This window comes from Hypomesus nipponensis, chromosome 21, assembly GCF_054491055.1.
Source record: "Hypomesus nipponensis isolate SF chromosome 21, ASM5449105v1, whole genome shotgun sequence".
In the NCBI taxonomy this organism is placed as follows: domain Eukaryota; kingdom Metazoa; phylum Chordata; class Actinopteri; order Osmeriformes; family Osmeridae; genus Hypomesus; species Hypomesus nipponensis.
This window is the reverse complement of record NC_140381.1, coordinates 15,383,147-15,455,235: the sequence shown is the minus strand read 5'-3', so window position 1 is coordinate 15,455,235 and position 72,089 is coordinate 15,383,147. Positions and strand designations below refer to the sequence as shown.

Here is a 72,089-nt window from a genome sequence, read left to right as displayed (position 1 = left end):
ACAGATCACACTGCCTCAAAGACAAGCACTGAAGAACATTAAAATCAATCAAAGCATCAGTTTAAAGTGATGTAATAGTGGAATTTAGAAGCACATGACAAACACAATGTGTATGAATAACAGATGAAAAAGTCACAGAAGACTACCCCAACAAGTAGCACTTACTCTGTTATAAGGACAAGCCAATGCCATTGTTAGGGTACCGATCGCAACAATCCAAGGACAGATTTTGTTGGGACTCAGTGCAAACATTGCACCAAATACAGGTATATTTACTACAGGCAGTGTAAAATGCAAAGAAGATTGCTAATACTGGTAAAATACAGAGAAGGAACAGACAGATCACACTGCCTCAAAGACAAGCACTGAAGAACATTAAAATCAATCAAGGCATCAGTTTAAAGTGATGTAATAGTGGAATTTAGAAGCACATGACAAACACAATGTGTATGAATAACAGATGAAAAAGTCACAGAAGACTACCCCAACAAGTAGCACTTACTCTGTTATAAGGACAAGCCAATGCCATTGTTAGGGTACCGATCGCAACAATCCAAGGACAGATTTTGTTGGGACTCAGTGCAAACATTGCACCAAATACAGGTATATTTACTACAGGCAGTGTAAAATGCAAAGAAGATTGCTAATACTGGTAAAATACAGAGAAGGAACAGACAGATCACACTGCCTCAAAGACAAGCACTGAAGAACATTAAAATCAATCAAGGCATCAGTTTAAAGTGATGTAATAGTGGAATTTAGAAGCACATGACAAACACAATGTGTATGAATAACAGATGAAAAAGTCACAGAAGACTACCCCAACAAGTAGCACTTACTCTGTTATATGGACAAGCCAATGCCATTGTTAGGGTACCGATCGCAACAATCCAAGGACAGATTTTGTTGGGACTCAGTGCAAACATTGCACCAAATACAGGTATATTTACTACAGGCAGTGTAAAATGCAAAGAAGCTTGCTAATACTGGTAAAATACAGAGAAGGAACAGACAGATCACTCTGCCTCAAAGACAAGCACTGAAGAACATTAAAATCAATCAAGGCATCAGTTTAAAGTGATGTAATAGTGGAATTTAGAAGCACATGACAAACACAATGTGTATGAATAACAGATGAAAAAGTCACAGAAGACTACCCTAACAAGTAGCACTTACTCTGTTATAAGGACAAGCCAATGCCATTGTTAGGGTACCGATCGCAACAATCCAAGGACAGATTTTGTTGGGACTCAGTGCAAACATTGCACCAAATACAGGTATATTTACTACAGGCAGTGTAAAATGCAAAGAAGATTGCTAATACTGGTAAAATACAGAGAAGGAACAGACAGATCACACTGCCTCAAAGACAAGCACTGAAGAACATGAAAATCAATCAAGGCATCAGTTTAAAGTGATGTAATAGTGGAATTTAGAAGCACATGACAAACACAATGTGTATGAATAATAGATGAAAAAGTCACAGAAGACTACCCCAACAAGTAGCACTTACTCTGTTATAAGGACAAGCCAATGCCATTGTTAGGGTACCGATCGCAACAAATTGAAAAGACCTGTATATGAACTGCCCACCAAATGATTACTTACTGTTTATTCCATGAAGTCCATCTCCCTCTAGAGACATGTTCCTGAGAAATCCTTAGAATGAGGAGCTGCCCTAAATTCCCAGGAAGAACTTAAGATTGGTTCATGTTCAGCAACCACAACCAATCCCACATCTGTAAATGCTATGCTGTGAACGACTCAGGTACTTAAGCGGGTGCTCTGCCTTTACCCAAGGTCCATCATTATAATTAGAGAAAGTATTTCACACATTCAAAACATTAGAATTGAGTGGAGTTTTGGTTGTCTGCCTTAAAGGCCCCATTATTTGAATGATAAACCAGACTTGAGTCTTTTCCGATGCAAAAACAGCAGTTACAGAAAAGCAAACTTCATACAGCACTCATTCTATATAGAGTTTCTAGACAACTATTGTAACCTACTGTAAATGCATACAAACCTAATAGAGCATGCAGGCAATGTGTGGTTCCCAATAACTTGATACTCTAACAGTTCAATTAACTTCAGAAAAAGAACATCAGGAAATTATCTTGTAAGGGGACCCATTCTGGTCATTCCCACAGTCATATCTAGCTAGTTGCCATCCGTTGAAGAATAACACCTCAACTTAATAGCACTTTCTGTGATTGGAGGAATGAGAGTCACTCAAGTTGAAGGTTCATTCTCAATGAACTTGATACGGATGAAATTGACCTGAGTAAATTATAGAGAAGGAACAGACAGATCACACTGCCTCAAAGACAAGCACTGAAGAACATTAAAATCAATCAAGGCATCAGTTTAAAGTGATGTAATAGTGGAATTTAGAAGCACATGACAAACACAATGTGTATGAATAACAGATGAAAAAGTCACAGAAGACTACCCCAACAAGTAGCACTTACTCTGTTATAAGGACAAGCCAATGCCATTGTTAGGGTACCGATCACAACAATCCAAGGACAGATTTTGTTGGGACTCAGTGCAAACATTGCACCAAATACAGGTATATTTACTACAGGCAGTGTAAAATGCAAAGAAGATTGCTAATACTGGTAAAATACAGAGAAGGAACAGACAGATCACACTGCCTCAAAGACAAGCACTGAAGAACATGAAAATCAATCAAGGCATCAGTTTAAAGTGATGTAATAGTGGAATTTAGAAGCACATGACAAACACAATGTGTATGAATAACAGATGAAAAAGTCACAGAAGACTACCCCAACAAGTAGCACTTACTCTGTTATATGGACAAGCCAATGCCATTGTTAGGGTACCGATTGCAACAATCCAAGGACAGATTTTGTTGGGACTCAGTGCAAACATTGCACCAAATACAGGTATATTTACTACAGGCAGTGTAAAATGCAAAGAAGATTGCTAATACTGGTAAAATACAGAGAAGGAACAGACAGATCACACTGCCTCAAAGACAAGCACTGAAGAACATTAAAATCAATCAAGGCATCAGTTTAAAGTGATGTAATAGTGGAATTTAGAAGCACATGACAAACACAATGTGTATGAATAATAGATGAAAAAGTCACAGAAGACTACCCCAACAAGTAGCACTTACTCTGTTATAAGGACAAGCCAATGCCATTGTTAGGGTACCGATCGCAACAAATTGAAAAGACCTGTATATGAACTGCCCACCAAATGATTACTTACTGTTTATTCCATGAAGTCCATCTCCCTCTAGAGACATGTTCCTGAGAAATCCTTAGAATGAGGAGCTGCCCTAAATTCCCAGGAAGAACTTAAGATTGGTTCATGTTCAGCAACCACAACCAATCCCACATCTGTAAATGCTATGCTGTGAACGACTCAGGTACTTAAGCGGGTGCTCTGCCTTTACCCAAGGTCCATCATTATAATTAGAGAAAGTATTTCACACATTCAAAACATTAGAATTGAGTGGAGTTTTGGTTGTCTGCCTTAAAGGCCGCATTATTTGAATGATAAACCAGACTTGAGTCTTTTCCGATGCAAAAACAGCAGTTACAGAAAAGCAAACTTCATACAGCACTCATTCTATATAGAGTTTCTAGACAACTATTGTAACCTACTGTAAATGCATACAAACCTAATAGAGCATGCAGGCAATGTGTGGTTCCCAATAACTTGATACTCTAACAGTTCAATTAACTTCAGAAAAAGAACATCAGGAAATTATCTTGTAAGGGGACCCATTCTGGTCATTCCCACAGTCATATCTAGCTAGTTGCCATCCGTTGAAGAATAACACCTCAACTTAATAGCACTTTCTGTGATTGGAGGAATGAGAGTCACTCAAGTTGAAGGTTCATTCTCAATGAACTTGATACGGATGAAATTGACCTGAGTAAATTATAGAGAAGGAACAGACAGATCACACTGCCTCAAAGACAAGCACTGAAGAACATTAAAATCAATCAAGGCATCAGTTTAAAGTGATGTAATAGTGGAATTTAGAAGCACATGACAAACACAATGTGTATGAATAACAGATGAAAAAGTCACAGAAGACTACCCCAACAAGTAGCACTTACTCTGTTATAAGGACAAGCCAATGCCATTGTTAGGGTACCGATCGCAACAATCCAAGGACAGATTTTGTTGGGACTCAGTGCAAACATTGCACCAAATACAGGTATATTTACTACAGGCAGTGTAAAATGCAAAGAAGATTGCTAATACTGGTAAAATACAGAGAAGGAACAGACAGATCACACTGCCTCAAAGACAAGCACTGAAGAACATTAAAATCAATCAAGGCATCAGTTTAAAGTGATGTAATAGTGGAATTTAGAAGCACATGACAAACACAATGTGTATGAATAACAGATGAAAAAGTCACAGAAGACTACCCCAACAAGTAGCACTTACTCTGTTATAAGGACAAGCCAATGCCATTGTTAGGGTACCGATCGCAACAATCCAAGGACAGATTTTGTTGGGACTCAGTGCAAACATTGCACCAAATACAGGTATATTTACTACAGGCAGTGTAAAATGCAAAGAAGATTGCTAATACTGGTAAAATACAGAGAAGGAACAGACAGATCACACTGCCTCAAAGACAAGCACTGAAGAACATTAAAATCAATCAAGGCATCAGTTTAAAGTGATGTAATAGTGGAATTTAGAAGCACATGACAAACACAATGTGTATGAATAACAGATGAAAAAGTCACAGAAGACTACCCCAACAAGTAGCACTTACTCTGTTATAAGGACAAGCCAATGCCATTGTTAGGGTACCGATCGCAACAATCCAAGGACAGATTTTGTTGGGACTCAGTGCAAACATTGCACCAAATACAGGTATATTTACTACAGGCAGTGTAAAATGCAAAGAAGATTGCTAATACTGGTAAAATACAGAGAAGGAACAGACAGATCACACTGCCTCAAAGACAAGCACTGAAGAACATGAAAATCAATCAAGGCATCAGCTTAAAGTGATGTAATAGTGGAATTTAGAAGCACATGACAAACACAATGTGTATGAATAACAGATGAAAAAGTCACAGAAGACTACCCCAACAAGTAGCACTTACTCTGTTATATGGACAAGCCAATGCCATTGTTAGGGTACCGATCGCAACAATCCAAGGACAGATTTTGTTGGGACTCAGTGCAAACATTGCACCAAATACAGGTATATTTACTACAGGCAGTGTAAAATGCAAAGAAGATTGCTAATACTGGTAAAATACAGAGAAGGAACAGACAGATCACTCTGCCTCAAAGACAAGCACTGAAGAACATTAAAATCAATCAAGGCATCAGTTTAAAGTGATGTAATAGTGGAATTTAGAAGCACATGACAAACACAATGTGTATGAATAATAGATGAAAAAGTCACAGAAGACTACCCCAACAAGTAGCACTTACTCTGTTATAAGGACAAGCCAATGCCATTGTTAGGGTACCGATCGCAACAAATTGAAAAGACCTGTATATGAACTGCCCACCAAATGATTACTTACTGTTTATTCCATGAAGTCCATCTCCCTCTAGAGACATGTTCCTGAGAAATCCTTAGAATGAGGAGCTGCCCTAAATTCCCAGGAAGAACTTAAGATTGGTTCATGTTCAGCAACCACAACCAATCCCACATCTGTAAATGCTATGCTGTGAACGACTCAGGTACTTAAGCGGGTGCTCTGCCTTTACCCAAGGTCCATCATTATAATTAGAGAAAGTATTTCACACATTCAAAACATTAGAATTGAGTGGAGTTTTGGTTGTCTGCCTTAAAGGCCGCATTATTTGAATGATAAACCAGACTTGAGTCTTTTCCGATGCAAAAACAGCAGTTACAGAAAAGCAAACTTCATACAGCACTCATTCTATATAGAGTTTCTAGACAACTATTGTAACCTACTGTAAATGCATACAAACCTAATAGAGCATGCAGGCAATGTGTGGTTCCCAATAACTTGATACTCTAACAGTTCAATTAACTTCAGAAAAAGAACATCAGGAAATTATCTTGTAAGGGGACCCATTCTGGTCATTCCCACAGTCATATCTAGCTAGTTGCCATCCGTTGAAGAATAACACCTCAACTTAATAGCACTTTCTGTGATTGGAGGAATGAGAGTCACTCAAGTTGAAGGTTCATTCTCAATGAACTTGATACGGATGAAATTGACCTGAGTAAATTATAGAGAAGGAACAGACAGATCACACTGCCTCAAAGACAAGCACTGAAGAACATTAAAATCAATCAAGGCATCAGTTTAAAGTGATGTAATAGTGGAATTTAGAAGCACATGACAAACACAATGTGTATGAATAACAGATGAAAAAGTCACAGAAGACTACCCCAACAAGTAGCACTTACTCTGTTATAAGGACAAGCCAATGCCATTGTTAGGGTACCGATCGCAACAATCCAAGGACAGATTTTGTTGGGACTCAGTGCAAACATTGCACCAAATACAGGTATATTTACTACAGGCAGTGTAAAATGCAAAGAAGATTGCTAATACTGGTAAAATACAGAGAAGGAACAGACAGATCACACTGCCTCAAAGACAAGCACTGAAGAACATTAAAATCAATCAAGGCATCAGTTTAAAGTGATGTAATAGTGGAATTTAGAAGCACATGACAAACACAATGTGTATGAATAACAGATGAAAAAGTCACAGAAGACTACCCCAACAAGTAGCACTTACTCTGTTATAAGGACAAGCCAATGCCATTGTTAGGGTACCGATCGCAACAATCCAAGGACAGATTTTGTTGGGACTCAGTGCAAACATTGCACCAAATACAGGTATATTTACTACAGGCAGTGTAAAATGCAAAGAAGATTGCTAATACTGGTAAAATACAGAGAAGGAACAGACAGATCACACTGCCTCAAAGACAAGCACTGAAGAACATTAAAATCAATCAAGGCATCAGTTTAAAGTGATGTAATAGTGGAATTTAGAAGCACATGACAAACACAATGTGTATGAATAACAGATGAAAAAGTCACAGAAGACTACCCCAACAAGTAGCACTTACTCTGTTATAAGGACAAGCCAATGCCATTGTTAGGGTACCGATCGCAACAATCCAAGGACAGATTTTGTTGGGACTCAGTGCAAACATTGCACCAAATACAGGTATATTTACTACAGGCAGTGTAAAATGCAAAGAAGATTGCTAATACTGGTAAAATACAGAGAAGGAACAGACAGATCACACTGCCTCAAAGACAAGCACTGAAGAACATGAAAATCAATCAAGGCATCAGCTTAAAGTGATGTAATAGTGGAATTTAGAAGCACATGACAAACACAATGTGTATGAATAACAGATGAAAAAGTCACAGAAGACTACCCCAACAAGTAGCACTTACTCTGTTATATGGACAAGCCAATGCCATTGTTAGGGTACCGATCGCAACAATCCAAGGACAGATTTTGTTGGGACTCAGTGCAAACATTGCACCAAATACAGGTATATTTACTACAGGCAGTGTAAAATGCAAAGAAGATTGCTAATACTGGTAAAATACAGAGAAGGAACAGACAGATCACTCTGCCTCAAAGACAAGCACTGAAGAACATTAAAATCAATCAAGGCATCAGTTTAAAGTGATGTAATAGTGGAATTTAGAAGCACATGACAAACACAATGTGTATGAATAACAGATGAAAAAGTCACAGAAGACTACCCTAACAAGTAGCACTTACTCTGTTATAAGGACAAGCCAATGCCATTGTTAGGGTACCGATCGCAACAATCCAAGGACAGATTTTGTTGGGACTCAGTGCAAACATTGCACCAAATACAGGTATATTTACTACAGGCAGTGTAAAATGCAAAGAAGATTGCTAATACTGGTAAAATACAGAGAAGGAACAGACAGATCACACTGCCTCAAAGACAAGCACTGAAGAACATGAAAATCAATCAAGGCATCAGTTTAAAGTGATGTAATAGTGGAATTTAGAAGCACATGACAAACACAATGTGTATGAATAATAGATGAAAAAGTCACAGAAGACTACCCCAACAAGTAGCACTTACTCTGTTATAAGGACAAGCCAATGCCATTGTTAGGGTACCGATCGCAACAAATTGAAAAGACCTGTATATGAACTGCCCACCAAATGATTACTTACTGTTTATTCCATGAAGTCCATCTCCCTCTAGAGACATGTTCCTGAGAAATCCTTAGAATGAGGAGCTGCCCTAAATTCCCAGGAAGAACTTAAGATTGGTTCATGTTCAGCAACCACAACCAATCCCACATCTGTAAATGCTATGCTGTGAACGACTCAGGTACTTAAGCGGGTGCTCTGCCTTTACCCAAGGTCCATCATTATAATTAGAGAAAGTATTTCACACATTCAAAACATTAGAATTGAGTGGAGTTTTGGTTGTCTGCCTTAAAGGCCCCATTATTTGAATGATAAACCAGACTTGAGTCTTTTCCGATGCAAAAACAGCAGTTACAGAAAAGCAAACTTCATACAGCACTCATTCTATATAGAGTTTCTAGACAACTATTGTAACCTACTGTAAATGCATACAAACCTAATAGAGCATGCAGGCAATGTGTGGTTCCCAATAACTTGATACTCTAACAGTTCAATTAACTTCAGAAAAAGAACATCAGGAAATTATCTTGTAAGGGGACCCATTCTGGTCATTCCCACAGTCATATCTAGCTAGTTGCCATCCGTTGAAGAATAACACCTCAACTTAATAGCACTTTCTGTGATTGGAGGAATGAGAGTCACTCAAGTTGAAGGTTCATTCTCAATGAACTTGATACGGATGAAATTGACCTGAGTAAATTATAGAGAAGGAACAGACAGATCACACTGCCTCAAAGACAAGCACTGAAGAACATTAAAATCAATCAAGGCATCAGTTTAAAGTGATGTAATAGTGGAATTTAGAAGCACATGACAAACACAATGTGTATGAATAACAGATGAAAAAGTCACAGAAGACTACCCCAACAAGTAGCACTTACTCTGTTATAAGGACAAGCCAATGCCATTGTTAGGGTACCGATCGCAACAATCCAAGGACAGATTTTGTTGGGACTCAGTGCAAACATTGCACCAAATACAGGTATATTTACTACAGGCAGTGTAAAATGCAAAGAAGATTGCTAATACTGTTAAAATACAGAGAAGGAACAGACAGATCACACTGCCTCAAAGACAAGCACTGAAGAACATGAAAATCAATCAAGGCATCAGTTTAAAGTGATGTAATAGTGGAATTTAGAAGCACATGACAAACACAATGTGTATGAATAATAGATGAAAAAGTCACAGAAGACTACCCCAACAAGTAGCACTTACTCTGTTATAAGGACAAGCCAATGCCATTGTTAGGGTACCGATCGCAACAAATTGAAAAGACCTGTATATGAACTGCCCACCAAATGATTACTTACTGTTTATTCCATGAAGTCCATCTCCCTCTAGAGACATGTTCCTGAGAAATCCTTAGAATGAGGAGCTGCCCTAAATTCCCAGGAAGAACTTAAGATTGGTTCATGTTCAGCAACCACAACCAATCCCACATCTGTAAATGCTATGCTGTGAACGACTCAGGTACTTAAGCGGGTGCTCTGCCTTTACCCAAGGTCCATCATTATAATTAGAGAAAGTATTTCACACATTCAAAACATTAGAATTGAGTGGAGTTTTGGTTGTCTGCCTTAAAGGCCCCATTATTTGAATGATAAACCAGACTTGAGTCTTTTCCGATGCAAAAACAGCAGTTACAGAAAAGCAAACTTCATACAGCACTCATTCTATATAGAGTTTCTAGACAACTATTGTAACCTACTGTAAATGCATACAAACCTAATAGAGCATGCAGGCAATGTGTGGTTCCCAATAACTTGATACTCTAACAGTTCAATTAACTTCAGAAAAAGAACATCAGGAAATTATCTTGTAAGGGGACCCATTCTGGTCATTCCCACAGTCATATCTAGCTAGTTGCCATCCGTTGAAGAATAACACCTCAACTTAATAGCACTTTCTGTGATTGGAGGAATGAGAGTCACTCAAGTTGAAGGTTCATTCTCAATGAACTTGATACGGATGAAATTGACCTGAGTAAATTATAGAGAAGGAACAGACAGATCACACTGCCTCAAAGACAAGCACTGAAGAACATTAAAATCAATCAAGGCATCAGTTTAAAGTGATGTAATAGTGGAATTTAGAAGCACATGACAAACACAATGTGTATGAATAACAGATGAAAAAGTCACAGAAGACTACCCCAACAAGTAGCACTTACTCTGTTATAACGACAAGCCAATGCCATTGTTAGGGTACCGATCGCAACAATCCAAGGACAGATTTTGTTGGGACTCAGTGCAAACATTGCACCAAATACAGGTATATTTACTACAGGCAGTGTAAAATGCAAAGAAGATTGCTAATACTGGTAAAATACAGAGAAGGAACAGACAGATCACACTGCCTCAAAGACAAGCACTGAAGAACATTAAAATCAATCAAGGCATCAGTTTAAAGTGATGTAATAGTGGAATTTAGAAGCACATGACAAACACAATGTGTATGAATAACAGATGAAAAAGTCACAGAAGACTACCCCAACAAGTAGCACTTACTCTGTTATAAGGACAAGCCAATGCCATTGTTAGAGTACCGATCGCAACAATCCAAGGACAGATTTTGTTGGGACTCAGTGCAAACATTGCACCAAATACAGGTATATTTACTACAGGCAGTGTAAAATGCAAAGAAGATTGCTAATACTGGTAAAATACAGAGAAGGAACAGACAGATCACTCTGCCTCAAAGACAAGCACTGAAGAACATTAAAATCAATCAAGGCATCAGTTTAAAGTGATGTAATAGTGGAATTTAGAAGCACATGACAAACACAATGTGTATGAATAACAGATGAAAAAGTCACAGAAGACTACCCCAACAAGTAGCACTTACTCTGTTATAAGGACAAGCCAATGCCATTGTTAGGGTACCGATCGCAACAATCCAAGGACAGATTTTGTTGGGACTCAGTGCAAACATTGCACCAAATACAGGTATATTTACTACAGGCAGTGTAAAATGCAAAGAAGATTGCTAATACTGGTAAAATACAGAGAAGGAACAGACAGATCACACTGCCTCAAAGACAAGCACTGAAGAACATGAAAATCAATCAAGGCATCAGTTTAAAGTGATGTAATAGTGGAATTTAGAAGCACATGACAAACACAATGTGTATGAATAATAGATGAAAAAGTCACAGAAGACTACCCCAACAAGTAGCACTTACTCTGTTATAAGGACAAGCCAATGCCATTGTTAGGGTACCGATCGCAACAAATTGAAAAGACCTGTATATGAACTGCCCACCAAATGATTACTTACTGTTTATTCCATGAAGTCCATCTCCCTCTAGAGACATGTTCCTGAGAAATCCTTAGAATGAGGAGCTGCCCTAAATTCCCAGGAAGAACTTAAGATTGGTTCATGTTCAGCAACCACAACCAATCCCACATCTGTAAATGCTATGCTGTGAACGACTCAGGTACTTAAGCGGGTGCTCTGCCTTTACCCAAGGTCCATCATTATAATTAGAGAAAGTATTTCACACATTCAAAACATTAGAATTGAGTGGAGTTTTGGTTGTCTGCCTTAAAGGCCCCATTATTTGAATGATAAACCAGACTTGAGTCTTTTCCGATGCAAAAACAGCAGTTACAGAAAAGCAAACTTCATACAGCACTCATTCTATATAGAGTTTCTAGACAACTATTGTAACCTACTGTAAATGCATACAAACCTAATAGAGCATGCAGGCAATGTGTGGTTCCCAATAACTTGATACTCTAACAGTTCAATTAACTTCAGAAAAAGAACATCAGGAAATTATCTTGTAAGGGGACCCATTCTGGTCATTCCCACAGTCATATCTAGCTAGTTGCCATCCGTTGAAGAATAACACCTCAACTTAATAGCACTTTCTGTGATTGGAGGAATGAGAGTCACTCAAGTTGAAGGTTCATTCTCAATGAACTTGATACGGATGAAATTGACCTGAGTAAATTATAGAGAAGGAACAGACAGATCACACTGCCTCAAAGACAAGCACTGAAGAACATTAAAATCAATCAAGGCATCAGTTTAAAGTGATGTAATAGTGGAATTTAGAAGCACATGACAAACACAATGTGTATGAATAACAGATGAAAAAGTCACAGAAGACTACCCCAACAAGTAGCACTTACTCTGTTATAAGGACAAGCCAATGCCATTGTTAGGGTACCGATCGCAACAATCCAAGGACAGATTTTGTTGGGACTCAGTGCAAACATTGCACCAAATACAGGTATATTTACTACAGGCAGTGTAAAATGCAAAGAAGATTGCTAATACTGGTAAAATACAGAGAAGGAACAGACAGATCACACTGCCTCAAAGACAAGCACTGAAGAACATGAAAATCAATCAAGGCATCAGTTTAAAGTGATGTAATAGTGGAATTTAGAAGCACATGACAAACACAATGTGTATGAATAATAGATGAAAAAGTCACAGAAGACTACCCCAACAAGTAGCACTTACTCTGTTATAAGGACAAGCCAATGCCATTGTTAGGGTACCGATCGCAACAAATTGAAAAGACCTGTATATGAACTGCCCACCAAATGATTACTTACTGTTTATTCCATGAAGTCCATCTCCCTCTAGAGACATGTTCCTGAGAAATCCTTAGAATGAGGAGCTGCCCTAAATTCCCAGGAAGAACTTAAGATTGGTTCATGTTCAGCAACCACAACCAATCCCACATCTGTAAATGCTATGCTGTGAACGACTCAGGTACTTAAGCGGGTGCTCTGCCTTTACCCAAGGTCCATCATTATAATTAGAGAAAGTATTTCACACATTCAAAACATTAGAATTGAGTGGAGTTTTGGTTGTCTGCCTTAAAGGCCCCATTATTTGAATGATAAACCAGACTTGAGTCTTTTCCGATGCAAAAACAGCAGTTACAGAAAAGCAAACTTCATACAGCACTCATTCTATATAGAGTTTCTAGACAACTATTGTAACCTACTGTAAATGCATACAAACCTAATAGAGCATGCAGGCAATGTGTGGTTCCCAATAACTTGATACTCTAAAAGTTCAATTAACTTCAGAAAAAGAACATCAGGAAATTATCTTGTAAGGGGACCCATTCTGGTCATTCCCACAGTCATATCTAGCTAGTTGCCATCCGTTGAAGAATAACACCTCAACTTAATAGCACTTTCTGTGATTGGAGGAATGAGAGTCACTCAAGTTGAAGGTTCATTCTCAATGAACTTGATACGGATGAAATTGACCTGAGTAAATTATAGAGAAGGAACAGACAGATCACACTGCCTCAAAGACAAGCACTGAAGAACATTAAAATCAATCAAGGCATCAGTTTAAAGTGATGTAATAGTGGAATTTAGAAGCACATGACAAACACAATGTGTATGAATAACAGATGAAAAAGTCACAGAAGACTACCCCAACAAGTAGCACTTACTCTGTTATAAGGACAAGCCAATGCCATTGTTAGGGTACCGATCGCAACAATCCAAGGACAGATTTTGTTGGGACTCAGTGCAAACATTGCACCAAATACAGGTATATTTACTACAGGCAGTGTAAAATGCAAAGAAGATTGCTAATACTGGTAAAATACAGAGAAGGAACAGACAGATCACACTGCCTCAAAGACAAGCACTGAAGAACATTAAAATCAATCAAGGCATCAGTTTAAAGTGATGTAATAGTGGAATTTAGAAGCACATGACAAACACAATGTGTATGAATAACAGATGAAAAAGTCACAGAAGACTACCCCAACAAGTAGCACTTACTCTGTTATAAGGACAAGCCAATGCCATTGTTAGGGTACCGATCGCAACAATCCAAGGACAGATTTTGTTGGGACTCAGTGCAAACATTGCACCAAATACAGGTATATTTACTACAGGCAGTGTAAAATGCAAAGAAGATTGCTAATACTGGTAAAATACAGAGAAGGAACAGACAGATCACACTGCCTCAAAGACAAGCACTGAAGAACATTAAAATCAATCAAGGCATCAGTTTAAAGTGATGTAATAGTGGAATTTAGAAGCACATGACAAACACAATGTGTATGAATAACAGATGAAAAAGTCACAGAAGACTACCCCAACAAGTAGCACTTACTCTGTTATAAGGACAAGCCAATGCCATTGTTAGGGTACCGATCGCAACAATCCAAGGACAGATTTTGTTGGGACTCAGTGCAAACATTGCACCAAATACAGGTATATTTACTACAGGCAGTGTAAAATGCAAAGAAGATTGCTAATACTGGTAAAATACAGAGAAGGAACAGACAGATCACACTGCCTCAAAGACAAGCACTGAAGAACATGAAAATCAATCAAGGCATCAGTTTAAAGTGATGTAATAGTAGAATTTAGAAGCACATGACAAACACAATGTGTATGAATAATAGATGAAAAAGTCACAGAAGACTACCCCAACAAGTAGCACTTACTCTGTTATAAGGACAAGCCAATGCCATTGTTAGGGTACCGATCGCAACAAATTGAAAAGACCTGTATATGAACTGCCCACCAAATGATTACTTACTGTTTATTCCATGAAGTCCATCTCCCTCTAGAGACATGTTCCTGAGAAATCCTTAGAATGAGGAGCTGCCCTAAATTCCCAGGAAGAACTTAAGATTGGTTCATGTTCAGCAACCACAACCAATCCCACATCTGTAAATGCTATGCTGTGAACGACTCAGGTACTTAAGCGGGTGCTCTGCCTTTACCCAAGGTCCATCATTATAATTAGAGAAAGTATTTCACACATTCAAAACATTAGAATTGAGTGGAGTTTTGGTTGTCTGCCTTAAAGGCCCCATTATTTGAATGATAAACCAGACTTGAGTCTTTTCCGATGCAAAAACAGCAGTTACAGAAAAGCAAACTTCATACAGCACTCATTCTATATAGAGTTTCTAGACAACTATTGTAACCTACTGTAAATGCATACAAACCTAATAGAGCATGCAGGCAATGTGTGGTTCCCAATAACTTGATACTCTAACAGTTCAATTAACTTCAGAAAAAGAACATCAGGAAATTATCTTGTAAGGGGACCCATTCTGGTCATTCCCACAGTCATATCTAGCTAGTTGCCATCCGTTGAAGAATAACACCTCAACTTAATAGCACTTTCTGTGATTGGAGGAATGAGAGTCACTCAAGTTGAAGGTTCATTCTCAATGAACTTGATACGGATGAAATTGACCTGAGTAAATTATAGAGAAGGAACAGACAGATCACACTGCCTCAAAGACAAGCACTGAAGAACATTAAAATCAATCAAGGCATCAGTTTAAAGTGATGTAATAGTGGAATTTAGAAGCACATGACAAACACAATGTGTATGAATAACAGATGAAAAAGTCACAGAAGACTACCCCAACAAGTAGCACTTACTCTGTTATAAGGACAAGCCAATGCCATTGTTAGGGTACCGATCGCAACAATCCAAGGACAGATTTTGTTGGGACTCAGTGCAAACATTGCACCAAATACAGGTATATTTACTACAGGCAGTGTAAAATGCAAAGAAGATTGCTAATACTGGTAAAATACAGAGAAGGAACAGACAGATCACACTGCCTCAAAGACAAGCACTGAAGAACATGAAAATCAATCAAGGCATCAGCTTAAAGTGATGTAATAGTGGAATTTAGAAGCACATGACAAACACAATGTGTATGAATAACAGATGAAAAAGTCACAGAAGACTACCCCAACAAGTAGCACTTACTCTGTTATAAGGACAAGCCAATGCCATTGTTAGGGTACCGATCGCAACAATCCAAGGACAGATTTTGTTGGGACTCAGTGCAAACATTGCACCAAATACAGGTATATTTACTACAGGCAGTGTAAAATGCAAAGAAGATTGCTAATACTGGTAAAATACAGAGAAGGAACAGACAGATCACTCTGCCTCAAAGACAAGCACTGAAGAACATTAAAATCAATCAAGGCATCAGTTTAAAGTGATGTAATAGTGGAATTTAGAAGCACATGACAAACACAATGTGTATGAATAACAGATGAAAAAGTCACAGAAGACTACCCTAACAAGTAGCACTTACTCTGTTATAAGGACAAGCCAATGCCATTGTTAGGGTACCGATCGCAACAATCCAAGGACAGATTTTGTTGGGACTCAGTGCAAACATTGCACCAAATACAGGTATATTTACTACAGGCAGTGTAAAATGCAAAGAAGATTGCTAATACTGGTAAAATACAGAGAAGGAACAGACAGATCACACTGCCTCAAAGACAAGCACTGAAGAACATGAAAATCAATCAAGGCATCAGTTTAAAGTGATGTAATAGTGGAATTTAGAAGCACATGACAAACACAATGTGTATGAATAACAGATGAAAAAGTCACAGAAGACTACCCCAACAAGTAGCACTTACTCTGTTATAAGGACAAGCCAATGCCATTGTTAGGGTACCGATCGCAACAAATTGAAAAGACCTGTATATGAACTGCCCACCAAATGATTACTTACTGTTTATTCCATGAAGTCCATCTCCCTCTAGAGACATGTTCCTGAGAAATCCTTAGAATGACGAGCTGCCCTAAATTCCCAGGAAGAACTTAAGATTGGTTCATGTTCAGCAACCACAACCAATCCCACATCTGTAAATGCTATGCTGTGAACGACTCAGGTACTTAAGCGGGTGCTCTGCCTTTACCCAAGGTCCATCATTATAATTAGAGAAAGTATTTCACACATTCAAAACATTAGAATTGAGTGGAGTTTTGGTTGTCTGCCTTAAAGGCCCCATTATTTGAATGATAAACCAGACTTGAGTCTTTTCCGATGCAAAAACAGCAGTTACAGAAAAGCAAACTTCATACAGCACTCATTCTATATAGAGTTTCTAGACAACTATTGTAACCTACTGTAAATGCATACAAACCTAATAGAGCATGCAGGCAATGTGTGGTTCCCAATAACTTGATACTCTAACAGTTCAATTAACTTCAGAAAAAGAACATCAGGAAATTATCTTGTAAGGGGACCCATTCTGGTCATTCCCACAGTCATATCTAGCTAGTTGCCATCCGTTGAAGAATAACACCTCAACTTAATAGCACTTTCTGTGATTGGAGGAATGAGAGTCACTCAAGTTGAAGGTTCATTCTCAATGAACTTGATACGGATGAAATTGACCTGAGTAAATTATAGAGAAGGAACAGACAGATCACACTGCCTCAAAGACAAGCACTGAAGAACATTAAAATCAATCAAGGCATCAGTTTAAAGTGATGTAATAGTGGAATTTAGAAGCACATGACAAACACAATGTGTATGAATAACAGATGAAAAAGTCACAGAAGACTACCCCAACAAGTAGCACTTACTCTGTTATAAGGACAAGCCAATGCCATTGTTAGGGTACCGATCGCAACAATCCAAGGACAGATTTTGTTGGGACTCAGTGCAAACATTGCACCAAATACAGGTATATTTACTACAGGCAGTGTAAAATGCAAAGAAGATTGCTAATACTGGTAAAATACAGAGAAGGAACAGACAGATCACACTGCCTCAAAGACAAGCACTGAAGAACATTAAAATCAATCAAGGCATCAGTTTAAAGTGATGTAATAGTGGAATTTAGAAGCACATGACAAACACAATGTGTATGAATAACAGATGAAAAAGTCACAGAAGACTACCCCAACAAGTAGCACTTACTCTGTTATAAGGACAAGCCAATGCCATTGTTAGGGTACCGATCGCAACAATCCAAGGACAGATTTTGTTGGGACTCAGTGCAAACATTGCACCAAATACAGGTATATTTACTACAGGCAGTGTAAAATGCAAAGAAGATTGCTAATACTGGTAAAATACAGAGAAGGAACAGACAGATCACACTGCCTCAAAGACAAGCACTGAAGAACATGAAAATCAATCAAGGCATCAGCTTAAAGTGATGTAATAGTGGAATTTAGAAGCACATGACAAACACAATGTGTATGAATAACAGATGAAAAAGTCACAGAAGACTACCCCAACAAGTAGCACTTACTCTGTTATATGGACAAGCCAATGCCATTGTTAGGGTACCGATCGCAACAATCCAAGGACAGATTTTGTTGGGACTCAGTGCAAACATTGCACCAAATACAGGTATATTTACTACAGGCAGTGTAAAATGCAAAGAAGATTGCTAATACTGGTAAAATACAGAGAAGGAACAGACAGATCACTCTGCCTCAAAGACAAGCACTGAAGAACATTAAAATCAATCAAGGCATCAGTTTAAAGTGATGTAATAGTGGAATTTAGAAGCACATGACAAACACAATGTGTATGAATAACAGATGAAAAAGTCACAGAAGACTACCCTAACAAGTAGCACTTACTCTGTTATAAGGACAAGCCAATGCCATTGTTAGGGTACCGATCGCAACAATCCAAGGACAGATTTTGTTGGGACTCAGTGCAAACATTGCACCAAATACAGGTATATTTACTACAGGCAGTGTAAAATGCAAAGAAGATTGCTAATACTGGTAAAATACAGAGAAGGAACAGACAGATCACACTGCCTCAAAGACAAGCACTGAAGAACATGAAAATCAATCAAGGCATCAGTTTAAAGTGATGTAATAGTGGAATTTAGAAGCACATGACAAACACAATGTGTATGAATAACAGATGAAAAAGTCACAGAAGACTACCCCAACAAGTAGCACTTACTCTGTTATAAGGACAAGCCAATGCCATTGTTAGGGTACCGATCGCAACAAATTGAAAAGACCTGTATATGAACTGCCCACCAAATGATTACTTACTGTTTATTCCATGAAGTCCATCTCCCTCTAGCGACATGTTCCTGAGAAATCCTTAGAATGACGAGCTGCCCTAAATTCCCAGGAAGAACTTAAGATTGGTTCATGTTCAGCAACCACAACCAATCCCACATCTGTAAATGCTATGCTGTGAACGACTCAGGTACTTAAGCGGGTGCTCTGCCTTTACCCAAGGTCCATCATTATAATTAGAGAAAGTATTTCACACATTCAAAACATTAGAATTGAGTGGAGTTTTGGTTGTCTGCCTTAAAGGCCCCATTATTTGAATGATAAACCAGACTTGAGTCTTTTCCGATGCAAAAACAGCAGTTACAGAAAAGCAAACTTCATACAGCACTCATTCTATATAGAGTTTCTAGACAACTATTGTAACCTACTGTAAATGCATACAAACCTAATAGAGCATGCAGGCAATGTGTGGTTCCCAATAACTTGATACTCTAACAGTTCAATTAACTTCAGAAAAAGAACATCAGGAAATTATCTTGTAAGGGGACCCATTCTGGTCATTCCCACAGTCATATCTAGCTAGTTGCCATCCGTTGAAGAATAACACCTCAACTTAAAAGCACTTTCTGTGATTGTAGGAAAGAGAGTCACTCAAGTTGAAGGTTCATTCTCAATGAACTTGATACGGATGAAATTGACCTGAGTAAATTATAGAGAAGGAACAGACAGATCACACTGCCTCAAAGACAAGCACTGAAGAACATGAAAATCAATCAAGGCATCAGCTTAAAGTGATGTAATAGTGGAATTTAGAAGCACATGACAAACACAATGTGTATGAATAACAGATGAAAAAGTCACAGAAGACTACCCCAACAAGTAGCACTTACTCTGTTATAAGGACAAGCCAATGCCATTGTTAGGGTACCGATGTCAACAATCCAAGGACAGATTTTGTTGGGACTCAGTGCAAACATTGCACCAAATACAGGTATATTTACTACAGGCAGTGTAAAATGCAAAGAAGATTGCTAATACTGTTAAAATACAGAGAAGGAACAGACAGATCACACTGCCTCAAAGACAAGCACTGAAGAACATGAAAATCAATCAAGGCATCAGTTTAAAGTGATGTAATAGTGGAATTTAGAAGCACATGACAAACACAATGTGTATGAATAATAGATGAAAAAGTCACAGAAGACTACCCCAACAAGTAGCACTTACTCTGTTATAAGGACAAGCCAATGCCATTGTTAGGGTACCGATCGCAACAAATTGAAAAGACCTGTATATGAACTGCCCACCAAATGATTACTTACTGTTTATTCCATGAAGTCCATCTCCCTCTAGAGACATGTTCCTGAGAAATCCTTAGAATGAGGAGCTGCCCTAAATTCCCAGGAAGAACTTAAGATTGGTTCATGTTCAGCAACCACAACCAATCCCACATCTGTAAATGCTATGCTGTGAACGACTCAGGTACTTAAGCGGGTGCTCTGCCTTTACCCAAGGTCCATCATTATAATTAGAGAAAGTATTTCACACATTCAAAACATTAGAATTGAGTGGAGTTTTGGTTGTCTGCCTTAAAGGCCCCATTATTTGAATGATAAACCAGACTTGAGTCTTTTCCGATGCAAAAACAGCAGTTACAGAAAAGCAAACTTCATACAGCACTCATTCTATATAGAGTTTCTAGACAACTATTGTAACCTACTGTAAATGCATACAAACCTAATAGAGCATGCAGGCAATGTGTGGTTCCCAATAACTTGATACTCTAACAGTTCAATTAACTTCAGAAAAAGAACATCAGGAAATTATCTTGTAAGGGGACCCATTCTGGTCATTCCCACAGTCATATCTAGCTAGTTGCCATCCGTTGAAGAATAACACCTCAACTTAATAGCACTTTCTGTGATTGGAGGAATGAGAGTCACTCAAGTTGAAGGTTCATTCTCAATGAACTTGATACGGATGAAATTGACCTGAGTAAATTATAGAGAAGGAACAGACAGATCACACTGCCTCAAAGACAAGCACTGAAGAACATTAAAATCAATCAAGGCATCAGTTTAAAGTGATGTAATAGTGGAATTTAGAAGCACATGACAAACACAATGTGTATGAATAACAGATGAAAAAGTCACAGAAGACTACCCCAACAAGTAGCACTTACTCTGTTATAACGACAAGCCAATGCCATTGTTAGGGTACCGATCGCAACAATCCAAGGACAGATTTTGTTGGGACTCAGTGCAAACATTGCACCAAATACAGGTATATTTACTACAGGCAGTGTAAAATGCAAAGAAGATTGCTAATACTGGTAAAATACAGAGAAGGAACAGACAGATCACACTGCCTCAAAGACAAGCACTGAAGAACATTAAAATCAATCAAGGCATCAGTTTAAAGTGATGTAATAGTGGAATTTAGAAGCACATGACAAACACAATGTGTATGAATAACAGATGAAAAAGTCACAGAAGACTACCCCAACAAGTAGCACTTACTCTGTTATAAGGACAAGCCAATGCCATTGTTAGAGTACCGATCGCAACAATCCAAGGACAGATTTTGTTGGGACTCAGTGCAAACATTGCACCAAATACAGGTATATTTACTACAGGCAGTGTAAAATGCAAAGAAGATTGCTAATACTGGTAAAATACAGAGAAGGAACAGACAGATCACTCTGCCTCAAAGACAAGCACTGAAGAACATTAAAATCAATCAAGGCATCAGTTTAAAGTGATGTAATAGTGGAATTTAGAAGCACATGACAAACACAATGTGTATGAATAACAGATGAAAAAGTCACAGAAGACTACCCCAACAAGTAGCACTTACTCTGTTATAAGGACAAGCCAATGCCATTGTTAGGGTACCGATCGCAACAATCCAAGGACAGATTTTGTTGGGACTCAGTGCAAACATTGCACCAAATACAGGTATATTTACTACAGGCAGTGTAAAATGCAAAGAAGATTGCTAATACTGGTAAAATACAGAGAAGGAACAGACAGATCACACTGCCTCAAAGACAAGCACTGAAGAACATGAAAATCAATCAAGGCATCAGTTTAAAGTGATGTAATAGTGGAATTTAGAAGCACATGACAAACACAATGTGTATGAATAATAGATGAAAAAGTCACAGAAGACTACCCCAACAAGTAGCACTTACTCTGTTATAAGGACAAGCCAATGCCATTGTTAGGGTACCGATCGCAACAAATTGAAAAGACCTGTATATGAACTGCCCACCAAATGATTACTTACTGTTTATTCCATGAAGTCCATCTCCCTCTAGAGACATGTTCCTGAGAAATCCTTAGAATGAGGAGCTGCCCTAAATTCCCAGGAAGAACTTAAGATTGGTTCATGTTCAGCAACCACAACCAATCCCACATCTGTAAATGCTATGCTGTGAACGACTCAGGTACTTAAGCGGGTGCTCTGCCTTTACCCAAGGTCCATCATTATAATTAGAGAAAGTATTTCACACATTCAAAACATTAGAATTGAGTGGAGTTTTGGTTGTCTGCCTTAAAGGCCCCATTATTTGAATGATAAACCAGACTTGAGTCTTTTCCGATGCAAAAACAGCAGTTACAGAAAAGCAAACTTCATACAGCACTCATTCTATATAGAGTTTCTAGACAACTATTGTAACCTACTGTAAATGCATACAAACCTAATAGAGCATGCAGGCAATGTGTGGTTCCCAATAACTTGATACTCTAACAGTTCAATTAACTTCAGAAAAAGAACATCAGGAAATTATCTTGTAAGGGGACCCATTCTGGTCATTCCCACAGTCATATCTAGCTAGTTGCCATCCGTTGAAGAATAACACCTCAACTTAATAGCACTTTCTGTGATTGGAGGAATGAGAGTCACTCAAGTTGAAGGTTCATTCTCAATGAACTTGATACGGATGAAATTGACCTGAGTAAATTATAGAGAAGGAACAGACAGATCACACTGCCTCAAAGACAAGCACTGAAGAACATTAAAATCAATCAAGGCATCAGTTTAAAGTGATGTAATAGTGGAATTTAGAAGCACATGACAAACACAATGTGTATGAATAACAGATGAAAAAGTCACAGAAGACTACCCCAACAAGTAGCACTTACTCTGTTATAAGGACAAGCCAATGCCATTGTTAGGGTACCGATCGCAACAATCCAAGGACAGATTTTGTTGGGACTCAGTGCAAACATTGCACCAAATACAGGTATATTTACTACAGGCAGTGTAAAATGCAAAGAAGATTGCTAATACTGGTAAAATACAGAGAAGGAACAGACAGATCACACTGCCTCAAAGACAAGCACTGAAGAACATGAAAATCAATCAAGGCATCAGTTTAAAGTGATGTAATAGTGGAATTTAGAAGCACATGACAAACACAATGTGTATGAATAATAGATGAAAAAGTCACAGAAGACTACCCCAACAAGTAGCACTTACTCTGTTATAAGGACAAGCCAATGCCATTGTTAGGGTACCGATCGCAACAAATTGAAAAGACCTGTATATGAACTGCCCACCAAATGATTACTTACTGTTTATTCCATGAAGTCCATCTCCCTCTAGAGACATGTTCCTGAGAAATCCTTAGAATGAGGAGCTGCCCTAAATTCCCAGGAAGAACTTAAGATTGGTTCATGTTCAGCAACCACAACCAATCCCACATCTGTAAATGCTATGCTGTGAACGACTCAGGTACTTAAGCGGGTGCTCTGCCTTTACCCAAGGTCCATCATTATAATTAGAGAAAGTATTTCACACATTCAAAACATTAGAATTGAGTGGAGTTTTGGTTGTCTGCCTTAAAGGCCCCATTATTTGAATGATAAACCAGACTTGAGTCTTTTCCGATGCAAAAACAGCAGTTACAGAAAAGCAAACTTCATACAGCACTCATTCTATATAGAGTTTCTAGACAACTATTGTAACCTACTGTAAATGCATACAAACCTAATAGAGCATGCAGGCAATGTGTGGTTCCCAATAACTTGATACTCTAAAAGTTCAATTAACTTCAGAAAAAGAACATCAGGAAATTATCTTGTAAGGGGACCCATTCTGGTCATTCCCACAGTCATATCTAGCTAGTTGCCATCCGTTGAAGAATAACACCTCAACTTAATAGCACTTTCTGTGATTGGAGGAATGAGAGTCACTCAAGTTGAAGGTTCATTCTCAATGAACTTGATACGGATGAAATTGACCTGAGTAAATTATAGAGAAGGAACAGACAGATCACACTGCCTCAAAGACAAGCACTGAAGAACATTAAAATCAATCAAGGCATCAGTTTAAAGTGATGTAATAGTGGAATTTAGAAGCACATGACAAACACAATGTGTATGAATAACAGATGAAAAAGTCACAGAAGACTACCCCAACAAGTAGCACTTACTCTGTTATAAGGACAAGCCAATGCCATTGTTAGGGTACCGATCGCAACAATCCAAGGACAGATTTTGTTGGGACTCAGTGCAAACATTGCACCAAATACAGGTATATTTACTACAGGCAGTGTAAAATGCAAAGAAGATTGCTAATACTGGTAAAATACAGAGAAGGAACAGACAGATCACACTGCCTCAAAGACAAGCACTGAAGAACATTAAAATCAATCAAGGCATCAGTTTAAAGTGATGTAATAGTGGAATTTAGAAGCACATGACAAACACAATGTGTATGAATAACAGATGAAAAAGTCACAGAAGACTACCCCAACAAGTAGCACTTACTCTGTTATAAGGACAAGCCAATGCCATTGTTAGGGTACCGATCGCAACAATCCAAGGACAGATTTTGTTGGGACTCAGTGCAAACATTGCACCAAATACAGGTATATTTACTACAGGCAGTGTAAAATGCAAAGAAGATTGCTAATACTGGTAAAATACAGAGAAGGAACAGACAGATCACACTGCCTCAAAGACAAGCACTGAAGAACATTAAAATCAATCAAGGCATCAGTTTAAAGTGATGTAATAGTGGAATTTAGAAGCACATGACAAACACAATGTGTATGAATAACAGATGAAAAAGTCACAGAAGACTACCCCAACAAGTAGCACTTACTCTGTTATAAGGACAAGCCAATGCCATTGTTAGGGTACCGATCGCAACAATCCAAGGACAGATTTTGTTGGGACTCAGTGCAAACATTGCACCAAATACAGGTATATTTACTACAGGCAGTGTAAAATGCAAAGAAGATTGCTAATACTGGTAAAATACAGAGAAGGAACAGACAGATCACACTGCCTCAAAGACAAGCACTGAAGAACATGAAAATCAATCAAGGCATCAGTTTAAAGTGATGTAATAGTAGAATTTAGAAGCACATGACAAACACAATGTGTATGAATAATAGATGAAAAAGTCACAGAAGACTACCCCAACAAGTAGCACTTACTCTGTTATAAGGACAAGCCAATGCCATTGTTAGGGTACCGATCGCAACAAATTGAAAAGACCTGTATATGAACTGCCCACCAAATGATTACTTACTGTTTATTCCATGAAGTCCATCTCCCTCTAGAGACATGTTCCTGAGAAATCCTTAGAATGAGGAGCTGCCCTAAATTCCCAGGAAGAACTTAAGATTGGTTCATGTTCAGCAACCACAACCAATCCCACATCTGTAAATGCTATGCTGTGAACGACTCAGGTACTTAAGCGGGTGCTCTGCCTTTACCCAAGGTCCATCATTATAATTAGAGAAAGTATTTCACACATTCAAAACATTAGAATTGAGTGGAGTTTTGGTTGTCTGCCTTAAAGGCCCCATTATTTGAATGATAAACCAGACTTGAGTCTTTTCCGATGCAAAAACAGCAGTTACAGAAAAGCAAACTTCATACAGCACTCATTCTATATAGAGTTTCTAGACAACTATTGTAACCTACTGTAAATGCATACAAACCTAATAGAGCATGCAGGCAATGTGTGGTTCCCAATAACTTGATACTCTAACAGTTCAATTAACTTCAGAAAAAGAACATCAGGAAATTATCTTGTAAGGGGACCCATTCTGGTCATTCCCACAGTCATATCTAGCTAGTTGCCATCCGTTGAAGAATAACACCTCAACTTAATAGCACTTTCTGTGATTGGAGGAATGAGAGTCACTCAAGTTGAAGGTTCATTCTCAATGAACTTGATACGGATGAAATTGACCTGAGTAAATTATAGAGAAGGAACAGACAGATCACACTGCCTCAAAGACAAGCACTGAAGAACATTAAAATCAATCAAGGCATCAGTTTAAAGTGATGTAATAGTGGAATTTAGAAGCACATGACAAACACAATGTGTATGAATAACAGATGAAAAAGTCACAGAAGACTACCCCAACAAGTAGCACTTACTCTGTTATAAGGACAAGCCAATGCCATTGTTAGGGTACCGATCGCAACAATCCAAGGACAGATTTTGTTGGGACTCAGTGCAAACATTGCACCAAATACAGGTATATTTACTACAGGCAGTGTAAAATGCAAAGAAGATTGCTAATACTGGTAAAATACAGAGAAGGAACAGACAGATCACACTGCCTCAAAGACAAGCACTGAAGAACATTAAAATCAATCAAGGCATCAGTTTAAAGTGATGTAATAGTGGAATTTAGAAGCACATGACAAACACAATGTGTATGAATAACAGATGAAAAAGTCACAGAAGACTACCCCAACAAGTAGCACTTACTCTGTTATAAGGACAAGCCAATGCCATTGTTAGGGTACCGATCGCAACAATCCAAGGACAGATTTTGTTGGGACTCAGTGCAAACATTGCACCAAATACAGGTATATTTACTACAGGCAGTGTAAAATGCAAAGAAGATTGCTAATACTGGTAAAATACAGAGAAGGAACAGACAGATCACACTGCCTCAAAGACAAGCACTGAAGAACATGAAAATCAATCAAGGCATCAGCTTAAAGTGATGTAATAGTGGAATTTAGAAGCACATGACAAACACAATGTGTATGAATAACAGATGAAAAAGTCACAGAAGACTACCCCAACAAGTAGCACTTACTCTGTTATATGGACAAGCCAATGCCATTGTTAGGGTACCGATCGCAACAATCCAAGGACAGATTTTGTTGGGACTCAGTGCAAACATTGCACCAAATACAGGTATATTTACTACAGGCAGTGTAAAATGCAAAGAAGATTGCTAATACTGGTAAAATACAGAGAAGGAACAGACAGATCACTCTGCCTCAAAGACAAGCACTGAAGAACATTAAAATCAATCAAGGCATCAGTTTAAAGTGATGTAATAGTGGAATTTAGAAGCACATGACAAACACAATGTGTATGAATAACAGATGAAAAAGTCACAGAAGACTACCCTAACAAGTAGCACTTACTCTGTTATAAGGACAAGCCAATGCCATTGTTAGGGTACCGATCGCAACAATCCAAGGACAGATTTTGTTGGGACTCAGTGCAAACATTGCACCAAATACAGGTATATTTACTACAGGCAGTGTAAAATGCAAAGAAGATTGCTAATACTGGTAAAATACAGAGAAGGAACAGACAGATCACACTGCCTCAAAGACAAGCACTGAAGAACATGAAAATCAATCAAGGCATCAGTTTAAAGTGATGTAATAGTGGAATTTAGAAGCACATGACAAACACAATGTGTATGAATAACAGATGAAAAAGTCACAGAAGACTACCCCAACAAGTAGCACTTACTCTGTTATAAGGACAAGCCAATGCCATTGTTAGGGTACCGATCGCAACAAATTGAAAAGACCTGTATATGAACTGCCCACCAAATGATTACTTACTGTTTATTCCATGAAGTCCATCTCCCTCTAGAGACATGTTCCTGAGAAATCCTTAGAATGACGAGCTGCCCTAAATTCCCAGGAAGAACTTAAGATTGGTTCATGTTCAGCAACCACAACCAATCCCACATCTGTAAATGCTATGCTGTGAACGACTCAGGTACTTAAGCGGGTGCTCTGCCTTTACCCAAGGTCCATCATTATAATTAGAGAAAGTATTTCACACATTCAAAACATTAGAATTGAGTGGAGTTTTGGTTGTCTGCCTTAAAGGCCCCATTATTTGAATGATAAACCAGACTTGAGTCTTTTCCGATGCAAAAACAGCAGTTACAGAAAAGCAAACTTCATACAGCACTCATTCTATATAGAGTTTCTAGACAACTATTGTAACCTACTGTAAATGCATACAAACCTAATAGAGCATGCAGGCAATGTGTGGTTCCCAATAACTTGATACTCTAACAGTTCAATTAACTTCAGAAAAAGAACATCAGGAAATTATCTTGTAAGGGGACCCATTCTGGTCATTCCCACAGTCATATCTAGCTAGTTGCCATCCGTTGAAGAATAACACCTCAACTTAATAGCACTTTCTGTGATTGGAGGAATGAGAGTCACTCAAGTTGAAGGTTCATTCTCAATGAACTTGATACGGATGAAATTGACCTGAGTAAATTATAGAGAAGGAACAGACAGATCACACTGCCTCAAAGACAAGCACTGAAGAACATTAAAATCAATCAAGGCATCAGTTTAAAGTGATGTAATAGTGGAATTTAGAAGCACATGACAAACACAATGTGTATGAATAACAGATGAAAAAGTCACAGAAGACTACCCCAACAAGTAGCACTTACTCTGTTATAAGGACAAGCCAATGCCATTGTTAGGGTACCGATCGCAACAATCCAAGGACAGATTTTGTTGGGACTCAGTGCAAACATTGCACCAAATACAGGTATATTTACTACAGGCAGTGTAAAATGCAAAGAAGATTGCTAATACTGGTAAAATACAGAGAAGGAACAGACAGATCACACTGCCTCAAAGACAAGCACTGAAGAACATTAAAATCAATCAAGGCATCAGTTTAAAGTGATGTAATAGTGGAATTTAGAAGCACATGACAAACACAATGTGTATGAATAACAGATGAAAAAGTCACAGAAGACTACCCCAACAAGTAGCACTTACTCTGTTATAAGGACAAGCCAATGCCATTGTTAGGGTACCGATCGCAACAATCCAAGGACAGATTTTGTTGGGACTCAGTGCAAACATTGCACCAAATACAGGTATATTTACTACAGGCAGTGTAAAATGCAAAGAAGATTGCTAATACTGGTAAAATACAGAGAAGGAACAGACAGATCACACTGCCTCAAAGACAAGCACTGAAGAACATGAAAATCAATCAAGGCATCAGCTTAAAGTGATGTAATAGTGGAATTTAGAAGCACATGACAAACACAATGTGTATGAATAACAGATGAAAAAGTCACAGAAGACTACCCCAACAAGTAGCACTTACTCTGTTATATGGACAAGCCAATGCCATTGTTAGGGTACCGATCGCAACAATCCAAGGACAGATTTTGTTGGGACTCAGTGCAAACATTGCACCAAATACAGGTATATTTACTACAGGCAGTGTAAAATGCAAAGAAGATTGCTAATACTGGTAAAATACAGAGAAGGAACAGACAGATCACTCTGCCTCAAAGACAAGCACTGAAGAACATTAAAATCAATCAAGGCATCAGTTTAAAGTGATGTAATAGTGGAATTTAGAAGCACATGACAAACACAATGTGTATGAATAACAGATGAAAAAGTCACAGAAGACTACCCTAACAAGTAGCACTTACTCTGTTATAAGGACAAGCCAATGCCATTGTTAGGGTACCGATCGCAACAATCCAAGGACAGATTTTGTTGGGACTCAGTGCAAACATTGCACCAAATACAGGTATATTTACTACAGGCAGTGTAAAATGCAAAGAAGATTGCTAATACTGGTAAAATACAGAGAAGGAACAGACAGATCACACTGCCTCAAAGACAAGCACTGAAGAACATGAAAATCAATCAAGGCATCAGTTTAAAGTGATGTAATAGTGGAATTTAGAAGCACATGACAAACACAATGTGTATGAATAACAGATGAAAAAGTCACAGAAGACTACCCCAACAAGTAGCACTTACTCTGTTATAAGGACAAGCCAATGCCATTGTTAGGGTACCGATCGCAACAAATTGAAAAGACCTGTATATGAACTGCCCACCAAATGATTACTTACTGTTTATTCCATGAAGTCCATCTCCCTCTAGCGACATGTTCCTGAGAAATCCTTAGAATGACGAGCTGCCCTAAATTCCCAGGAAGAACTTAAGATTGGTTCATGTTCAGCAACCACAACCAATCCCACATCTGTAAATGCTATGCTGTGAACGACTCAGGTACTTAAGCGGGTGCTCTGCCTTTACCCAAGGTCCATCATTATAATTAGAGAAAGTATTTCACACATTCAAAACATTAGAATTGAGTGGAGTTTTGGTTGTCTGCCTTAAAGGCCCCATTATTTGAATGATAAACCAGACTTGAGTCTTTTCCGATGCAAAAACAGCAGTTACAGAAAAGCAAACTTCATACAGCACTCATTCTATATAGAGTTTCTAGACAACTATTGTAACCTACTGTAAATGCATACAAACCTAATAGAGCATGCAGGCAATGTGTGGTTCCCAATAACTTGATACTCTAACAGTTCAATTAACTTCAGAAAAAGAACATCAGGAAATTATCTTGTAAGGGGACCCATTCTGGTCATTCCCACAGTCATATCTAGCTAGTTGCCATCCGTTGAAGAATAACACCTCAACTTAAAAGCACTTTCTGTGATTGTAGGAAAGAGAGTCACTCAAGTTGAAGGTTCATTCTCAATGAACTTGATACGGATGAAATTGACCTGAGTAAATTATAGAGAAGGAACAGACAGATCACACTGCCTCAAAGACAAGCACTGAAGAACATGAAAATCAATCAAGGCATCAGCTTAAAGTGATGTAATAGTGGAATTTAGAAGCACATGACAAACACAATGTGTATGAATAACAGATGAAAAAGTCACAGAAGACTACCCCAACAAGTAGCACTTACTCTGTTATAAGGACAAGCCAATGCCATTGTTAGGGTACCGATGTCAACAATCCAAGGACAGATTTTGTTGGGACTCAGTGCAAACATTGCACCAAATACAGGTATATTTACTACAGGCAGTGTAAAATGCAAAGAAGATTGCTAATACTAGTAAAATACAGAGAAGGAACAGACAGATCACACTGCCTCAAAGACAAGCACTGAAGAACATTAAAATCAATCAAGGCATCAGTTTAAAGTGATGTAATAGTGGAATTTAGAAGCACATGACAAACACAATGTGTATGAATAACAGATGAAAAAGTCACAGAAGACTACCCCAACAAGTAGCACTTACTCTGTTATAAGGACAAGCCAATGCCATTGTTCGGGTACCGATCGCAACAATCCAAGGACAGATTTTGTTGGGACTCAGTGCAAACATTGCACCAAATACAGGTATATTTACTACAGGCAGTGTAAAATGCAAAGAAGATTGCTAATACTGGTAAAATACAGAGAAGGAACAGACAGATCACACTGCCTCAAAGACAAGCACTGAAGAACATGAAAATCAATCAAGGCATCAGTTTAAAGTGATGTAATAGTGGAATTTAGAAGCACATGACAAACACAATGTGTATGAATAACAGATGAAAAAGTCACAGAAGACTACCCCAACAAGTAGCACTTACTCTGTTATAAGGACAAGCCAATGCCATTGTTAGGGTACCGATCGCAACAATCCAAGGACAGATTTTGTTGGGACTCAGTGCAAACATTGCACCAAATACAGGTATATTTACTACAGGCAGTGTAAAATGCAAAGAAGATTGCTAATACTGGTAAAATACAGAGAAGGAACAGACAGATCACACTGCCTCAAAGACAAGCACTGAAGAACATGAAAATCAATCAAGGCATCAGTTTAAAGTGATGTAATAGTGGAATTTAGAAGCACATGACAAACACAATGTGTATGAATAATAGATGAAAAAGTCACAGAAGACTACCCCAACAAGTAGCACTTACTCTGTTATAAGGACAAGCCAATGCCATTGTTAGGGTACCGATCGCAACAAATTGAAAAGACCTGTATATGAACTGCCCACCAAATGATTACTTACTGTTTATTCCATGAAGTCCATCTCCCTCTAGAGACATGTTCCTGAGAAATCCTTAGAATGAGGAGCTGCCCTAAATTCCCAGGAAGAACTTAAGATTGGTTCATGTTCAGCAACCACAACCAATCCCACATCTGTAAATGCTATGCTGTGAACGACTCAGGTACTTAAGCGGGTGCTCTGCCTTTACCCAAGGTCCGTCATTATAATTAGAGAAAGTATTTCACACATTCAAAACATTAGAATTGAGTGGAGTTTTGGTTGTGACCCACCGTCGTTTGCGACCACTTTACCGCATACAAAAACAAAGTGAAGCATTTTCTTTTAACCGTTGGGCTGTCTCAGACCCCCCAAATTGCGAAGGTTAAAAGAAAAATTTTTTTTTGCTTTTGTATTGGGTAAAATTGGGTAAACACAACGATGGTTCGTTATGAATCTTTTGGTCATGTGACCCGAAGGCAGCACAAGGGTTAAAGGCCCCATTATTTGAATGATCAACCAGACTTGAGTCTTTTCCGATGCAAAAACAGCAGTTACAGAAAAGCAACTAAATTAACTAAATAAATAATTAGTATCACAAAGAAATAATTAGATACCACAAAATGTGTACATTTACATAAATACACCCCTTTCAGCCATTTTGTATTGTACTATCTGTCTCTGGAGGGCTGGCAGGCAGTGGCAAGCAGAGCCTGCAGGCAAGCAGAGCAGGCCAACTAGATGAAGCCATCCTGGGGTCAGGGCTGAAGAGAAGCTGTCCAGCTAGAGAGGGGTAGTCCAGCAAGGGGTCTGTGTTGCTCAAAGCATCCTCTGTTGCATCCTGATAGATAGACCATTATTTTTCATTGTCACAGGTACAACGAAATTAAAGTGCTTCCAGTCAGTGCAACATTCATTGGCCTAAAAATCAATAAAAGGATAAAATTACTAAAGTACTAAAATTACTAAAATAAACAACAATAACAAATAAATCAGAATAAATATACCTGAGACAGTACCATAAACAACACACCCATGTCATACATCCACAGTCATCACATAAAACATAACATGACATTGTGCACATTGGGCCTCATTCACGAATATCTTCAGTTCCTCAGTTATTTCTTAAATTTGTTCTTAAGAAGCGTTCTTAAACAACAGAATTGTTTGCAGGTGTGTTCTTAGAATGATGAATCCCAATATTTCGTAAGTTGAAAGCTCGTGCCCCGTTGCTCCTATTTAGCATAGTTAAACGCCCCGTTGATTCCCATAAAAGGGCATGATATGGCAAGACCGTGTGCACACAGAGAAATGTCAAAACGACGTGGTAAAGACGGTAGAGGCCTCGACAAAAGACAGAAAAACGTAATAATAATCCTGAAGTGGAGGTACAGCTGCAATAAGTTAGCGACAAACAACACATCATATTTACGTAATAGCGTCAAAGGTGGATACAAATCAGTAAATAAAACCGATGCATGGTATGCAATTACTCATGCAGTGAACGCTGTATCTGGAGAAGTGCGCAGAACTGATGAAGTAAAAAAATAAATGGTTTAACTTAAATCTGAATTCTTAAGCAAAAAAACCGACTGTTTTTTTGAATGTTACAAATATCCATGAGGACTGCTCTTGGTAGCCTAAAGCGTTCCAACAGGTAGCCTACTCGTCGCTCTCTACAAATAAATCGGTACGGTCAAGGAAGATGTGATTCCTCCTCAGGGAACGATTTACAACATTTTGCAGCAGCAATAAATATGCCATTGTGTGGTATAGTCCTAGTGTACGGAATAAGCCTACTTTGGGTCTATAAATACAGTGATAAGTCACTTATTATTTGATGGCAAAGTTCCCTGTTAACATGATTGATTTGAATTGAAGGCAAAGCAAGGCTAGTTTACAGTTTTTTGAATGACCCATCTCAGAGCAGCTTTATAGAATGTACAGTTACTGTATTGAAAAAAAAGACATAGCATAATTGCTGCAGTAAAGGCTTCATTTGCAACAGGACAAGAAATATGCAATATAGCTTCAATTTACAGTATTACCCGAGCTTTGGCCCTTCTCTTAGCCTCACCACACATTCTAACTCCTCTCCCTCTCCCTTGTCCCACTCCTCTCCCTTGTCCTGGTACTTGTCTTCCTCTTCCTTGTGCAGGCATTACTGTATTCTTACTTTCTTTTGTTGCTCTATATTGTTCTTTTCCCACACCAGATCAGCCCAAAGAGGTTCTCTTTACTGTCTATACCATATGGTCATGCAATTGAAAGAACCTCAACACCTGAGTGTTTTCTAGTTGGGAATCAGCTGTGATGTACAGTATTTGCATAACTTCAGCTGTTTTTCAGTAGCAATAGAATAAAATACAGGGGATATATTTCTGTTTCTATTCACAATATAAACAGCAGTTCACTTTGACTTTAGCCAATAATTTAGGTTTTGAACATGATGTTATCTGTTTTGCTGACAGTGTGAAAGCATTGGTAAATTGGGCAGTAAAAATCGATTGTTTTGGTCTTGGTTAAGCTTGTGTGTAAAAGGAGTTCAAGCATTAAAAATTTGTGTTTACTCTATGCATTTTGTGTCAAAGCAACAAGAAATGTGTTAATTGTACAGCCTACACAGACGGATGTTGTGCTCACTGTATTAAGAGTTTAGGAAACTTGTTAAAGGTATTGAAAAAACTTTCATAGTGATTGTAAAATACTATTTATATAGGCCTAGCACAATTCATACACAATGGAAATTCCAAGTGCATTACAAATGAGCAGAAGTGTAAGTGGAGTGTGTAATTATTAAAACAAAGTGTAAAATTATGAAAATTATTTGTTGGAAAATTATAAAGGAGAGGTATATTCAATTTAAAATTCGAATGGACGAAAAAGGTATAACTATTTATTTTGCGCAAACATGTCAGCTCTCAATTGTGCGTAAGAGTGCTCTTTGGTGTGCGTAAATTCAGTTCTTACCTAAGAACAAATCTCAAATAAGAAAACATTGGTGAATGCCAGAATCTTTGTGAAAACTGCATAAGTGGGGTTTGAGAACAAATTTGTTCGTAAGAACATTTGGTGAATGAGCCCCTTTATTTTTTTGGCAGCATTGACAGTGGTTATTGCAGTTGGATAAAAACTGTGTTTGAGTCTGTTTGTCCTTACCTTGATTGATCTGTACCATCTGCCTGACGGCAACATTTCAAACAGGGAGAACCCAGGATGTGAAGTGTCTTTTATGATGTTCTGGGCTCTTTTGAGACAACGGGATCTGTGTAGGTCTCACAGTGCGGGGAGAGGGCAGCCAACAATCTTTTGAGCGGTGTTGATGACCCTCTGGAGCATTTTCCTCTGAGCCACTGTACAGCTGGTATACCAAATGCCTATGCAGTATGTGAGTATACTTTCAATGGAGGCTCGGTAAAACAACACCAGCAGTCTTTGTGTGATGTTACTCCTCAATCCCTGAGTATTCTCAGGAAGGACAGTCTCTGCTGGGCCTTTTTCAGCAGCTCAGAGGTGTCCAGACTCCAGGATAGCCTGTCCTGTATGTGGACCCCCAGGAAGCAAAAGTCTGCCACCCTCTCCACACTGATCCGGCTGATGGTCAATGGTGTGATCTCGGTCTTCTTTCTCCTGTAGTCTATTAAGAGTTATTTTGTCTTTGCAGTGTTAAGGAGAAGGTTGTTGGCCGTGCTCCAATTCGACAGCTGCTCCACTTCTTCTCTGTAGGCGGGCTCATCCCCCCCAGAGATAAACCCTGCCACTGTGGTGTCATCTGCAAACTTTACAATGGTGTTACTGTGATGGACAGGGGTGCAGTCGTGTGTGTAGAGGAAGTAGAGCAGGGGACTGAGCACACAGCCCCGGGGGGAACCAGTGCTGAGGCTAAGGGCTGTGGATGTGTGATGGCCCACACTGACTGTCTGCGGCCAGAGAGGAAGCCGCTGATCCACCTGCATGTGGTATAAGGGAGCCCAAGGTCCCCCAGCTTAATCACTAGCTTGTGTGGGAGGATGGTGTTGAATGCAGAGCTGTAATCCACTAAGAGCATTCGCACATAGCTCCCCTGCTGCTCCAGGTGTGACAGAGCGGCATGGAGTGCTGCCGCCACTGCGTCTCCTGTGGGTCTGTTCGCTCTGTAGGCAAACTGGTGGGGGTGAAGGTTGCAGGGCATCCTCTGTTACACTCCGTATTTTTTGTTGAGCAGGCCTCTGCATGACCCTCCAGACATGTAAAAGTGAAGAAAAGATCCATGTCAGTTGTGAAAAATTAACCTTTTTACATCTACACTTGACATAAACTACAGTTTTGACTGTGAAATGCAGTGGCATTACTTGAACTTAAATCCAAATGTGTTGAACTGATGGAGACCCGGCCATGCAAAGTCACTCCAAACATTTGGCTCAATTCCAGGCTCTGGCAAGAGTATTTAGCTCTAAACTGGTCAATATACACATCTGACCAAAGACCAACAACTCGCCCTTTGCCTGTAAACAGTGATTCTGACTGTCAGAGACCTTAAAATACGCTGACCGAGTGAAACTAGCCTGGCTAATGTAGGTCGCTTTCTCAGGAAAATGACAAATGAAATAGGCTTGTTTTGAAAGATCCTATATACTGGCTATCTTCAGCAGACTCTTGTCTACAAAAAGCAGCCCTCCCTGACGTTTTAGGAGTAGAATTGAGTGAACAACAATATTGTTTACACACTGCCAGTGAGTGAGCGAGCCGAGTCTGTCACTGAGGCTAAGTCATAACAATGTACACCCGGGGACGCAGTCTCACTCCACTTGCAAGTTTTCCACAAATCACAAAAATAATCGGAGCATCTGGCTAAAAGCACAATTCCCACATCTCCTAAAGGCTGCCCTCCTCGACATTTTTGGTGTCGATCGAACTGTGGAATGGTGAACTTATGAACATGACGGGAACAAAACATGGCTGCCGCCTAAGCCTACACAGTATAAACTGTAGTGTTAAATTTCCAGTGTTAAGTAGCCTAGTATGGAGGACCAAACCTGCCATATTTACAAATGAATGAATGAATAAATAAATGTCCACATCCATGCATTTAGACAGAAATAAACGAATATATATATTAATTAATGCACAATTGTCAATCAATAGTTACATATATTTTACATTTATGTATTTATTTATTTTGTATTGATTTATTCATTCATTTATATATTCATTTATTTATTTATTTATTCATTTATTCATTCATTCATTCATTCATTGTTCCCAATATGATAATGAGAGGAGGCCAGTAGGCGTGGAAACTGATGTTCAGACATTGCAATCAATCCAGAGCCATAGATTCAATCTAGCTAACGGCTGGGACACACTGGCTGCGAAGCGCCCTGGAGCGCCACAATATACTACGAATGGCGCGATGCTGTTCACACTAGACGCGCATTTCTCCACGCCGGTTACCAAGCCTTTCACCTTCTCTGAGATTTTCTTTTCTACATGTAAAGCTGACATGTACATAAACATGGCATAGGCTACAGGCTATTTAGGCAACTTGTTGCTCCAACAATAACCGTCGCAACGGCATCCCATTCCCAACATAACGTGGCAACGTTTGGCTTTTGTTGCCGTAGTCTTTGTAAAATATGTGCTATGGGGCATACAACTCCATTTAGGACTAAGCTACTTTTCATCTTCGATGATTAACTTTGTGTCGTCAATCTTCACAAATTTCTCTTCTGCTTGATTGGGGGCTATATGCCAGATTGTCTATCTCGCTCTTACACACAGGACAAATATGTTGGTTTGACAATCAACAATCAGGATTTTTTATTTTTAAATGTTTACGTTTTTATCGGGGTAAACACATGGTTGGCCGGTCAGCGTAGTGAAGTTGGGTGTTAAGTGATAGCCCACAACTAACGTATTAAAATCTTTATAACATGTTTGTTTATCCAAATATCATATATGGTGAATTAAATCTTTGTTTTCAACAAGGTCGGCCAGCCTGTCCATGTAGGCTATGTTGTCCATGACAGCAAGGATGGATGTAAGGCTACATAATCGAATACAAAGCGTGGAAAACGATTAGTCAATGGTGTGTCAAATACCGCCTACCTATTTTGATTGACACATCTCATTAACATATTGAGAAGAAGAAATACAGGAATGAATGAACGAATGAATAAATGAATGAATAAATGAATGAATACATGAATGAACACATGAATGAATAAATGAATGAATACATGAATGAATAAATAAATGAATAGATAAATGAATACACAAATAAATACATAAATACATGTAAATTATAAGGTAATATTGATTGACAATTGTGCATTAATTAGTACATGTATTCATTTATTTATGTCTAAATGCATGGATGTGGACATTTATTTATTCATTCATTCATTTTTAAATATGGCAGGTTTGGTCCTCCATAGCCTAGAGTTGACCAGTGTTAATGTCAGAGTTGATAAAAATGCTTGCAACACTGGTGGTGTTAAAATATGCCACAAGGGGCGCTGTGGAGTTCCATTTACTAGAGTTGATTGAAAATGCTAGTAACACTCGTGGTGTAAAAATGTCGTTTGCGAACGTCACACACAAACGGTCAAAACCAGCTTATTGCCCAGTCTGCGCCGAGAGGACAGGAGAAAGCCCATGGGTGAGTGATTTAATTTTGGAAAATATATCAGCAAGCTAGTGTTATATCGACATTAAGATTATGTAATTTATATCAATTAATTATTTTGTCAAAGGAAAGGAAAAATTCCGAACCAATTCAAGTTATAGGTCATTGTAAAAAAGAATTGCTAACAGCTAGAGCTAACAGTCAGGGTAGCTAGCCTAGACCTTGACACCATTTCGTTTCACGTGATTTAGCTACAAGAGCATGTATCGAATTTAAATCACAAGCTATTTTAATGCAAGGGTAGTACATATCATTCATTCAAACTGAATAGTGGGTGAGTAATTTTGGTGAAATAACATGGTAGACCTAGCCTACTTAAATGTACTGTATAAGTACAGTAGCCTATCGATTTAGGCTAGGTCTAGTTTGCTATCTAGGTTAAGCTGGCTACGGAACCTAGGTAATTAGCTAGCATGAGAAGCTAAGAATGGCGCGCATAGTTGCTAGTCGAAACGTTTTCTTGAACCAATTTTTTGTTGGATATTTACTTGAAACATTTGATATTATTTAGTTTACTGAAAAAAGACAAGCCCCCCCCATTTCAGAAAAACGTATTCCTTTTATACTTCATTTCATTTTCTAAAGGAAATGTGATGAACTTTGCAGGTGGCAATGGATTTAAAATAATACGAGGGAAGATAGTTTAAGGATTTAACTAGACGGCTCAACTCAAGGAGCAATATTAAGTTAATATAGTTAAGTTGAACTATTGTTAACCATTTATTGTCTTTCAGAATTTAAAGATGTTAGTAAAGGTAAAGTATGAGAACGCCAAAAAATTAATCAGACTTCCAGATAGCTTCACACACGTGGATTTCATTAAAGAAGGTGATTTGCATTCAATGGCATATTTAACTGTATATTTACATTATCCTTATCATTGAGATATTTAATTAGCATGTTTCTGTGCAGTTCAGAGTAAGTTTGGCCTACCGTCTGACACAGTGCTTCACATATATGATGACACTGAAACTGAGGTAGAGGATGTCCTGCAAGAATTACTGAACGAAAAACCTAACCTGATGTTAACGGTCAAAGACCAAAATGAAGGTCTGATGGCCTTGTTGGTATAGTTGTGTGGATGCCTCCTTTAATCAGCCCTTGCAGTTTCAGATACATGGTGGAGCTCCTGCACAGATACTGTGTCGCTGTCGAGCCACTCAAGTGATCAAGATAGAACACCTAGTCGCACAGAACGTCCTCAAAAGAGACCCAGGACATCAGATGAATCAGCATCTGAGGCAAAAGAGGTAACCTGTACTTTTTTCTAATAAGCTTACATACATTTATACATTCTGTATGTGTTACACACACTAAATGTGCTTAAAACATATCATTTTAATTGTTGTTTTTGAAGATGGTCCTTGCTGTCCTCAAGCAGAAAGCAGGGGGAGATGTTATCCTCACAGAGTACAACGATAAAACCTCCCTGGCAAGTGAAACAAGACGACTTCTTGTCAACATACTTGTTGGACACATGGTTGAGATGCATGGGTAAGTTTTCTTTTTTTTACAGGAACCAATGTGGTTCTAATGTAAAATTCCTCAACTTAAAAAACGGATTAATGTAAAACAATCTTACAAATTTATAGAGCTGGACATAATTTGGTAAACCACGAATCTTAAGGAATGCTTCAAATTGTTTTAAGGTACTGGTATGTGTGGCAAATATGACTGGATATGTCAAATTTCTAAGGGCGTGTGGGGTTTTCTTTGTTCCCGTTTAAGGAGAATCCCCACAAAGAAGCAGAAAGAGCAATATGCTCTTGGAATTGTAACACTTTTCCCATCATTCAAAGATACTTTTTCAAAGAAGGGCTATGTAAGTACTTAACTAACATGTTTCACTGCATTTATAAAAAAGTACAGTCTTCCCAGAACCAAAGAGCATCTTACACATTTCCAGTTTTCTCCAACAACCAATAAGGTCTCCTACTGACTACCATCTTGCCTGGGTTCAGTGTCATGCCAGTAGTCCTTTTTACAACACTTGATGGCTCTATTTAGTATATCTGCTTCTGTGCAACACCAACACATTTAATACCTCATTGATTGTGTCTTGCAAATGTTTGCTTTTATTTCTGTAGGAGCACTTCTACGATCCTGATGGCGGAACTGGCTACATTGCATGGCGCCTTAAAACTGTGCAGAGGAGTATATCCCATCGTACCCGAACAAACCTGGATGCCAGCATCCCTAAGGGGGAGAGACCTGGCTTTGGACCTTCCTTAAATAGATGTACCTATCCCGAAGAGCTTGATGAAGATGCTGTAAGGGACGCCATTGCCTGTCTTACCCATTCTTCAGATGAAGCACAGATCTTCCAAAAAATGAAAGAGACTTTTCAGCATAGACATTAACTTGTCCATGACCCAAACAAGACCGCTGATATACTCCAGATCTTTCCAAGGTTTTTAAACACCAAAGGACTGGTAAGATGAGTGGTTCAGGCAGGAGGACTCAGTATGTCTTACTAATACTTTATTGCACACTATACAATACATGATTGTACATTTGATTTGATTTAGCATTGTGGTTCTGCTCGCATCGCTCCCTGCCGCATCCAACAAGACACCGTCTGGACCTCCGAGCAGAGAGCAGTAGGGATGGAGATTTTAACTGATTTCACTATTCGAATAGTATCCGAAATTATTTTCGAATATCCGGATAATCTATTTTGTTAATGTGGTTCCGTTATGTAATTAGCCTGACGTGACGCAAAGCATACAGTAAACACATGAACCACCACACATTCTGGCAATAATTGGGACTGTTAAGCTATTAGATTAAATAAGGGTTGAATAAAGAAAACAAATGAAAGATCAATTTATTAACATGACGAAAAGACAACTTTGAAAAACGCTGCGTCTTCAGACGTAGGCTCTTAATTTGGCGGAGAAGCGATTAGCCTATTATGTGAAATAAAAAGTATGCTACATTGGACTAAATTAAACACATTGGGTAGACTATCCTCAATAAAAACGAAAGACACACATGGAGAACTATTGCATATTAACTTGGATATTAACTTGGAACCGGAATCCTATAGGATACGGTGCGCCACCACACAATGCAAACATAAACAGCCGATTACGCTAGCTCTACATTGCTACTGGTAAGAAAATAAATAAGCCACAACTGCATTAGCCATACGCATTTTTATTCAGGAGAATTAGCATGTAAACATGCTCAGGGGAGAGGCGAGTATGGAGTCGATTTACGAGCAGGCCGGCGTAGAAAAGACTGCAGAACCTGAGGTTGCTGCGAGGTACTGCTTAGCCAGGACACTATGCGTCTTGTAGCGCCAAATGAAATGAAAGGAGACTCGCAGCAGAACTCAGGCGTAGCCTACCTTTTTTGATGGTTTTCACCATTTTCTAACGTCACAACTATTAGAATTCACAACACGACGCGACGGTTTTTCAATAAAATGTTTTTTTTTATTAAACTACGCTCATAAGTATTCGAAAAAAGTATTCGAATACTAACTTACTTTAGGATATCCGGATATTCGATTAACCACGCTCATCCCTAGAGAGCAGCGACGCATTCCCCCTGCAACAGAAAACAGAACCAAGGGAGGAGGCCGGGGAGGCGGCGGCAGCAGGAAGACTGATGTCTATGTCGCATTAGCGATGCATGTGCCAGGATAACCCCGCTTTGTACCCCGCCCTGTTAGGGAGGGAGTGCCCTGCAGCGTAAAATGTCTCGCGTCCTCCTTCATGAACCAGCTCCGCTTCTTTTTCCCCTGCTATGTTTCAACTGAGCAATGACTGAAACTTTCTTTTTACATGTTGGGATGACCTGGTTAAGTTAGTTGAGGGAGTTGGGTATTGTGGTGAGGGATTTTTAGTTTTCTAAGAAAATTTGTCTTGAAGGTTAACCAGGACTTCAAACTGCTCTTTGATGCCGAGACTGCTTCAAAACTGCTGGAAAGGTGGGACACCACTTTCAAGCAGAAGATCATCAGTGAAGCCACATCCCTCAATTCAACGCCTGCTGTGTGTTCCCTTCTTCGGTAGGCAAAAAACGAAACAGACAGTCAAGATTGCTCCAGTAAGAAATTCAAGTTGTTTAATTGTAGAATTTTGAACTGTGAATGTACTTGTAAGTTCTGTAGTAACTATAAGGAACATATAGGCCTAGTGTTGCATATAGGCCTAGTGTTGTTCTTCTGTGCGCAATGCATGGTTTTGCAGCAAGTGTTAAACATATGTCAAGTAGGAATGTGTGAATGTGGGCCCTGTCCCTCTCTACAAGGTGTGGCGTGAGAAATAGTTGAAATGCGTGTGTCACATGGCGAAACCGTTAGAGTTGGCAGCTCTGCTAAAATGCATGCACAGGTCCTAACATTCAATTTGGAAAAGGTCTGGATGTCATTCTCAATGTATTAATCATCATTTCAGACTGGGACAGTGATATGTCTATGCTGCTTTTGCTGATTCATCTTCTACCCCAATCTGGAGTGAAGAGGGCTCTGAAGATAAGTGCAGTGGATGCAGCCAGCAGGATTATTGTGCATCACAAGGTATCAATTATGTGCCATAGCTTCTCTCCTATGGTTTAATTAGAATGCTAGAATGCAATGTTTTTTTGCCTTCCATATGAGTGCCTTTTTTTTTCTTCTTTTTTTCAAACCTGACACTATATATATATTTCTATTAATAATAAATACAAAATCTTTTGTTTCTCCATATAGTCATGCAACAGCATAGATGAACACCTGCGCCAGAGGAAAGGTCGACAACCCTATCTGCTTGCTGTAGGAGGATCACCCCGCCAGATTGACCAGTACTACATAGCTCTTGACCAGAAGCTCATTCCTTGTCAGGCGGGTGGTTCCCTCTCTGCCTTTGATGAGTTGTTCAAAATCCACTTTTGCTTCAACTTGATGTATGATGATGCTCTTCTTCACTTATTCACTTTCATGCAGACAACGGTATATAAACTTGACATTGGGAAAACCAAAGAATCGCCTAGAGTTAAAGAACTTCGTGCAAAACTAATCAACTAGGTTAAACAATCCAGCATGTTTTCTTGTTTTAAATGCCAGTCCACTTTTGAAACCAGCCAGTTCCTTGTTACTCATTTACGTTTTGAACATGGTTTTTATCCCAACAAGAGTTTCAAACTTGTGTTCACAGCAAACATGTAGAAAGCAATTTGCTGGATATGCTGGATTTCGTAAACATTTAGATTGTAGTCATCAAGTAAATCAGACTTGTGTAAGTAGCCTGGCTGTTGAGTTAAATGTTCCTTCTGATGACTCGTCAAGGCTTGATTTCTCTGAGTCAAGTTCTGTAGTTCAAGACTCATCCCATTCAGGGAATTTTGAGAACAGTGGGGAAGGTCTCAATACAGAGAACATAAAAGACGTGTGCAGCAATTGTTTCAAAGATACAGAGAAGTGGTGCATCCAGTAACACAGTCACATCGATTGTTTCAGATTTGGAAGAATTTGCAACTGAAATGCATTCCCAAATTAAGCAAACTGTGCTATCAGTCATTCCAGATAGTGTTCCTTTGAAACCAGCAGTTGAGCAAACATTGGAAGATTTTCAAAACCCATTTTCTGGTTTAAACTCAGAATACAAACGAGTGAAGTACTTTGGTGAGAAATGGGGTATTGTTGATCCTCTCGAAATTGTTTTAGGTGTTAGGTATGACACGAGACGTAATGGGACAACTGGCATGTATAGTCAAGTTCCAGTGAATGACACATTTATGTATGTCCCTATACTGGAAACCTTGAAATTTCTGAGACAATCAAAGCAGACACCTCAACCAGTGACGATATCTATAGGGATTTTAATGATGGGGCTTACTTTAAGATGCATCCACTGTTCTCCAAATTCAGTAATGCTTTACAGATCCAGTTATATTATGATGACTTTGAGACCGCTAATCCCCTCGGCTCAAAGCGTTGTATTCATAAGGTGGGCGCTTTGTATTTTGTTTTGCGGAACTTGCCACCAAAATTGAACTCTGCTGTCCATTTAGTATCTCTGTTCCATTATCAAGACTTAAAGAAATATGGTTTTGATATGATTCTGGAGCCTTTGATTGCTGACCTAAAAAAACTAGAAACTGATGGCATTCATTTGCCAATATCCTCTGAAAAAGTGCATGGTACAATAAGTCAAATAACTGGAGACAATCTTGGAATGCATTCTATACTTGGCTTTTCTGAGTCCTTTAGTGGGCGACACTACTGCCGTTTATGTTTGCTTAATAAGAATGATGCCCAAGATGTCTTCTGTGAGGACGATCCTAGAAAAATCATTTGTGGCAGACAATCTTTTGAGATGCATTGCCAGACCCTTGAGTCAAATCCAAGCAATCCTGTTTTTGGAGTAAAAAGAAATTCATCTCTCAACAATTTGCAGTTTTCATGTGTGCCACAATTTTTCTTTTTACATTATGCATGACCTGCTTGAAGGAGTAGCTCAATATGAGCTTAAGCTTCTTTTCAATTACCTAAGTGACCATTTCATATCAAAGCAAGATCTACTCTCTCGAATCTATGCATTTGATTATGGTTATCTGGAACGTAAAAAACATCCAACCAATGTCAATTTGGACAGTCCAAACAAAAGCTTGGGACTGAATTCCATTCAGTGTCTGTGTCTTGTAAAAAATGCACCTCTGATATTTGGAGATATTGTAACTACAGAGAATACACACTGGAACCTTTTGCTTATGTTATTGCAAATAATGAACATTATTTTTGCCCCAAGCATTACTTATGGGATGACCATGTTACTAAAGCATTTGATTAAGCATCAGCTTAATCATCAGCTTTTTAAGAAACTGTACCCACATCATACTTTGATACCATTTCATGGTACATTATCCATCTTGTATTAGAAAAATAGGCCCTCTTTTGCATACTTGGAGCATGAGATATGAAGCAAAACAAACTTTTCAAGAACTGTCTAAAGAATTTAAAGAATATTACAAAATCTCTTGCCAGTAAACACCAGATGTTAATTGGAAACCATTGGGACACACTAACATGTAATAGAAAAGAATACGGCCCTGTGTGTTTGTTTTCTCTTAAAGACAACAAAGAATTGGCAGACTATCTTGAAATTATTGTAAATGACAATGTGCATTGCACTAACTGGCTCAGGGTTGATGGAACAGAATACAGAGTTGATCTTAATGTTTGCAATGAGATCAAGCATGATGTCCCAGTGTTTTTCATAATCTCAAAAATCCTTTTACTAAATGAATGCATCTACTTGATTGTGTATCCATTAAGAACTGATTATTTTTGTGAACATTACCATGCATTCAGAGTTTGTTATAGCAAGGAAAATGAAATGGTCATCAAACTTAGTGATTTGGGTCAGATGACAGCATGTATATTGTGCTTTCTCATTGTTTGATTGCTTGAACCACAGAATAAAAGTGGAAAAGTGTCCATTCTTGGCTTGTATTAATTTATTTTAATGTATTAAGTCATTTTTGTTGCGGGTAGTGGATATTATCACTCTGGTGTAGTGTTATAGAAACACTGTCCAGAGTTGTGTTTAACTCTAAAAAGGGATATGATCACTCTGGTGTAGTGTTAAAGAAACACTGTCCAGAATTGTGTTGAACTCTAAAAAGGGATATTATCACTCTGGTGTAATGTTATAGAAACACTGTCCAGAGTTGTATTTAACTCTTTAAAAGGATATTATCACTCTGGTGTAGTGTTATAGAAACACTGTCCAGAGTTGTATTTAACTCTTAAAAAGAGATGTTATCACTCTGGTGTAGTGTTAAATAAGCACTGTGTAGAGTTGGGTATTTAACACTGTTAGAGTTAATCTAGTAACTCTGTTGTAGAGTTAAAACTGTTACACTAGTGTGAGTGTTAAATTGACACTGCTCAGTGAGAATTATATAAACACTGTGACAGTAAAAATTTACACTTACAGAGCCAATTTAACACTACTGTTTTTACTGTGACGATCTCCCTGGCGCATAGGCTTATTACAAAGACTTTCTTGACCCAAATCAAAATTCTGAGCCGACAGGTCTGTGGGGAATCGTTTGTTCTCCTAAAAGCTGCCCTCCTCTACCGTTTTGATGAGTTCGCCGAGATGCTACATGATTCAGTAATTACACAGAGGGAAAAAGCTAGCTACTTTTGGAGTTCGGTTTTCCGTCACTTCAAACTCACGATCTAAAGGTCTCAAAGTGCTCAAACCTTCACCATAATCCAAGAGTAGTGTATCTTTCACGAACCCAATCCTTGATTCTAGGTTAAAACATCTCGCCAAGCTTGCGCGTGTGTCAAGTAGTGTGACCACCTGTCCCTCTTTGCGCTGTATCGCACATCATTTTCAATATGCAACGTGCGGAACAAGGGGTGAAAATGCTGTGCAACACAACGCAAAGCGAGACAGGTGGTCACCCTAGTGTCAAGGGGCAGGATGAGTCTGTGAGAATTTGGAGCGCGCGCTAGGGTGACCAGACGTCTGGATTTCGACCGGATAGTCCGGTTTTCCAGCCTTTTGTCCGGACCGCTGTTGCGTGTCCGTCTTTTCGCCCTTTTGTCCTCCTTTTTGACCTTCCTGCCCACCGTCGCAATTTAGCACTCGCGTTCAGAACTCCCCTTTATCAGTAAGAGCAGCAAAGTCCAATTCCATGCCTTCTGTAAACTCTGTCATATTGACATAGACGTGAGTAGTAAGGGGAAAGGGGCTGTAGAGTGGCATTCCGCTACAGAAAGGCACAAAGAGAACACTAGTTCTGCCGGGCACTCTTCGTTGACATCGTTTTTTGCTCCGAAAACAACAGCAGATTATAAAACGACCGCTGCTGAGCTGACGAAATTATTTCATACTGTAAAATATCACCACTCTTATAGGAGTTTAGACTGCAGCGCAAAAGTTGAGAAACTTATTTATGAAGACTCTGTGATAGCTAAAGGTGTGACCCTTGGCAGAACCAAAGCACAAGCATTGTGTGAAAATGTATTAGCCCCATACTCCGTACACACACACGTAGATTACATAAAAGAAAACAATCTGCATTTTTCGATAGCGAGTGATGCATCGAACAAGGGTACAACTAAATGCTTTCCAATACTCCTGAGATATTTTAATTTTGAGAAGGGAGTGCAAAATCTGTTGCTCGACTTCTACAAGGATAGCGATGAGACGTCTGAAGCAATAGCCAGCCAGTTACTCGCAAAGCTAGACGCAGCTGGTCTAGATTTGAAAAAAGTGTGTGCTTACACAGCAGACAATGCGAGTGTGAACTGTGGGAAACACAACAGTGTCTATCAGAAACTTAAACTGGCTCAAAATGACATAAATTCTGCTAATTGTCTTGCTCACGTTTTGCACAATGCATCCAAATTTGCAGCAGAAAAAATGGATATTGATGTCGAAAATATTGTGCTCAAGATCTACAGCCATTACAGCATCTCAGCCTGCAGGACAGCACAGCTAAAATAATTTTGTGAGTTTTTGGAAATGGATAACTGCAATCTTTTGCGACATGTTGTGACAAGGTGGTTGTCATTACTTCCAGCAGTTGACAGAATAGCGAAATACTGGGAACCTCTCACCAGTTACTTCAGAAGTTTAGGAGAGGATGAATGTCCCAAAGTGCTATGGGCATGTTTTGGCGAGGAACATGCCTGTGATGTGCATGAGATTCACTTTTTCTTCCTCAGTCATGTTTTGAAGCTATTCACTGACTGTATCGAGACACTGGAAGCAAAAGCTTTTTGCATCACCTCAGTTTACCAGCTCATGTGTGATCTGAAAGGCCAGTCTGAGAGAAGACAGAGGGACACGTTTTTTGGCTTCACTGTCAACAACAGTGAGCTCAAAGCTCAAAGAGCTTACTCTAGATGTAGCCAAGAGATGTAAGGCTGACTTTACTGTTGTCTATGAAAGGGCCATGAAGTACCTCAGTGACAGATATGACTTCTCTGAACATAGCTTTCACAGACAAATGGGTCAATTGAGTCTAAAAGGTACAGTCCCCTTTGAGAAATTCTCTGAAGCAGTACAGGCCTGTAAGTTGTCAGATATTGACATGGATGGACTATATGAAGAATGTGGCTTTGTTGAAAAGACTCTCAGTGGCTCTGCAGAGTTCGAAAATCTGAGCAGTGAGGAGAGGTACTTAAAACTCTTTACACAGACTGATGTCCCTCTAATGAATCTGAGGATCATTAGTGCCTACATATTCTCAATCGCATGCAGTAATGCGCACACAGAGAGTTTTCTCAATGATGACCACAGCATGGAGAAATGAAAGGAATCGTCTAGAGATAGACTCAGTCAAGGCAGAGCTCCAGGTCTGCTCAACCTTTCAGAGGGATGCACAGAGATGTACCACAGGTTCCTGTCTAATAGGAAACTCATGGAAGCAGCTAGGAGAAGTGTGAAATATAAGAACTAGAAAATATTTGGTGAGTAGTTATGGATTTCATTCATCAGTTAGTAAAGTGTGGGTTGATATAAATATATCTAAATGTCTAGTTTTTGTTTGTTGGCATCTTGTTTGGTGTGGTCCTTGCAGGAAAGGATAGATGCTAGAGGAATCACTGTTAAGAGGATCAGCAGGGAGGCAGCCCAGGCTTAAGTGCCCCCTTACCCCTTCCCAGCAGAGGCACAGACACTGGGCCTGAGTGCCCCCTCACATTAATGAGTAATGTTATCGTTCTGTTTTCTGTTTTGAACAAAAAGTCTGTTGGAAGACCATGCATACCAGAATTTGTACTACAATTGAAATAGTTTGGGCAATGGTACTGCCTTATTTTCTTCTTTGTATTTTGACTATACATATCACCATCATATCACCAAAGACAACAGCAAATTGCACTTGTATTGAGTTTGTATTAAAATACAATTGTTGACTTGTCATTGTCTTAATTTCATACTTAATTGTATGCCCCCCCCCCCTCCGATCAACAACTTTTTGGGAGTGTCCTCCTTTTTGACCATTTGTCCTTTTTGGACCCAAGTGTCCTCCTTTTCAGGGTCATGCTTCTGGTCACCCTAGCGTGCGCTGTGGAGCAATTCAATTGGATTGAAAAATAATTCAATTGAATTGAAAGCTAATTGAAAATTAGCTACGAAAAATACTTCTATGACGCTTTTAAGCATGGCTGCCGTCTAAAATACGAGGCTGTCTCACGGGCGACCTGCACTCACTCAAAGTTCAAAGACTGTCACGACCTAAATCAAAAATGCAAGATTGCAGTTTCACTTGAAATCGCTTTCTCTACAAAGCCAAATGGTTGTGATTTTTTGGGGGTGGTATTTTTCACTCGTAATGCAAGCTCCAATTTGCAAGCTAGAAAGTCTCCATCACGTTGTATCCATGCGTCGTTGCTAACGTGTGTTGACGTGGTGACGTAGCTTGCACAGATTACCCTTCGTCGACAAAAGGCACTGTGTCCCCACAAAAACATTGTAACCTCCTAAACTGTGCAATGGAACGTAAATCCGAATACAACCAACGCAATCGAGACCAAGACAAATATTTTGACTCAGCTGTTGTCAGTGTAGCCCAAATATTGACTGAGCCTTAGGGGGGCGAAAAGAAACAATAAATAATAAAAATATATATGTGAGATAACAATGGTTTGTGCTCGCCGAAGGCAAGCACACCCCAATAAGAATAAGAATACTAACAAAAACAATAGGTTTCCTCCTACCGGAGGAACCCTAATAATAATAAAGCATAATAATGTACTGTGTGTCTTTATTTATATAAATAGGCCAAGCACTTTGCAAAATAAAAAACGATGACGTTGTCTGCTGTTATTTAACCAGATGATGTTGCATTAATTAATCATCCTGACTCTGCAACTACACTCACTCATCAATTCATTCGCAAGTAGCAGGTATTCTGTCCTAACGAAAAACATGGTGATTTGTTCCTCTGTTAACTGTTTACAAACTTATTGCCTTAAAGGGTCGAAGAATGTTTCACTGTTTAGGGAAGTCGGTTTTTACATTATTATTCAATATATATAGTGTGTTAATACTTTTTATATTGTAAGCCAGGTGAACCTGTATTGCTAATTAGGCTGGATTTTTTTTAGGTCTGCTTGGTTTGGAACACATTAGCAAATATTGTATTATAATTAATCTAACAAACAACTAATACAGAAAACGATTTCCAAACACATTTATTTTTAAATCCTGCTGTAGGCTATGTATCGACTGGTTGATACAACTGTACATATTCATTTTCATAACAGACGGCACAGATTCCCATTTAATGATGAGGTTAGGCTGAATCAGTGGATAGTCAACATGAAGTGGATGGATTGGAAAAGAAATGTATCTTCACATCTGTGTGCACATCCCTTTGAAGCGAGTTGCATCTATGTCAACCACGAAGGGCAACACTTCCTCACTCCAACTGCTGTGCCCACCATATTCTCCTTCCCTGCTCATCTGCAGAGGAAAACAACCACCATGAAGGAGCACAGTAAGGTAGGTAGCAAGGTGAGGGCCACGACAGATCAATCTGACGCACAAAGTTTAGTTCCTATTGATCATGATTACATCTGTGGTATTAGTGTTGTGTTAGAAGAAACACATGATGTTGATGACCAGGGGGGTATTCGTTGAAGCTCGCTAAGCGGTTTAGAGAGCTAATTTTCAGGATAAGATAAAACACGCCCCTCTTTTTGGTTCATGGAAGCAACTTTCGATTAATCACCATAGTAACATATCAATTAGCACTAACCTGCTCCAGAACAGGCTAACATAAGTGTAGCTGGATAAGCCACACCCCCGGACAAAAACATGGCTTCTCCTTTTTTGAGAGACCCATTTGACGAAGGAGCTATTTTAGTTGTGAGAATGCTGTTAAGCAAACATATTTCTAGTTTGCCAGCATTGCCACAATTTTCGCTCTTCATGCTTCGTTTTTGGATCAATAGATAGCTAATTTTGTGCCGGTTGTAGACAGTTGTCTGTGGAATCCAAAAGACTTACACATTTGTTCAGAGCCCCACGAAAGCGAGACAAAGTCCAACTCTCGCACCATAGAGTCCAATGCAAATGTGGTGAAAAATTCGTCACAGAAAACAAAAAATAACAAGATTTATAAACTGCCGTTATAGTTGTATTTCTGAAAGCTCAGCCATATAAAGGACATCTCTGGTTTCGGCAGAGTCTTGGGTCTCGGAAAATATATATATATTTTTTGTATTGGACGTATAGTTTTGCATCTACGTTAACTTGTTTGAGGTGTGGATTCTTGCTAGATTTCTGGTAGTCTCTGCCTTCAGCACATTAGCAGCCATAGCTGCACCATCACCGTGGCAACCACACAAACAAGCGCCAGTCTCTTAGGGTGCTTTCACACCTATAGTCCGTTTGCTTGGTCCGAATCAGTGGATGAGTTGCTACTTTGTTGCATTTTTCATTGAGTCCGGTTAGTGTTCACACGGTCCTTTTTAAGCGAACTAACGTTTGTAAAAAAAAAACAATGTTTGTAAAAAATGATGACGAGGTCGTACAGGTTGTTTATCTATTGGATAGAACATTTCCGAGGGAAATTCACTTTCTAATCATATTGTCACGGACAATGGAGCATCAGCACCGTATTACGATTGTCATACTATCGTTAATTATTTCGATATGGTGTTAAAACCGAATAAGAACGGACTACGAACACGAGCGCATCTCGAGACGATATGTGCAATACCTTCACAACATTCGGAGAAGTCCGAGAGAGTACCGAAGGAGAAGGCGGGCCCTTATGGACGCCTACAAAACGTTCACGGTGTACTTATTACACAGAAGACGAGTGAGGTATTTTTATTCAACGTCACATGTATTAAACTGCAAAAAAGTAAATTAGCCAGTAGGGATGGATATTACAGTAGTGTAATATTACTGACGTTCTGTTTGGGGCATATCTCCTCAACACACAAACACACATATGTTTACATAAGCCCACACACACTCCCTCGCCGCTACTAGCGGCACATCAGCAGCAGGAGTAGGCTACAGGATGAGTAACTTAATTCATAATTTAAAAATAATATATTTTTTTAAACAACTGTTTAGCAATAGCACAGGTACTCTGCGATAAGAGTCATATTATCGATAAACTCTTAATGATACCCATCCCTACTAGACAGTTATTTACAGAGTTCTACCATTAATAAATTAATTAATCAAATAGTATGATGTGTCTCTACAGAAGCATGTGGATCTATCCCCGTCCCTGTAGTTGGTGGCAACACATTAACGACACCTGGACTGACAGAGATTGGTTAGTCAATTTCCGAATGAAAAGAGGCACCTTCTTGCACCTGTGTCACATCCTGCGGCCCAGCCTAACACACCAGAACACCCGATACAGACACCCTGTCCCTGTGGAGCTAAGAGTAGCTATTTGTCTCTGGAGGTTGGCAACTAACTTGGAATTCAGATCCATCTCTCACTTGTTTGGAGTCGGCTTATCCACTGCCTGCATGATTACACAAGAGGTTGTGACAGCCATAAATGAAGTAATGAAACCACATTACATAAAGACACAATCTGCTGCTGAGTTGAGGATGATAGTACAGGGCTACCGCGATAGATGGGGGTTCCCGCAGGTGGTCGGGGCAATAGATGGGACACACATTGGCATCCTGGCTCCAGCTGATGACCCCGCTGACTATTATAACTGGAAAGGTTTCTATTCAGTCATCCTGCAAGGTGTAGTGGACCATAAGATGACATTTTGGGACATCAATGTGGGCTGGCCAGGCAAAGTCCATGATGCCCGAGTTTTGGCCAACTCCTCTCTGTATGAACAAAGCCAAAATGGCACATTGTTACCGGGATGGACTGAGATTTTCGAAGAAGTGGATGTGCCTCTGGTCATTCTTGGTGATGCTGCTTACCCACTTCTGCCGTGGCTTATGAAGCCATTTCCAGAGGGCAGAGGCATAACACCTGAGCAGACAAACTTCAACTTTAGGCTCAGTCAAGCAAGAACGACAGTGGAGAGGGCCTTTGGGCGCTTAAAAGGCAGATGGAGATGTCTTCTTAAAAGATGTGACGGACACATTTCCCTGGTCCCCTATATAATCTCTGCACGTTGTGTTCTACACAATTTTTTTGAAATCCACAGCGAACAATTCAATGTAGAACTTGAGGGAGATGAAGAACCTGGAGATGCTGCAGATGATGAAGAACACGAAGATGCTGACCTACAGAATTAAAATCAGGCAAACCAGAGTCGCCACACTAGGAATGCATTGTGTGCATATTTTGGAAGGTTGTAGATTTTCAGTGCCACCTTCATTTATGCAGCAATCACCACTGCCATTTCCACACAAAAAGTAGTCTTGTATGCGTGTGTGCGTTTATGTATGTGCATGCATGTAAGTGAGTGCATCTGTGTGTGTATGAGAATCAGTATCACCCTGGGAACTGGACAATTTGCTAACATCAATACAGTATCGTTAATGTGGGAGCACTGCAATGTGAGCAGACGTAATCAAACCTTTTCTATGTTAATATATTGTGTTAACCTTCTGTTGTAGCTAATTTGTTTAGGTTGACTGTTAAAGAAGAATAGTAAATAGTTATATGCTACTGGAATTTTGGGAATTACATTTCCATGTAATTACCTAATTGAAATCAGTTACAAAAAACATGTATTTCAATGTTGTTTTGTTTGAACAATTCAATTTATGATCTGGTGAAGTTCCGGCGTGAGTTTGTTATTCATAAGATCAGGCAAAGGGAGAACAATAACTTGAAGAATGTTTATTCTTACAAAGTTATAAAAGACTATGTTATATGAATTACAAAAAATATTTCTTATAAGGTTCCTATTAAAAATGTTTGCACATTATGGACAATGCAAGACATCAACAACCTTACAATTTTATAATTGTAAAATAAAGTGCAAAACAGAAATGTACAGACTCTGTCAACTTTTATGAAACACTTCAAACAACTTTAAATTTTGAAATCGTAAAAACAGCTTTACATGGGAATGACAAGTGTCAGCTAGGGAAAAATATAAATAAAATATGAAGTTTGGTTTCCTGGAACAAGTGCACATAATAGGAACATTGTAGCATTTAGTTATAAGAATACATGTTATAAAACATACCCATGTAATATATCCAGCCTACAACTCATGAAAATGTAGGCCCTCATTTACATCATGGTCAACTGAAGAGACACTGGACACACTGTTGTTGAGTGAGCCAGATGAAGAACCTGGACTTCCAGCTTCGCCCTCAAGGAACATGGGATGACCTGTATGTTGCTTGGTCATCGATGGTGGAATGTGTGGCTGTGTAAAGGGTGCTGGTGGAATGTGTGGCTGTGTAAAGGGTGCTGGTGGGATGCGTGGCTGTGTAAAGGGTGCTGGTGGAATGCGTGGCTGTGTAAAGGGTGCTGGTGGAATGTGTGGCTGTGTAAAGGGTGCTGGTGGAATGAGTGGCTGTGTAAAGGGTGCTGGTGGGATGCGTGGCTGTGTAAAGGGTGCTGGTGGGATGCGTGGCTGTGTAAAGGGTGCTGGTGGAATGCGTGGCTGTGTAAAGGGTGCTGGTGGAATGAGTGGCTGTGTAAAGGGTGCTGGTGGGATGTGTGGGTGGGTCATAGATGGTGGTGTGTTGGGTGGCTGGGTCATGGGCCAGGTACTGGGGGGCATCATTGGAGCTGTAGGAATACAGTGGGGGACTGGTGGGCGCAGTGGTTGTGCAGGAAATGAAGCATTCATAAAAGTCCCCATTAGTTGTAAAAACATTTGAGTGGTGGCTTGCTGCTGTTCTTGCATTGCTTTGAACTGACGGTCTTCAGCTTCCTGTTGCATTATCATGAGATTTTCCAAGTCAGCCCTCTCCTGCTGTTGATGAATTTGATCGGCCTTATTCATCTCTTCCTGCTGCCTCTGTAGTTGAGCCAGATATTCGTGTAGACCACTATTACCCCAATCTGACTTTGCCTTTCTTTTTCGGGATTGAGCACCAGGAATAACCATCTTTGAATGGTTAATTCCACTCCTTGTGCTCTGCTCAACCTCAGCAGACCTGCTGAAATCTGTGTCTGAGCTCTTGTCAAAATTAACATGTCAAGATGTCTCCAACCAATTAATACTTAACATGTGAGTACTAAAGTAATAAACTAATTTAATGCATAGTACATAGCATACAGTAGCCAATTAATGTCTGCCCATACCATCTACAGCCTAAATAGACATGCACTCCCCTCACTTTCCCTCTAACACCAAAGCACTGGTCACTTTAACACTGGACATGTGTCCATAGACAAATGTTTCAAATGCATTTCAATAGCGGTTTAAGCTCATTTATTTATTTATACATTGAATTACTTCCCCCCTTGGGACTGGTATACCCTTAACAAAAAGGACCAAAAAAAGACAATCTCTATCACCTCACTCGGTATCAGCGGAGCCATTATCCTCCTCCGTTGGTGAAGGACTGGGAGAAGTAGATGTAGAAGGCCTTTCGTGAATGTAGGACTCAACCACGTGTTTAGGGTTGCTGGTTGGCCTTGTACCCAGGATTTTATCCATGTCATCAAACCACGGGAATTAGTTTTTTTCCTCCCCAGAGCTACCACTTTTCCTGAGAACATTGCGCACTTTAATATATTGCTGCCTACGTTTTTTGACCTTCAATCGGCATTGCTCGCCTGTGCGCTCAATGCCCTTTTCTTTCAGTTTTTCACTGAACAGTTTGAATACTTTGTGCGTCTCCACCAGCATCCTTCCTATTTATTCGTCGGCCCATATTTGCAGAAGAGCGCTAACCTTGTCATTTCCCCACGTTTGCCCTCGACTCATTTTGTTGATAAGCGGCGCAGTTGTCTCCACCACCATGTGTCAACTTTTGTTTTGAACCCACAATGCACTACATTTTGGTTTGCTTCCTGGAATAGGTCAATATTAAGTCCAATTACGTTCACACCTAAAGCAAACCGAACCATGGTTCACTTGGAACCGGACCGAGTCCCGTCTTTTTGGGGGGACCATGGTTCGGTTGTTTGGTCCGCACCAGAGTTCGAATGCGTGTTCTCACCTCTCCAAACGAACCGGACTTTCAGAAAAAACGGACCATGGTCCGATTGAAACGGACCAAACATGTCAGGTGTGAAAGCACCCTTACACAGGTGATTGGTATTAGCTGATTAGTGGAGACACAAGACAAGCGATTCAGTCAACTCGTCTCATTAAAAGACTAAGAGCACCGCAACACAACTACTACCACTACTGATACTGCTATATCTTATGCCACACTACAACTACTAATTCTGAAGATGCTGCTAATATCTCTTTTGCTAACTACTATGCTAATGCTACTGTTTTCTTCTACTACGCCACTGAGTGCGTTCTCTTGACCATGAAAAACCCGATAGAAATTGTCACTTTATGCCAATAATACGATTACTCCGTTTACATGTGTAATTAGTTATGCGATTACTCAAACACGTCTACATGATTCTTTTTATTAATCGTTGTATGGTCCACGGACAAAACGTGCTCCATCATTCTTCTGCAGCAATGTGTCGCTGTGTCTTCCTGTATCAGCCCTACAGTACTACTGCTGTATGTTTCATTCAATCAAAACATTGAATCCTACTAGGAAAAACGAGTAAACGCACTCAATGATAGGCTACATCTGCTACTGATATTACTATCCCAACTATAATTTCAGCTGTTAAAACTATAATATTCTCGTTACAACAATAGCCAACTTCTTCTGTTTAACAGTTCAACTTTCAGCTTCTCCCGCATTGTAGGCAATTTAAGCTCTTATAGCTTTGTTGATGCAGTTCAACCTCCACACTGCTTCTTGAAATTCAACTATTTCTTAGATTGCTTCACAACGTTCAAACGTATTCTCCCGCATAGTTTTTAAGCACTGAGCTTCGTTAGATGATGCAGTTTAGCTTCCACACTCCCTCTTTTGAGTAAGTCATACATTTGTTAAATTAATTTCAGTTTGAGGGTATTTTCTCATTTCTGTATTTTCAGCCATTTAAAAAAATAATTTCAGATTTCAGCATTCCAACGCATTTTCAGCAGGAAATGCATGTTCTAGTTGTGAGAATGCTGTTAAGCATTCTCACTATTGTTTTTCTGTTTCTCTTTATTGTTGGAATGCTGCTTCAGCATTGGTACGTCCATGTTTGTGATGATGAGTGCAGAGATGAACAACAGTGCAATGTGCCCGATGAGAGAAGGGAGGAGTGGATTTGTCACACCTGCCATAATCATCTTAAAGATGGAGTCATGCCAACACTTGCTGTAGCTAACAACTTGGAGCTCGCTGACATTCCACCTGAACTGTGTGACCTCAACATATTGGAGAGACATCTCATAGCTAAGTGCATAGCGTTTGCTAAGATCATTCCTCTTCCCAAAGGAAGGCAAAGAGCGATACATGGTAACGTGGTTTGTGTCCCATCTGAGGTGCAGGAAACAGTTGAAGCGTTACCCAGACTGAGAAGTGAGTCTCAAGTGATGAGAGTAAAACTGAAGAGACGATTGTGTTACAGCTGTTCCAGACTGTCACCTGGTATAAACTAGTGCAGGCACTGCATAAACTCAAACGCATTCATCCACAATATCAGGACATCACTATCAGAGATGAGGCTGAGCTATGTGACCCAACACTTCCTGATGAAGATGGGGATGATGAGGATGCCACTATGGATGAGAACGACTGATGATGCTGATTTAAAGGAAATTGATATGTGTGAGAAAAGTGCACATTGTGAGACAGAAACTGAGCTTGATGGAGAGCACGATGTTGACATGTTGTCTTGTGATGGTGAACAACCAGAGGAGGAAATAGAGGATGATGAAGAACAGGAAGGTGACATGCCTAACGGTGGTTTTGCTCTAGAATCATGTCTTCAGCCATGTGATGTTTCAGAGGAGATTTTATGTTTCAGTGAAGGAATCTACTCTGTTGCCCCTGCAGAAAGTAACAGTCCAGTTGGTTTCTTCAAAACTCCTAAACTTGAGGCGATGGCTTTCCCTGTGCAGTTCCCTACAGGTCAAAACACACTGGATGAAGTGAGACGTATGAAAGTAACACCCAGCAGCTTTTCTGCATTGATGATCGTTTTGCCAGAGACACAAACTATTTGTTCTTTGCACAGTTTGTGACTAAAATATACTTGTCCACATCCAGCATGACAATACAGTTGAGGAAAGGAAAGCCAATGACTCGAGATGGACGAAAAATAACTTCTGGTATGCTGCAAAATAAACGAGAGGTAGAGAAACTGGTGAGGAACAAAGATGCAGTCAGATTCATGCAGCCGCTGAGAGGAACACCAGCCTACTGGGAGAAAACCACACGAGATATTTTTGCCATGATCAGACAGTTGGGAACTCCCACATTCTTTTGTACGTTTTCTGCAGCTGAGATGCGTTGGCCTGAAGTGATTGAAGCAATAAAAAGACAGCAAGGTGAAGAGGTACATTTTGAAGGGCTTGACTGGTCAGCAAAGTGTGACATTCTGAGAAGCAATCCTGTGACAACAATGCGCATGTTTGATAAGCGTGTTGAGGCCTTATTCAGAGATCTGCTCTTATCTCCTGCACAGCCTCTTGGCAAAGTTGTTGACTACTTTTACCGAGTTGAGTTTCAGCACAGAGGAAGCCCACACATTCACTGTCTCATATGGGTAGAAGGGGCACCTGTGTTTGAGGAGGATGATGATCAGACTGTGTCAGATTTTGTGTCCAAATACATCACAGCTCAGCTGCTTGACCCACGCACACAACCTGAACTACACAAGAAGGTCACAGAAGTGCAAATACACAGCAAAAAACACTCAAGGACATGTTTCAGAAGTCCCAGCTCTGGTTGCAGATTTGGATTTCCTAAACCACCTTCCACAAAGACAATCATATCAAGACCTGGTGAGGTCGTTGATCCACTTCAAGTGCAAATAGCAAAGTCAAAGCTCCAACCACTGAACTTGTTGCTGAATGAACCTGAAACTGCCTCACTCAGTTTGTAGCAGCTCCTAGCTCGATGCAACTTAACACTCCAAGAGTATGAAGGATGCCTCAATGTTATCAACAAATCCAGTGCGGTGATCCTGAAACGTGAGCCAAAAGACTGCTGGGCAAATGGATACAATGCACATCTTCTTGAAGCCTGGGATGCCAATATTGAGGTTAGTTATATTCTCAATGCATACTCATGCATCATGTATCTCGCCAGCTACATAACCAAAAAGGAAGCTGGACTTTCTGAGTACCTCAAAACAGTCATTGAGAACTCCACCAGAGACCACGTCAATGAATGTGATGAAATCATGCAGGCTTACTCTAAAAAGAGAGAGGTCAGTGCTCAGGAGTGTGTGACTCGTGCATGTGGAATAAACATGAAGAAGTGTTCACGTGGTGTCATATTCGTACCAACAGATGACAACGCACTGAAAATGAGTCGCCCCATGTCTTACCTGGAGAACACAACAACAGAAAGTGTAAATGTGTGGATGACATCTTTGACTGACAAATACAAAGCCAGACCAGAAACACCAGAGTTTGAGCAAATGTGTTTGGCTGATTTTGCAGCTACTTGCAGAATTGTCTATGGCCGGCAGAAAAAAGGTAGAGATGTGTTGCCCCTCCTCAATGAGATGGGATTTGTGCAAAAGCGTAAAAACGGTAAACCTGCTATCATCAGATTTTACCGCTGCTCACAGGAAAAATATCCTGAGAAGTTCTATGGCACATTACTGAAACTGTACATTCCTCACCGATCGGACAAGGAACTTAAAAGACTGCATTTCCCCACATACGAGTCCTTCTATAAATGTTATTGTGTTCAACTACCAGGTTCTAACCATCATGAGTATGTCAAACACATAGTGAAACGACACAAAGACAAATATGAGAAAAACAGCGAGGAGATTGAGAAAGCAGTCGAAGAATTTGAACAGAACAGAGGAGTAATTGATGAATGGTGTAATTTGGCTCCAGAATCTGAAGTGGAGAGGTTGGAATGTATCGAAGAACTGGAGGCAAGAGAGCCAGATCATGAAAATGTACAAGAAAATGTTCCAGAATACACTAATCAGGCTAATGTTGCAACAGAAACCAGAGCCATCAGAGAGCCTCCTGCGTTTGACCCCACACTGTTACGGCAGATGTATCAGAACCTGAACCAGAAACAAGCGTGTGTTTTCTATGCAGTTAGAGATTGGTGCATAAAGCGTGTTTGTGGCCTAAATCCTGAGCAGTTTTTCTTTTATGTCAATGGTGGTGCCGGAACAGGAAAGTCCCATCTCATTAAATGCATCTACTCAGAGGCATCTAAGATACTGTGCAAACTGCCCAGCCATTCTGAGGAGGTTGACATATCAAACCCCACTGTCCTGTTGACAGCTTTCACTGGAACTGCAGCCTTTAATATATCAGGATCAACACTGCACTCTTTGCTCAAGTTTCCACGAAGTCTGAAACCTCCATTTCAAGGACTTGGAAACCAACTGGATGAAGTCCGATCAGAACTTTTAAATGCTGAAATCCTCATCATTGATGAAGTGTCCATGGTGTCAAAACCCCTGTTTGCTAACGTGGATGCGAGACTGAAACAGATCAAAGGTAGCCCCAGACCCTTTGGAGGAATGTCAATTATAGCTGTTGGAGACTTTTATCAGCTACCACCAGTTCGACAGTCCAAGACCCTCTGTGTGTACGAGCCGTGTGAGATTTATCTATGGCAGGAGCACTTTCAGACAATCACCCTGACTGAGATTATGCGGCAGAAGGATGATGTTGCCTTTGCAGAGATGTTGAACCTGATCCGTGTGAAAGGAAAGTCAGAGGAGTTGTCTCAAGCAGACAGAGTCTTGTTGTCACAGACTATCACTTAACCATCACTTTGTCCACCTGATGTCCTGCACATCTTTGCAACTAATAAACAGGTTGATTCTCACAACTCAGTAACATTAGCTCTGCTCCATTCTAATATCACCAAGATTGATGCAGATGACTATAAGAAGGACCCACGAACTGGAAGAATGGCTCGACAAGACAAACCATACAAAGGAAACAGAAATGAGTTACCAGATACCAGATACATTTCACGGCCGGGGATCACTCCCCGGTCAGGGCAAACATGTTTTTTCTTTTTTTTTGTATTACGAAAGGTCGTCAGCATGAGAGTGGCGTAACAGACTAGGTATGGTGAGTCACAGCGCAGACTAGGATACAGTGCACTAATAGGCTAGGCAGACAAGGATAGAAATAAAAGGTTTCACTTTATTTATTTATTTATGTTATGAAAAAGTTGTCTCAACGTCAGTTTGACTCACCTCAACCACGAAACGGCACAAGACTGGCGTCATTGACTAGGCAGACAACGCAAGGAATAAAATCAAATGTTTCACTTTATATTTTGAATTTTTATTTTGTTTTTTGTACCACGAAAAGTTGTCACACCATGCATAGACCTCCAGCCCGCCGTCCTGATACATCATCTATTCATCCCATGCATGTAGTGGTGGTGGTGGTGGTAGCAGTATGGGGAAGTATACATGCGTACAGGATTTGCAGATATGCCTCTTACAACCGCGACAAACTGAACGTTTTACGGTCCTTCTTCACCGGGCAGACTTGACATCTCTTCCTCTTACTGGCAGGGACCGGCAAAGTCGGTCCTGCCGATGAGGAGGTGGCGGCTGCGCCATCCTCTTCGAGTTGTCGCCGAAGAGGTGGATCGCCACAGCTGGCCATCCGTAGATCTTTCACAACCGCGGCAGCAGCTTTCGCGCGGGGCAGGCATCGTCTCCTCTCGATCAGCGGAGTCACGAGGGCCCTTCCGAGCTGCTCGAGGAAATACCTACTCTTGTTGCGCTTACGCGGCATCCAGTTGGGGTTGACCTCTCTCTATATCACAAAGGCGTTGTAGGAGGAGACGTCAACGATGTTGCTGAAGTTGCCGAGGGGCCAGCGGGCCGTCTTCCTTTTACAGCTTTAGGCTGTGATGACCTTGTCCAGATTGTCTACGCCTCCTTTGATGCAGTTGTAGTCTAAAACGATGGTCGGTTTGCCGTCGTTTCTGTCACTGATTTCGTAGTTTAAGTGGTGTGTGCTCATGAGTAAAACGTTCTTATTTTTCTTTGCGAGGTAGGAAACCAGAGTGGTGGTGGCAGTGAAGGCGAACTGCGACGACAACACCCGTCGCCTGTTTGACGCTAGCAGCTCGGACAGGAGCTCGGTCCTGTTCTTTCGCACGGTGCAAACCATGGTCATGTTTCTCGTCGCCATGAGCTCTCGTCCGAGTTCGTAAGAGGTGAAGAAATTGTCACACGTGACATTGCGATCCTTCAGGCCGTCTGTCATATCGAGCATGACGCGCATGCCCTGGTTCCTCTCCGGGGCTCCGTCGCTCAACTTCCCGGTGTAAACTTGCATCTTCCAAGCGTAGTTTGATTTTGCATCGCACGTGACCCACGACTTGATCCCATACTTTGCCGGTTTGCTCGGCATGTACTGCCTGAAAGGACACCGTCCTCTGAACGCGACCAGTTGTTCATCCACGGACACTTCGGGCCCCGGGTCGTAGAGGCGGGGTAATCTCCCAACCCACATATCCCAGACATCTCGTATCGCCGCCAACTTGTCCGTGGCACGTCTCGCCGCTCGTGTCCCATGGTCGTCAAATCATATTGACGTCAAATAGGTGTAGAAGACTTTCAGCTGCATGGTAGCTGAACGTCTTAAGGGGTTAAGGGGTGTATTCTTAGCCCTACCCTTAGCTCAAAAAGAGTATTGGGACACCATTAGCTCTCACGGGCACGCGCAAAACTAAGGGGTTTGTTAGGGGAGTATTGGGATTCGCCTAAGTTGTTGTACCGATGTGTTCACACAAGTAAGGATGTAGCCGATATAAAAAATAAAAATAAAAACTGAATAAAAGTTACGAGCTTTTATTATTCCACTCCCATTGACCTCCCTTCATATATGACTTGCACTAAAGTTAAGCCCAAATATGTGGCTCAAAACATTGTAACAATGGTATCTCTGGCAATAATTGTCTCACAGTCTCAAATGTAATGCCAACTTGTTCACACCAGTCCCATGAGTAAGCTCCAAGCCGATTCTAAATTTTAAGATCAACTGAACAAAAGTTATGAGCCATTTTTTGGTCCACTCCCATTGACCTCCCTTCTTATATGTCTTGTATTACAGTACATAGTTGGCTCAACATGTTTTCACTCTTGCAATCAATATTGTACAGTTTCAGTTGTTGTACCGATGTGTTCACACAAGTGCCACGAGTAAGCACGTAGCCGATTCCAAAATTTTTATCAACTGAACAAAAGTTTAGCCATTTTTTGGTCCACTCCCATTGACCTCCCTTCATGTTTGATTTGCACTAAACCTAACCCCAAATATTTGGCTCAAAACATTGTAACAATAGTATCTCTGGCAATAATTGTCTCACAGTCTCAAATGTAATGCCAACGTGTTCAGACCAGTCCCATGAGTAAGCACCAAGTCGATTCTAAATTTTTTGATCAACTGAACAAAGGTTATGAGCCATTTCTTCGTCCATTACCATTGACCTCCCTTCATATTTGACATACGCATGACAGCCCTGGTCGACGACAACAACAGCGAGCCTTCCAGCAGCTCTCACTCAGACAACATCTTACCTTAAGCGACTCAGACAAGGGCTGCGGAAGAGACCCCGGCGCAGGCTCTGACAACAGTGACATCCCGTTACCCCCATCTGTTACACCCAAGAAAACAACACCTTCCCCTTAAAAATAAAACAAAAACAGAGTAAGCAGTCCTTGACAAGAACCAAAAGAAGTTATTAAATTGTTACCTCATCTGAAGGTGACTCCATCGCTAAAAATCATCAAGGTGAAGTCTCCTGTGGCAAAGACCAAAGCCCCTCACATTTATTTTCCTGGAAAATCTGATCAGAGAATCAGATGTTACTTGTACAGAGTCTGACACGGAGCAGTCTGCTGATGCGTTTGCCGTGGATGCAGAGACGGCAGCTAGCACAACTGCAGTTCCATTCAAAATAGCATCACAAGTGGACAAGTTTTGCTAATTTATTAATAGTATTAATATATAATATATATATATATATATATATATATATATATATAAAATTGTAAATGGGGCTTGGCTTCATTTTGATTTTGACTCCTTTGGACCGGTGGCAAGTAATAAAGTTTTCTTAACTTCTTCACCACCGACTCACTGTGCAATACTTGATAGATTAATATTTCTGGCACAATGGTACTTTGGAGCCAGATCTTCAACATCCTTTCCATCATCCAGGAAGAACTGAAATCGTGCACAACAATGGAGAAAGAACACGTAGCAAATAATTGTTTCCAATGCAGTCTCTCAGCTTTAACTTTACAAACTTTACATGGCCAGTCCTCCAGACTGCAACAGGCGTGATATTAGAAACCGATTTGAATAAGACCTGCAAGTCACTGGTGACCAGCTGAATTCCAGCAGCCCCATGCCCATGCTTTGGTGACCATATGAATACTATGGATGTGCATGTGCACACGGTTCTTATGAACCGGGCGGTTATTGGACAAATGTTACCCGCAGGAGAGGCACCCAAGTAGTCATGAGACCCCTCATGGGGGGAGGCCAGTGAGGGGCGCTTTTTTTGTTCACCATTTTGAAGCACCGGTAAGGGCCAGACGCAGACCCCCGGGCACCCGTACCCCCGACCCTGGGCACCTGCAACAGCCAGCAAGGTCTTTTTAGTTTTTTTGCCCATTTTGAAGCACTGGTTTGTGCCACACACATACAGATCATCATCACCCATCGTGACCGATGGGCGTTCTCGACCCCCACGATCTGAGGGCCCCCACCCGTGATGGGTGGATGGTTCCTCCAGCTCCAGGGGGGTCAGTCCCATGTCCCTGGTAGCCGAGCGCGGGGCCGCACGTCGTGAGCCCCATAGCTCCCGGGAGAAGTGTTCGGTGCGAGGCCGAGTTGATTCGTCTGTCCTAGGCGTCCTGCGATGGCGCTCCGGCGCGGGGAGTGGCGCGCCTGGCTCAAACCCTGAGCGATGTTCACCCGGGTGCTCCGCGCCGAGCCCTGGAAAAAAGGCTACCTGGTTGATCTTGCCAGTAGCATATTCTTGTCTCAAAGATTAAGCCATGCAAGTCTAAGTACACACGGCCGGTACAGTGAAACGGCGAATGGCTCATTAAATCAGTTATGGTTCCTTTGATCGCTCCAACATTACTTATATAAGTAACTGTGGCAATTCTAGAGCTAATACATGCCAACGAGCGCTGACCCTTGCGGGGATGCGTGCATTTATCAGACCCCAAATCCATGCGGGGACGGTAAGCTGGCCCTTCGGTGTCTCCGCCGGCTTTGGACGCTTTGGCGCGCGCCCTCCGTGGCGGTGACGTCTCATTCAAATGTCGGCCCTATCAACTTTCGATGGTACTGTCTGTGCCTACCATTGTGACCACGGGTAACGGGGAACAAGGGTTCGATTCCGGAGAGGGAGCCTGAGAAACGGCTACCACATCCAAGGAAGGGAGAGGTTTGGTCCTGGATGGTCCTTACCCGCTTGTACGGGCGCTACGGCTGCGCATATATCTTCCAGTGGGGGTGAGGGTTCATCCAGGAGGGCCAGTGCTAGTTCTAACGGTGGTGCTTCCAGCTGGGTAATTCCGTTAATTGCCCGGGGTCTTCTGGGTCTGCCTCGGCCGTCCCTTCCCTGACAGCACAAACCTCCGTCTGGCGGAGGGCTGGAGCGGGGGGAGGGTAAGCCGTGGTGTCCTGGGTGACCTCCGTTGGGGGCTTTTTCTTGGAATTTTGAACGCTGAACTGTGACCGACCCCCTAGGTATCGTGGTGCACGAGATTGTGGTGGGGGGCGTCCAGAGCGCTTGTCGGTGCCTTCGCTGGGTAAATTCTTGTATCTGCCCCTGGCGGGGTCCTCGGGTCCACCTGGCCGTCCCTTCTCCGCTGCGCAGACTCCGCTTTACGGGAGCTGTGGCGGGGGGAGGGTATGCTGTGGTGTCCTGGTGACCTCCGTCGGGGGTATTTAGCTCGAATTTTGAACGCTGAACTGGACCGCCCCATGAGGTATCTTGGTGCATGGGGTATCCAGAGCGATTTACAGTAAGTACGTACTTACTATGATGCCCGGGAAGGTTTCCGGCATCAACGGCCCTGCGCCAGTAGGGGAGCACGGTGGGACCGAGTGAGTCCCTTACGGTGGTGCAGAGTCTAGGATGGCTCCGACCATCCTGCAGCCACGTCCTTTCCACATGCCAATGAGGGAGCACGGTGAGGCCCAGCGACGCAGAATTCGAGGTGGCTCTGACCGTCCCGCAGCTACACCTACAGGATCCTGGCAGTGGAGCTGAACTCGATTCCCCGGCGCCCCAGACCAGTGATCCTCCTCCTGCAATTCCAGGTCGTCTGAGCCGAGCAGCTAGGCTAGCTAGACGACGGTCCGCACCGTCGGGACCCACAGGAGGAGCCCGGGAGGTGGAGTGTGTGAACCTCTTGGGTGGTCAAAGCACACCCCCCTTGAAGAGCGAGGTCTCTCTTCTCGGTGGTGAACCAGACCTCATTGACTTCAAGGATTCAAGTAAAGCGGTAGGGTGTAAGCATAGGCGATCTGTCGTTAATGAGTGGTTATCGGAGTGGGAAAACACCTATGGGACGGGTGTCCACAGTTCGCCTCGAACTGAGGAGCGGGAAGCCTCTGTAACGGGGGTGAACCGTACCTCGGTTCTGTCCTGCAAGGAGCCCCAGGCCGCTGGGGCTTGTTTCAGGACGGGTAGCAAGCGTCATCGAATGGGGATTTTCAGACTCTACCCCAGCACTCGTTCGCTCTTGCAGGTCCCGGAACGGTAACCGGGGGCTCCCCTGCGAGAGCGTCGATGCAGCCAACCGACCCGGTTCAAGAGGTGTTGGGAGATGGTTCCCTCCCACCCTGCCCTGATGTTGATCCTCCTTGGCGTGTCATTCTGCCATTGACCGATCCGTGTTGCGGTCTGTGTGGGAAAGTTGTCGGCGCTGTGGTGGACAAGAAAAGACACCGTCGGATAAGCCACCAAGACGTTTTGGGGATTTTCGAGTACGCTGACTGTGGAAAGACCAGCTCGAGTCACTACTCCATCTCCTGCCACGTTACGAGATGCAAGGGGGAGGTGGAGCCGGTAGTCGGGGCAGGTTTCACATGTGAAACTTGCCAAAGGGCCTTTACGACAAAGGTTGGTCTGTCTCTCCACAGAAGGCGTGCGCATGCAGTCCTCTATCACGCTGAAGTCTTGGACAGGGTGCGTGCCCGGTGTGGGAGGTTCACTTTGGGCGGGGGTTGGTCCACCCGTGAAGGGGAAGAGGTGAGGTGGCTCGCCCCCAAGTTACAGCACTTCAAGTCGGCCAACTTGCTTATTGCAAGAAAGTTGGGAACGGCAGGACTGGAAGGCAGGTGGCGCCCTTAACATGATCACTGAAATCCCGTGGACTTGGTGGTGCCGACGAGGCCCCGGACTGGAGTGAGCTGGTCCAGGAGCTGTCAACCGCGAGTGGCCCGTCAGCCCCCCACCAAGGAGTGCAGAGGAAACTCCTTGATGCCTTGAGAAGGCGGGAGGATGAAGGTGATGTGGTCCAGGTCGGCACCACACCTCGCCCTTGGGGGAGTGCTGTTCCAAGCACTGCTTGGATAAGATCGTCAGCACTTGAGCTACTGACGGAGTTGGGCCGGGGGTTTGGGGGACTCTGTTCTGAGAGGGCCTGCGGAGACGGACGCGGACCTGCACCCATTCTGAAAGAGAGGCGGGCGGTCGGGCGCTCAAGGTTTCGGGTGCATCAATTGATGTACGCTGATTCTAAGGGAGCTTTGGCTACTCCACTCCTGGACGGTTTGGGGAAGAGCCTTTGCCCTATTCCCCTGCCTGAGGTCACTTCTGTGTTCTCTCGCAGGTGGGGTGGGGTTGAGGTCTTCAGCGGTCTCGGCCAGTTCACCGTCGGTGGGCCTGTCTCAAACAAGTTCTTTTGGGCTCCTATCTCAGCTTCGGAAGTGAGCGAAAACCTTCAAAGGGTGAAACACAGCACCGCTTCGGGTCCCGACGGGGTGACCAAAACTGACTTGGTCAAATGGGATCCGAGTGGTTGCCGGCTCGCGCGGCTGTTCAACGCATGGTTTGTCTCAGGGACCCTGCCCGATATCTTCAAGATGAACACATCAACTTTGATACCGAAGTCTGCCGATCCAGCCAAGTTGTAAAACTATTTTAAATTGGCGCCCTATAACGGTTGGGTCGGTGGTTCTCCGTTTCTATTAGCGGATCCTGACATTGAGGCTGGCCGCTGCATGCCCCTTGTCACCGCGCCAGAAGGGATTCACATGTTCCTCTGGCTGCTCTGAGAATTTGATGGTACTGTAAGCGCTGATTCGTTGGAGTAGAATGAGCGTAGTAACTCTAGCTTTGGTGTCAGTTGATTTTGCGAAGGCGTCTGATACCGTGACACATGAGCACATCCTCGGTGTTCTTGAGCGGAAGGGGTTAGACGAGCATGTGCTGAGTCTCATCCAGGACTCATATGTGGACTGCGTGACGAGGGTCAAGGTGGAGACCGGCCGATCTCTGGCCATACCGGGGTAACCCTCCTGAACAGGGTCGATCTGGTGGTTAGAAGAGCGGTTAAAAGGTGGCTCAATCTACCTCTGTCTACATGTGACGGTTTGCTCTACAGCAGATGCCTAGACGGCGGCCTCGGTGTCGTCAAGCTGGCCCGCCTGGTCCTTTCCGTTCAGAGCCGACGTGTCTTCCGGGTAAGTCGGTCTGAGGACCCTCTGACCCGGTTGGCGACGACCAGCCTCTTTCCCAGAGAAAAGTTTGAATGACTCTGGTTGAGCGCTGGGGGCCTCTTAGCGCAAGTACCAGACCTGGTGGTTTCATCCACAGAGGTGGGAAACTCAACGAGAGGTCCAGTCCCGTGTGACTGGCGGCGGGAGGCCTACCTCAACTGGTGCGGGTTAACAACCCAGGGTTTGGACGTGTCGGTCTTCGGAAGTGACAAGATCAGTAACTGCTGGCTAGGTAATCCCACGAGAGTGGGACTGTCCGAAGCCCAGCACGTGGCTGGTCTCCAACTCCGGGCCAATGTGTATCCTACCCAAGATTCACTGACGCGTGGGAGGGGGCTTCCTGCTCCCCCATGCAGAAGGAGTAACAGTGGGTTGGAATCCTGCTAGCATATACTGGGGCAGTGTCCTGCGGTTCAATCTAGTCAAATCAGCAGGCACAACTAAATATGCGTCCTCTTGACAGGAGAAGCCACCAGGGTTGGATGGGGCACGGTCAGTGGAATACGGATCCGAGGACCATCTGGTGAACTCAGGATCCCTAACCTAGTCTTCAGGAAAGGAGATTGTATATTGTAATCCTGCTACTTGCTCTGCTTGGACCTTGGTGACGAGGGCCTTGCACTATCAACTTGGTGCGGGTTGATAGGAGAAGAATGCGCCCATCAGTCTTTGGCTCGGTTGAAACGTGCACTGTAACGGTGCGTGAGGCTATGGTAAGCCAGGTCAAGTTTGTGGAGAACCTGGAAGCCTCTGAGACCAGGGGATGGCGGAGGTGACACGAGAGTTCCGTCGACAAACCTGGCACTGGGTCAAGGGGGATCCCAGTATTCAACGCTAACAGGTCTTCCTGGCCCCATAGTTGATTTACCGACGGACCATCGATCTGGTTGTAGTTGTCTTGAGGGCTGGTACTCGCTTCGGGCCAAGGCCGGACGGCAGCGCAAAACTGATGATGGTATTGCACTTGTGTAACCATCGGCAGCTAGGCTAACCGTCGGTACATCCTGTGGTGTGTCCCAGTTTGAGATAGTCCGCCGATGATCTGATTCGGTGGCCTGACCTAAACAGTATGGCGCTATGTAACCGCTGGGCCATGGTCCCGCGCAAGGTGCGGGTGCCATTACAGTTGGCATGTCTCTGTCCTTTGAAGCGCACAAAGTCACATGGTCATAGACGCCCGATATAAAAGGCAGAATAGTTGTCTTTCACTACTTAAACTCGCCAAATTTAGACATGAGCCGGGTGGTAGCGTTCAGTGTCCCGCCGGCCGGTGAAGCGTTGTCCCGGGCGTTCTGCCTCGAGGACTCAATTGAGGGACATGGGTCACCCTTGCCCACTCCAGGCCACTAAAGCCCATGGACGGATGAATTTGAGTAGAATACCCAGGCAATAGGCTGTGCGTCTGAATGTCTTAGTAAAGAAATTCAAAAAAGCGTGGGTAATACGGCGGGAGTGAATTGTGACTCAGTTAAGGTAGCCAAATGCTTCGCCTAATTAATGACGTGCATGAATGCATGAACAAGATTCCCACTGTCCCTACCAACTATCTAATGAAACCACAGCAAAAGAAACGGCTTGGCAGAATCAGTTGCGAAAGAAGACTCTGTTGAGCTTGACTCATATTCTGGCACTGTGAAGAGACGTGAGGTGTAGAATAGAATTAATCTTTGACTTGCACTAAACTTAACACCAATTATTTGGCTGAAACTGTTATATAGTAGTCTCAAAAGTGGTACCAACAAGTCCCACGAGTAAGCACGTAGCCAATGCAACATTTTTGATCAACTGAATAAAAGTTATGAGCCTTTATTAGTCCACTCCCTTTGACCTCCCTTCATATTTGATTTGGCTCAAAACGTTGTAGCGATGGTATCTCTGGCAATAAATGTCTCACAGTCTCAAATGTAATGCCAACGTGTTCACACCAGTCCCACGAGTAAGCACCAAGTCGATTCAAATTTTTTAGATCAACTGAATCAAAGTTATGAGCCATTTCTTGGTCAACTCCCATTGACCTCCCTTTATATTTGACTTGCATTAAAGTAAATATTTGCCTCAAAATGTTGTAACTCTTGCAATCAATATTATAGAGTTTAAGTGGTTGTGCCGATGTGTTCACACAAGTCCCACGAGTAAGCATGTAGCCAATTCCAAATTTTAAGATCAACTGAATAAAAGCTATGAGCCCTTTTGTCCACTCCCATTGACCTCCCTTCATGTGACTTGCACTAAACCTAACCCAAATATTTGGCAGAAAACATTGTAACAATGGTATCTCTGGCAATAACTGTCTCACAGTCCTATGAGTACAAGTTGATCCCAAATTTTTAGATCAACTGAACAAAAGTTATTAGCCTTTTCTTGGTCCACTCCCATAGACCTCCCTTCATGTTTGACTTGCATTTAAGTAAATATTTCCCTCAAAATGTTGTAATTATTGCAATAAATATTGTACAGTTTAAGTTGTTTTGCCGATGTGTTCACACAAGTCCCACGAGTAAGCATGTAGCCGATTCAAAATTTAAAGATCAACTGAATAAAAGTTATGAGCCATTTCTTGGTCCACTCCCA

The 72,089-nt window shown here is 41.1% G+C and overlaps 1 protein-coding gene across 1 annotated transcript; it reads left to right on the top strand.

Moving 5' to 3' along the window:
* Positions 1 to 38,551: 38,551 nt before the first annotated feature.
* LOC146238149 (uncharacterized) lies at positions 38,552 to 46,095 on the top strand. The gene is made up of 9 exons (XM_084686007.1): positions 38,552 to 38,672; positions 39,434 to 39,527; positions 39,807 to 39,949; positions 40,057 to 40,193; positions 40,428 to 40,521; positions 40,787 to 40,969; positions 42,578 to 42,717; positions 43,106 to 43,227; positions 43,399 to 46,095. Exons 1-8 carry the CDS (start codon positions 38,589 to 38,591, stop codon positions 43,116 to 43,118), a joined length of 888 nt encoding a protein of 295 aa, XP_084542133.1. The 5' UTR covers positions 38,552 to 38,588; the 3' UTR covers positions 43,119 to 43,227; positions 43,399 to 46,095.
* The last annotated feature ends 25,994 nt before the right edge of the window (positions 46,096 to 72,089 follow it).

What these genes read in the sequence shown, in the direction of transcription:
- LOC146238149 (XM_084686007.1), top strand. Translation starts at nt 38,589, where the DNA reads ATGTCGTTTGCGAACGTCACACACAAACGGTCAAAACCAGCTTATTGC. An exon ending in GGACAGGAGAAAGCCCATGG is followed by an intron (nt 38,673 to 39,433) that starts GTGAGTGATTTA and finishes ATTGTCTTTCAG; the next exon opens with AATTTAAAGATGTTAGTAAA. An exon ending in AAGAGCTTGATGAAGATGCT is followed by an intron (nt 40,970 to 42,577) that starts GTAAGGGACGCC and finishes TTTGTCTTGAAG; the next exon opens with GTTAACCAGGACTTCAAACT.